The 71,797-nt window shown below is 45.9% G+C and overlaps 1 protein-coding gene across 3 annotated transcripts; it reads right to left on the bottom strand.

The window, feature by feature from the left end:
* Window positions 1-27,446: 27,446 nt before the first annotated feature.
* On the bottom strand, window positions 27,447-38,754 carry Lmo2 (LIM domain only 2). Of its 3 annotated transcripts, none has more exons than XM_055599618.1 (4): window positions 38,737-38,754; window positions 38,240-38,459; window positions 32,833-33,048; window positions 27,447-28,426 (listed from the first exon to the last, which is right to left on the bottom strand). In XM_055599618.1, the coding sequence occupies exons 2-4, from the start codon at window positions 38,278-38,280 to the stop codon at window positions 28,207-28,209; spliced, it is 477 nt and encodes a 158-aa protein (XP_055455593.1). In that variant the 5' UTR covers window positions 38,281-38,459; window positions 38,737-38,754; the 3' UTR covers window positions 27,447-28,206. The 3 variants fall into 3 exon arrangements, with proteins under 3 accessions (XP_055455593.1, XP_055455587.1, XP_055455582.1); XM_055599612.1 differs by lacking the exon at window positions 38,737-38,754 and adding an exon at window positions 38,631-38,730; XM_055599607.1 differs by lacking the exon at window positions 38,737-38,754 and having other exon boundaries at window positions 38,240-38,725.
* Window positions 38,755-71,797: the final 33,043 nt, after the last annotated feature.

A 71,797-nucleotide genomic window follows, 5' to 3' on the forward strand; every position in this document is an offset into this window, starting at 1 on the left:
TCTACCCAGGCCTGACACCTCTCCTGCCAGAATCTTCCAATGGACTGGAAGCTTTACGCTTGAGTTCTCCTTGGGCTACCAAGTGTTGAGGGACCAGGGAATGCATCAGGCCGACCTCCAGCAGGATGCTCAGCCTGCTTTCCCTGCTGAAAGGATCAGCTCTTTTCCCACTCCCACATGGTTGGATGTGGTCAAAGAAGTCTGCCCTCTGTAACGACCACGTCCATCACCTAATGGGAAGTGCTTAGATGCGCACGTTTTGTTAAAGGTGGTGCGTCTTTGTTTTTTTCCCTGTTGCAGGGATAAAAATGCTCTGATAGAAACAACGTAAGGGGGAAAGGGTTTTTTCAGCTCACAGTTCCGAGTTCCAGTCCATCACGGTGAGAGGTCTCAAAGGCTGAGCTTGAGGAAACTGGTCAGGTTGCATCAGTAGCTAAAAAGCAGAAAATGACGGATTCATGCTTGCTCGTGCTCAGCAGCCTCTCTTCATTCTATGTGGTCCAGGATTCCCTGCTACAGAATCGTGCCATCCATGGTAGACAGGTCTTTCTACCTCTCAACAATCAAAACAGCCCTCCCGGCATGCTCAAAGCCCCATCCCCGAAGGGGGCCTAGATCTTACCATGTTGATAATTAAACTCAGTTATGTTATGTAAATTGCTTTAATTTTATTTATTAAATTGCTTTCATCCCCAGCATGGGGTTTAGTTGGGCTGTTTGTCCACACCTGTTAATTGTCTCGTGCAGGGTGTGGCTTTTGTCGGCTGTTAACAGCCTTCCACTTGCAGCACAGAGAGGGACATGGTCTAGGGCTCAGAGGTTATAAACTGAGAGCCCAGAAAAAGAAGGTGTGGCATTCAGTGTTGGTATGTGGTGAGTAGCGGTGTGGAGAGACCAGAAACAGACGGAGTAGTGGTTTGGAGCAGACAGACAGAGACGCTTCGAGGCTCAGTGGCATGAAGGAGCCTGCTGGCTGCGTCTGCGGTTGACAGAGAATGATACAGAGCCCTAAGAGAACCCCTTGACCCTAAACAGCTGGAGAAGTAAAGCGGCCCTCTCTCCTCACTAACTTCTCTCTCCTATGTAGGGTTGGGAGGTTGGAAGGGAGTTGAAGCCTAAACACCCCAAATAAAGTAGAGTTTTAAAAATGAGCACTACAAAACAAACAAACAAACAAAAAACGAGCACTCCAGGCAACACCGAGCTAAAGGCTGAGTACTTGCAGCCACTGTATTTCTTCTCCCACAAAGCCACTTGGAGTGGCCCCCCCCCCCCATCTTGGGACTTCATGAGTACTCTGGATTGTCTTACAGGCAAATCCGTTCTGGCTGAGCTGGAAGGGGAACAGGGGGAAGGGGGAGATGGGCAGGTTGCTGCTACCAGATACCCAAGTGGATTCTTTTGTGCTTCTCTAGTCAAAAGTCAGCAGGGGATGGCCTTAAAGAACCTCGGGACAAACTCCTGGGTGGCTCCTTAGGTTTCCACAGACAGTTCTGGCCAAGTCGATCCACCTTGGACGCCAGGGTACCCACCGTTCCTGCAGGCCTACCTCTGTCCACTTAGGGAAGAAGTCACAGCCTTTCCTTTGGATGTGGACAAACCACCACTGTCCTGAAGCTGCTGAGTCCTGTGAACAAAACGTAAAATAATGTTTGCTCGGTGACGCAATCACAGCATTTGGGAGGCTGAGGCAGGAGGATCACCAGCAATTCAAGGTCAGCTAAGCTACACAGAGTTCCAAGTCAGCCCAGACTATAGGGCGAGGTTGTCTCAAAAACAAAACAAGCCGAGAAACCACCAACAGGCCTTTTGCTTCTGAGGAGCAGCAGGGTTCAGGGCCAACTGACCTCACCCAGGTTCCCAATCTATCTTCTCTTTCTTTCACCTCCACCAGCTGTCCTTCCCCACTCCCTCTGTCCAAGCCCTATCCTTGCCTGTAAGTCACTCTTGGCTTTCAGAGACATGTTATCCAATAACTTGCCCCTTCCTACCAGTAGCTCCGATGGGCATGAACCAGCACAGCTTGGCTGAATAATATTAGTAACGCATTCCCTCCATCCCTTTGAAGAAAAAGTGTCACATTCTGAATGCTGGGCTATCAGCTGTATCCTTTGTCTTCTTTCCACTCAGCCACACCAGAAATCTTGTTGGGTGTTTTGGTGTTTGGTGCTGGCATGACTCCAGGGCCCCTGGCACACACGGTACCCCCGTGCGTCGTTGTCGGCACCCACACTGTCCTCTCACGGGCTTTTAAAAGGGTAAATGTAGACACTTAAAACTGTGTTTGCTCTTTGTGCTGGCAAGTAATGCATTTGTTTCAAAGTACCAAGGCTGTAGTCTCTCTGCTTGCAGAGGACGAGTCTGTGCAATCCAGCTGAAGTGCCCCTCAGCCACAAGACAGGCTGACTGGATGCAGGAGGGCTCCATGTGCTTGGAGGCTCCAGAGGCAGGAAAACCCGCGCCCTGTCACCAGGGGAGGTCCTAGAGCAGCGCCTCACCATTCGGCCCGGAGTCCTCTTTGGGGCGTGACTCCTCATTCCAGGTCACCATCTAATACCCCAACCCCTCTTCAGGGGTGTCGCCCAGGCATCAAGTCAGGCTGCCTGCCACCTGTTCCTCTTTGGTTCCTCCCCTCTGCCAGGGGCGAAGTAACCGGCGATGTCCGGAAGGTGGCGCTATGTGAACGGAGACTCTTGCTGCGCAGCAGCAGCAGCTGGACCAGCGCTGACGCTTCCGGGGATACCTGGCATCTGGATGCGCCAAGCGAGGTCACCTCAGCCGTCCCTCAGAAAGGAACTCTCAGGAAGAAACTCCAAGGCTGGGAGATTTGCTGGTGGGCAGACACGCTTTCGAGGCCAAGTAGACCCGGAGCTGGTCCCAGCGCTGGTCAGGTGGCACCTACTCCTGAGGTGCTGGCTGCTGGGCTGCTGGGCTGCTGGGCTGCTGGGCTGCTGGGCTGCCGGGCTGAATCCAAGCTCAGAGAACAAAGTGCTCCTTGGGAATTAGATGACGCGAATATTGGCTTCTCATCCATTCCATTCATGTTTTTGAGTTCTACCACGGAACACTGAGGTCTAAGGACTGCCTCCCCTTCTTGTTATATCAACGCAACTGTGTTAACTGAGAGACTTCAAGTTCTGGGGGGGGTCCAAGAAAGACACTGACAGCGAGGGACCACCGCCATGGCAGCGGTTACCATACAGGACCCCAAAGGAAGGGGAGAAATAACCTCTTGCCACCCGGGCACTGTGTCCCTTCCTCAGAACACCTGTCTACCTAACTCTCTCCTGCCTAACTCCTGCCATCGTCATAAGGAAACTCCAAAGCACACATGTAGACATCGCTGCTCCACGTTAAAGCCCAGTCCTTCCCAACTCTGAGACTAGGGTATACACGTCCGAACATCTGCCTATGCTTGGGATGACGTGGGGGTCAGTGTGACCGGAACAGGACTCTTCTGGCTGTGGACTTCCTGCCATGGACACAAGGATTTCAGTTTAGTGATCCAGGAGGAGAAACAGGGACAGAGCGTGCACACTGTGGCCCCCGGGGTTTCTTAAACAGTGGGAAAGGTGGGCTTGACCCCAGGCAGAGGCAGACCGCTTACAGGGTGGTCTCTGGCTGTGTGCTGTGGGCAGCACCACCTCTTCTATGTCTCATTTATTTCAACATTTTCTGTACCCCCCAAGTCCAAGTTGGGCTTTGTTGTATTTTGACTTTGCTTTGTCATTGATTTCCTATTTGGGGTGAATAGGTCCCTCTCCTCCCTGACTTCAAGGTTTTTTTTTTAATTTAGGAATACTTCTGGCTCATCAACAATCTTACTCATGTTAGGGAGGCTTTTTTTTTTCTGGGCTCAACTCTCTTCCTCACTTCCTGAAAGGTCAGTGCCTCTTAGGGTTGAAGCGATGTCAAGTATACCTCTTTCCTTCAACATGGGACAGGTGGGAAAATCTCAAGCCCCTGTCTAGTCATGGGCAGCCTTTCTACAGCAGTGAAATTGCATGTCATATCCCCCTCCTATCTCTCTACCCACAGTATGAGTGAATCATACCAGATTCAGTTCCTCGAAGGTCAGGACAGTTAAAATTTTCCTCCTGTGAGAGAAGATTGGAAAGAATTAAAAATAAAGCTGTGAAGCCTGAGTGATGTCTCAGTGGTTAAGAGCATAGGCTGTTTCTTTAGAGGACCAGGGTTTGATTCTCAGCACCCACACGATGACTCTCATCATCTGAAACTATAGTTTCAGGGGATCTGGTGGCCTCTTCTGGCCTCCAAGGACATAGCATGCAAGTGGTGTACAGACATACAGAGAAGCAAAATACACACACACACACACACACACACACACACACACACACACACACTAAATAGGAAGGAAGGAAGAAAAAGAAGAAAGAAAGACTTAAATCTAGACGGGAGTGGGACTGGGGAAGCCAGGTATGGTGGTCTAGCTGGACCTTAGTGCCTCTCACTAATAGGACATAATTCACCTTCATCACTCTGAGGCTTTTTGTCTATTATTATATTTTGCTTATTGGAAAAATGACACTGTGTATATATTATGAGTTAGTGATTCTATGCAAAGGAAAACCATCCAAAGTCAAAACCAACAGAAGATATAACATCATTTAAAACTGAATTCTGAACAAAAAGTTACTTAAAAAAAAAATGACAGTGTCTCATTATGTATCCCTGGCTGACCTAGACTTTAATATGTGGACCAACCAGGCTGACCTCAAACTCACAGAGATCCACTTGCATGCATGCAGGCGTGTGTGTGTGTGTGTGTGTGTGTGTGTGTGTGCGTGTGTGTGTGCATGATGGGGTACAGTGTGTCATGATGGATGTGTAGAGGTCAGAGGTTTGTGAAATCTATTCACTCTTTTCACCTATGCATGGGTTCTGGGGCCAATCTCACGTTGTCAGGCTTGCATGACAAGCTCCTTTACCTGCTGACCCATCTTACCAGCTGGCAAATATATAATTAAAAGGAAAATCAAAACCCTCTTGTCAGTCATGAACTGAATAATTCAGTGTCTCCTACACCTTTTACAGCATGCTCTATGTGCCGTGCCCAGAGGCATTGTTGAATTCTCAAATGAAATCTACAAAAACTTTTTTGTGAATCATTATCAAGCAATTCACAGAATTAATTATATAAGCATAAATAATAAGTTATCGATTAATGGCATAATTACATGATATGACCATTATGTTATTAATATCAACTGTTTATTAACTAATACAGTTATATTTAACATGTTATTACTTTTGTGTATATTTTGTGTATTAGATTCATGTAGGGTCTCAGATAAAAACTATCTACTGGGTTTTTGGTTTAGAAACTCAAGTGTTTTTAAATCAATTTCAGAATCAGATAAGAGGGGAATAAATGAAAGAGAATTGTAGCCAATAAATAAACCATTGGCTACAATTTTGCAGAAAATGGGTAGGATGGAAAGCAAAGAGCAGCATGTTAGGAAGTGGATTGGATGCTAGAGTGTATGTCAAGTAGAACCTGAGAAAAAGCAGAAAAACAAACAGTAAACTGAATTTCTTTCTATCCACGTACTTAAAATGAAGCGGTAGCTGAAGTTTAGCTATAAAACATTGCCTCTGAAATGTAACCCTTTGAGGCTGGGGCTGTAGTTCAGTTGGTAAAATGTTTGCTTGGCAGGCATGAAGCCCTAGATTTGACCCTCAGCACCGAATAAACCAGATGTGATGGCCCTAATAATTGAAAGTGACGTGCCTGTCATTCTACTACTTAGGAAGTAGAGGCAGGCGTATCAAAAGTGGGAGGTCATCCTCAGCAATGTATGGAGTTCAAGGCTACCCAGGGCTTCATAAGATATTGTCAGAAAAAGATAAAGAAGGAAGAAAGGCAGGAAGGAAGGCAGGAAGGAAGGAAGGAAGGAAGGAAGGAAGGAAGGAAGGAAGGAAAAAAAGAAATTAAATTTTCATCAAATTTATATTCTTCAAATTTAGCTATTAGGAGGTTTTCAGAAACAATTTATTCATAATTTCTTACTAATGGAAAACACTTTCCCCCACTATCATCTTACCTTAATAATTACTCTATAGGTTCTCTATATTCTAAACTCTTTAAGGAAGGAAATACTGTATCAACTAAAGACTGAAAAAAAAGAGTTAGGCTTGGCAGTATTTATCACACAGTAGATAAACAGAAGGCAAAGAACACTTCAATGGCATGTTAAGAAATCAAGGTTGAAATATGACATAATATATAGAGATAGAGACAAACAAAATAGATGTGGGAATGAGAAATGGCGTCGTGTACACACGAGACATGATTCAGCTTTGACAAGGCAATGACTAGAGAGAAGATTATCCAGGAAGCAGGACAGTGATGCTCATTGTCTTCTTTTATGACACCCATCCAATACTTGATAACATAATGGCACATTGACACCAATGAATACTACATTAAATTTTTTATTCTTTTATTTTATGCGTGTGGAGGTTTTGCCTGCCTGAATGTCCGTGTACATGCACATGCCTAGTGCCCATCATATCCTTTGTAGTTGGAGATACAGACTTTTTAAGCTGCCATGTTGGTGATGGGAATCAAACTTGGGTCCATTGAAAGAGTGAGCAGTCGATGCTCTTAACACTGAGCCATCTTCTCAGCCCCAATTCTATACATTTTAAAGGAATAAAATACAAAGTCAAATTAGGGCAGAGGGAATAAGTGAGATAATTTTGAAAGGGGCAAGAAATGCTATATATTATTCTTGATTTCTTTAGATCCTGGGGTTGGGGAAGCCATATAAAACAGATAAAACTATAAGAATTGTAAACAGGACACAGTGGTATGTACTGTCATACCAGCACTCGGGAGGCTGAGGCAGGAGGATAGAGAGTTTGAGTCCAGCTTGGGCTACATAACAAGATTCTGTCTCAAAACAAAAATGAGAATGGGCCCCATAGGCTTCTATGTTTGAACGCTTGGCTGAATTGTTTGGAAAGCATTAGGAGGTATGACTCTGCTGGAGGAGCTGTTTTGGGGGCTTCAAGTTTTCAAAAGCCCACACCAGCTCCCTCTTGGTCTCAGGTCTGTGGATCAATACATGAGCTCTCAGCCACTGTCCAGTGCCACGCTTGCCCACCTGCTGCCTTGGCCCCCAGAGGCCCCAGCCCTTTGAAGCCATAAACCCCCAATTAAATGGTTTCTTTTATAGATTGTCTCCATCACAGTATTTTATCACAGCAAGAGAAAAGTAACTATAACAGAGGGTAAATTGCTCGCCGCAAAAGGAAGAGGCCATGAGCTTGATCCTCAGCAGCTGTGTAAAACCGGGGGTGGTGGGGTACATCTGCCATTGTGGTGCTCCTATGACAAAGTCAACGCAGAGAGAGGAGACTCGCCGGAAGCTCAAGAACGAGACAGCTGGCCCCTGTCTTCAACAAGATAGAAGGCAAGGAAGGTGTCATCTGACCACCACACATACCACCATGGCATACATATGCATATCCTCATTCACACACACACACACACACACACACACACACACACACACACACAGAGAGAGAGAGAGAGAGAGAGAGAGAGAGAGAGAAAATAAAATACCCAAAACAAAATGGAAGGAAGCAAGCAAACAGAACATTAAGAGAACTGTGAATTTCCAAGAAGAAAACTGTTCGTTTGTGGGTATTTGATAAATAACAAAAGACACAAATGGATCTAAAACCAGAGTTCTGTGCAGCCACACCCAAACATGCGGCAAACAAGGTAAGAGCCTGCACCAGAGGTGCTTTTAAGATTCTAGGCTCTTCTCAGAGAGGGGTGTACCTCGAGGAGACGAGGGAGGAGAAAACGCAGTTGGGATGTAAAAAGGGTGGCAAATTTTCTTTAAAAAAAAAGAAAACTCTAGGCTATTCTATACTTCTTGTTTCAATCTTTAAATTTGGTATTGGATAATGTAGCAAAAAATATATTTTGATAGTAATGATATTTTTTATACCATCCAAGAAGTTATACAATGACTCATTTTTGCTGCAACCAAATGTTGGAGTATATTGAAAAGGCGCTGTGAGACATAAAATTTTAAGTCACTGTTAAGCATAGGACGAGAGAATTGAGTGGATGCCATCTTGCTGGTAAAACTTAATTAGTGGGAGTTTGCAATGCATGCTGATGACAGAAAAACACAGCCTCCGAAATGGAAAGTTAGCGGCACACTTCTGAAAAATGTTCTCTGTAAAGTGCGTTGCTCAGCACTGATGAAGAGTGACTGTAAAATTAATGTTTTGAGCAAAATTGGAAACACAAAATGAACGCGTAGCATCCCCTTGAAAACAGAATGGTTTAGAAACTCGTGAAAAATTAAGTTACGGTAGCTGACAAAAAGATGAGTTGCTGAACAAGTTGCTGAGATTCTGAACACCAGGAGCTGGAGAGATGGGTCCGTGGTAAGCGAGCTTGCCGCTCTCACAGAGAACCAGGGTTTAGTTCCCAGCACCCACATTAGGCAGCGCAAAGCTGCCTGGAACTCTGGCTCCGGGTGGACCCGTCACCTCTAACCTCCACAGTCACCTGTATTCACATGCACGTACAAAACCACATAGATTCTTGATGCCAACGCCCAACTTCTCCAGCATGGGAACTCCAGAGAGGAAAGAAAAGAATATTTCAAATATTATTTCACACATCAAAATCTAGGAGTCAGATCCATGTCCAGATTGTTTTCCCCCTGTACAACATTATCGTTAAAGGAAATGTTTATTGCTTACATTTTGAGTCAGATCCTGGTTGCCCAGGTTGGAACCCGTGCTCTCTAGTGGACTTTCGGCCTCAGCTTTCTTAGGAGCTAGGACGACACTTTTGAGTTCTCCCTCACTGGCTTGAAAAGAAAACATTTCTTGTTGCTGAAAGAACATCATATCCTTTCTGATATCTTTGATCAGTATTTATTAAATCATTTTCGTGTGTATAAAGAGCACTGGGATTCTATTAAATGCAAAACCTGACTGGGTAACTCTGGGCCCATGGCCCTGCTGCTGGAGTGGTAACGTTCTAGCTATGCCATATAACCCAAAGCATGACTATGGTTACCTGCCGGTGGCAGGTAAAAATACACAGTTTTGGGGGACTGGTTTGTGTCTCAGCGGTAAAGCATTTACCTAAGACACTTGAGGCTCTGGTCTGATCCAATCACTGTAAAAAATTTACAGTGGAAACTGGCTGATGAGCATACATCATTCATTGGCCTACAGCCCACTAAAAACCTAAAGCTGTCCTTTAAAATGTGATATCTAGGGATGGAGAGATGGCTCAGCATTCAAGAACACTGGCTGCTCTTCCAGAAGACCTGAGTTCAATTCCCAGAGCCCACAGGGCAGCCCACAACCATGTGTTTCTCCAGTTCCAGGTGAATCTGACACCTTCTTCTGGCCTACATGGGCACCAGGCATGCATTCGACGCACAGACATTCATGTGGATGATGCACCCATACACGTAACATAATGAATAATCCTTTAAAATATAACACCCTCATGCCAGAATATCATAACGGTTTTGTGGCAATAATTTCGCAGGTTGGTTTCCAAACAACTTTATACCTTTCCAGGTACAACTAACTTTCCCAGTTTCTTGCCAGTGGAAAATGTAGCTTATCAGACTGAAACATGTTCAACCGGCTTTGGTGGTGCTTACCCATAATTCCTGCACTTAGAAGGTGAAAAAGAATAATCGGCAATTTAAGGTCATCTTCAGCTATATAATAAATTCCAGGCCAACCTAGGCTACCTGAGACTCTGTCTCAAAATTAAAATTAAATCCATCAAAGCCAAGCCTGGGTATCTAGGTCAAAGGTAAAGCTTCTCCGTAGCATATGGAAAGACTTAGGCTCAATGCCCAGTATTTTCAAAAACAAAAACAAAAACAAAAAACCCCCAATGGTTTAGTGTGTGGTACTGTATTTCTGCCAGTCCATTGCTCCTTGACGTGTACTCAATAAATCTGTTTTCTTACTATAAATAAATAAATAAGGGCCAGTGAGATGGCTCAGTGGGCAAAAGTAGTTGCCATCAACTCTGACAACCTGAGTTCTATCCCTGTGACCCACATTGTGGAAGGAGAGAAATGATTCCTGTAAGCTATCATCTGACTCCCACAGGCATGCACCGCATAACAAATAAATAAACGTGTTAAAAAGAAATAAAACTAATGTAAGAAAACCACCAAAAATAATTTCTTGTTCTTAAGGGCATATCCCATTTGTTATACACCATGCTAGCCACAAATAACTCTCAAAATTCAATATTATAGTAAATAATTTACATTTCCCATTATTTAAAAATGAACCACTAAAAAATAAAAAAAAATCTGTGTATAATTAATATTAACATTTCTATTTATTTATTTATTTTGCCTGCATGTATGTATGTGTGCCATTTGTGTGCCTGGTGCCTGAGGAGGCCACAGGAGGGTGTCTGATCTTCTGTGGCTTGAGCTAGAGACACTTGTGAGTTGATGTGGGTTAGAGCTTCTCCTGCAGCCATAATCACCGGTGGTTATTAGCTATCCAACTCGGCTGTAAAAAGCAGTGCAGGCTCTTACAGCTGAGCCATCTCCTCAAGCACCAGTGGTGAGGTCTTTAGTAATTGTGTGTGTGCGTGCATGTGAGTTTAAGAAACAAATGATATGGGTAATTTTATCGAATTTGTACAAAACGCCACAGGGCTGGCGGTAACCCTGGGTTAGTTAATACACTTAAAAGGGGATAAAGTTACCCCAGGCACCTATTGCCTGGCCTTCAGCTCTTGGTATGTTGATATTCTTGTTTCGTGCAGTTAAAAGAACGAAGACGTGGTTTGAGTCAGGAGGAGATTTCACTGAACCCCAGAGACCTCGTGGGGAAGAGATCGCTGTGTGGTATGGGATTACTGGGTGGAAGTTCACCAGGGTCTGTAACGCTTCATCTATCCCATTTAGCTCCTTCTCCCTTGGCCAGGTAAGGAATTAATTCTTTTCTTCCTTTCTTTCTTGTCCTTCTTTTCCTCCCCCGTGACTGCTCTCTGGGCAGCTGGGTTCATGGGAGAGAGCCTAAGCGGGAGAATGAGGCTTTTTCCACTCCTGCAGGGCCAAAACTCTCTAATCTGGGAACCCCAGGCTTCCAGAAGCTCTCTCTTGGAACAGCCTGGCCGCCCCAGGGCTGGCGGGTGGGAGCCTTCCCATGATTCAGTGGGAATTTGGGCTGACCAGATAGTGTAACTTTTAAAAACAATCCTTTTGGCCTAAAAACACCTCTGGTAGAACTTATCTTTATAAACAGCATTTGTTTTCCTGACTACAAATGCAATGCTTGCTTGTTTTAAATAATAAATAAATAAATAAGGTAAAGAAGAAACAGAATAATCGCCACTCACATTGCCACATTTTCTTTTTGTTGAATATGCGTATGTGCGCGCCTTTGGGCATGTATATAATATATTAAAATTTGGGATTGTAGGACGTGTGCATTTCCCCCTATTATGCTGTGAAATTTTTCTGATACCACGAAACCAGTCCTTCAAAAATGTCTCCAGCACTTTGAAATCGGATACAGGAAGATCAGGAGTTCAAGGCCAGCCTCAGCTACATAGTGAATTTGTGATCTGAGCGTCTGCCCTCCCCCACCCCCCAAAAAAAAAACAAAGACAAAAGACAAAGACAAAACAAAAATGAATAAGGAAGAAAGAAGAAAGGAAGGAAAGGGTGGCAGGGAGACAAGGAGCAGAGAGGGGAGGAAGAACTAGAGAGAGGGAGGGAAAGCATTTTGAAAAATCTCTTATTTTAATGAGATAGGCTACCCTCGGCCGGCCGATTCGCTGTGGGAGGACCCTTGTCAAATTTAACCAGATTTCATCTGCATGAAAAAACAAGAGGGATGGCTATGCCGACAGCTCCAGCCTGCTTAAGGACAAAGAGTTGGATTCTGTGTCCAGTACTCATCTGGCAGCGGGACTCTAGCCCGATCAAAAAAAAAAAAAAAAAAAAAAAAAGGATTCAGCGCGTCCCTGAGCCAGGATTTGGAGCACATGTTTGTGGAAAGAAACTGGCCGCAAAGGGTTACAAGATTCGAGATTCGAGAGCGAAGCCACAGGGTCTCACCTGGAGGCAAGCCCGCGAGCTGAATTTACAGCAGGGACCTGGGAGTCGTATAAATGACTAATGCTGGCTTAGTGACGCTCTTTTCCAAGCAAGCTGCAAAAAATTGGCAGGGGCCCTTCAGTGTGCTGTCGATGTGTCTGGAATTCAAATAATTTGATGCAGCGATGCCATGACAATGGGGAGCAAGGCTTCACCTGGTGAAAACGGTGCTGGGATGGCGGCTGCAGCCCGTACTCCTACGTGAAGACCTTCACGCCGCTCTGCCGGGCTGTCTCCATCACGCCTGGCCGCGATTGCCCTTACTCAAGGGCATTAAATTAAAAAGTAATGTAGCCGGTGATTCCCCCCCCCCCCCCCCCCCCACACCCAGGCAGTGAAGAATGGGGAAAGTAAAAAAAAAACCTTGACTGCCACTGATATGTCTCTTTAAAAAAAAAAAAAAAAAAAAATGATGCTGATGTTAGACACAGCTCGGGAGAGCAGAATTTGAATATCCGCGGCTTTGTGCAGGGCCGCGGCCCTGGCCTCCCCCATTTTTAGAGCTGTCTTTGCCGGCTGCCTGCGTTAATATTCTCTCAAGGTGTAATAGCTGGGAGGATTCCATCAGTAATAACCGGAGATCCCGTGAGCCGGTTCTGTTATCCTGAGAATCGAGAGGCATTTTGCTTGCTGCTTGTCATTTCCATTAGTGGAGCTGATAAGCAGATTCTGAGTTTATTATTTGCCCAAATAGAGTGCTCTGGCTCGCAGGAGTGTTGAGTGGTCCTGGAGCACTTTATTATTTTAAGCCCTTGTACCCAGGGCTGTGAGCGGGAGAGGTTTGGACGGGTACTGAGCGCTAGTTATTCCTTCTGATTTCCGGCTCTCCTGCTCTCCATCTGGACGAACGAACAAACAAACAAACCAACACTCTTCCAGGCCCCATTCCGGGTCCCCGATTCTTTACTTCTCCTATTTCGGGTAACAACTTAGAACTGACAATAAATAGCGTTAGCCAAATTCCCAGGTGTCTCTGTTCTATCTTTCTGATAAACAAAACAAAACAAAAACATTGTCCTCTAAAATTACTTGAATAAATTTAGTGTTAGACTTTTCTTTAACCTACTAATTAATTCTTAGAATGTGAATATGTGTATGTAATATAAGCCATCCCTTGGTATCTGTAGGAAATTGGCTTTAAGATGTCACCCATATTTCAAAATTCTGTAGGTGTTCCAGCACTTTATGTAAAATGGCATAGTGTTTGCACGTAACTTCCACACGTTTTCCCGTATGAATCATCTCTAGGCTACTTACAATGTGTAGAACAATGTGAACACTATATGAAGAGATATTATGCTCCGTTAGAGACGATGACAAAAAAGTCTGTACATGCTCATTACAGATACAGATTTTAAAAGATTTATTTTTATGTATATGGATGTTTTGCCTACATGTATGTGCACTGTGTGTGTGTGTGTGTGTGTGTGTGTGTGTGTGTGGTCAAAAGAGGTGTTATCTTCCTGGAACTAGAGTTACTGATGTTTATGATCTACCATGTGGATGCTGGGAACTGGAACCCAGGTCCCCTGCAAGAACAGCAAATGCTCTTAACTACTGAGCCATCTTTCCAGTCTACATAAATACAGGTTTTTAAAAAGATGTTTTTGGTCTGTGGTTGGTCAAATCTTTGCATATAGAAACCATAGATATGAAGGGATGGCTACATAGCATTTGCTAGGTGTGGCAGGTATGTGCTAAGACTTTATTATTATCAAACCAATCCCTTTTGGTATGTGGGCTGGTAGAAATGATTATTCTATTTTTCTGCATTTTTAAGTGTATGTGTGGGGTGTGTACATCACACGTGACTCTTTACGAGTTATTCTCTCTTTCTACCTTGTCTTTGAGGTAGGGTTTCTCTTCTTTCTGCTGAGGCTACCAAAGCTAGCTTCTAGCCCTCTCTCCTGTCTCTTCCTTTCATTGTAGCACAAAAGCATTGGGTTCTAGGGATCGAAGTCAACTTGGGTCCTCTGGAAGACCAGCAAAGTGCTCTTAACCAAACACTGTTTTCATAGGTTATGATTTCAATTCTGTCTTTCTCTTCCTCTTCCTCCTCCTCTTTTTCTTTTGAGACAGGGTTTCTCTGTGTAGCCTTGGCTGTCCTGGACTTGCTTTGTAGACCAGACTTTGTTCTTTTCTTCTTAAAATAAGTGTAATCTCCAGTAGTCAGGGAAAATATCATTGTGTTAAATAAATATTTATTGGGTACAAATACACTAAAGAAACCAGATGCCATATAGTGGAATCAGATGGTCCGAGTTAGTTAAAAGTATCTGCTTACCCCAAGCCTCAATTTCCTCTTCTCTGAAACTGTGCTAGAAATACCTACCGAGTAGTGTATCTATACAAACATAAATCCTGGGGATGGGCACTTACATGGCAAATACTCAGAGAAGGGCATGTTTAGTAACATTGATTGTAACAACACTGCCAAGAATCAGAACTTTATTGCTGAAAAAAACGACAACAGACAATTTATCACTGAGTGGGAGGTTAGACCAGATAATTTTAAAACCCTTTCCACTTCTCACAAAGATTGTAACGTTCTGATCAATGCTTTCAAACTACTGTGGAATGAGGCCAATTATTGTTTAATTCTTCAATCTGCCATTTACTGATGCTTTTGTATAATACCATAAAAACTGGATGACTAGGAACATACAATTTTAAAAAGGCACACAAAATAAAAGCCCCACATTTTTTTTTTTATCAGTGGCGTCATTAGATGTAAAATTGCTCCATCAATTTGCCATTAAAGTTACTAAATGTGTTTTAATTCTAGCTTGTACATTCGTTGCTTTCCTCATTGCTATGGCAAAATACCTGACGGAAGGAAGGATTCGCTTTGGCTCACAATTTGAGGATGCAGTCCTTCACGGGGTAAGGCGTGGAGTCAGGAGCATGATGCAGTTGCTGCTTTGTATCCACAGTCAGGATACCATGTATCCACAAGTCAGAAGCACAAAGGGGCAAATAACTGCTGCTCAGCTTGCTGCCTCCAAAACTTTGAACAGTGCCATGCGCAGTCAGGGTGAGTCTTCCCCTTTTAAATTCAGTCTCACAGACACACCCAGAGGTCAAGGTGACAGTTGGGGTTAAGCTCTGCAACTGGCTACACTTCAGATCATTACAGAACTCAGCGCCTCGTAGTAACGTTCTAGCTGACCAAACTGCGGAGAGTCAGAAGCTCAGGAGAAGCTTAGTTCACTGGATGTGGGACGTTCCGGGAGGTTATGTCCAAGACACAAACTGGAACTACAGTCATCTGAAAGTTTGTCTAGGCAGCGAGGATCCGCTTTGCAGGTAGCTCATTTCCAAAACAGGTAAGTGAATGTCGGCTGAGCAAGGAGCTGCAGTTCCTCTTCGCACACGTGGACTTCCCGGTGGAGTTTTACAAGGTCTCTATGACATAACAGCTCCAGAATAAATGACACAGAAGACAGCAGGGTTCAAGCCCCACGGTCTTTTCTGAGCTGGTCTTAGAAATCATAGCTCACCAACTCTGTGATATCTTTGGCATATTATCCTTATTTGATGTGGGCACAGACCTCATTCAGCTCAAACCCAAGAAACAGGAGTCGTCACGGCCTCTTGCAGACCAACTGACAGCAAATGCTAGATTCCTCGTTTGAATACTTACCTGTCTGTAAAGCAAATTCTGAGTACTGGGGGCTGTGCAGATGGCTCAGTGGTTAAGAGTGCTTTCTATTCTTCCACAGGACCTGGGTTTGAGTCTCAGCATCCACAGGGTGGCTGTAATGCCAGTTCAAAGAGACCTATTGCCTTCCTCTGGACTCCTCAGGCACCAGTCTCCAGTATGAAGCACAAACACACATGAAGGCAAAACACCAATTCACATAAAATAAAATAGTACTTTTTAAAAAATCTGAATACCCAGATTCCTAAAGACGATCAAAATTCCTCATTTTGCAAATGAAGAAACAGATGTGGTGGCAATTCTCAACTTCATATGGAAAAAAAATAAATCAGGATAGCTAAAGCAATCCTGTACAACAAAAAAACTTCCGGAGCTATCACCATCCCTGATTTCAAGCTGCTACAAGTACTAGCGCTACATGCTATTTCAAGTACTACAGAGCAATAGTAATAAAAACAGACAGGTCTATCAGTGGAGTAGAATCAAAGACCCAGAAATAAACCCATAGACACTTGATTCTTTACAAAGAAGCCAAAACCAACCAGTGGATAAAAAGAAAAAAGCATCTCCACAAATGGTGCTGGTCTAACCGGATGTCTGCATGTCGAAGAATGCAAATAGATCCATATTTATCACCCTGCACAAAACTAAAGTCTGAGTGGATCAAAGATTTCAACATAACACCAGATACACTAAATCTAATAGAAGAGAAAGTGGGGGAATAGCACATTGGCACAGGAGAAAACTTCTCAAACAGGACACCAACAGCACAGACACTAAGATCAACAATCAATAAATGGGACCTCATGAAACTGAAAAGCTTCTGTAAGGCAAAGGACACCGTCAATAGGACAAAATGGCAACCTACAGAATGGGAAAAGATCTTCACCATTCCTACATCTGACAGAAGGCTAATATCCAAAATATATAAAGAACTCAAGAAATTAAACACCAACAAACCAAATAACCCAACTGAAAAATAGGGTGCAGAGCTGAATAGAGAATTTGCAACAAAGGAATCTCTAATGGCCAAGAAACAAATTACTGCTCACCATCCTTAGCCGTCAGGGAAAAATGCAAATCAAAATGACTCTGAGATTCCATCTTACACCTGTCAGATGTCTAAGATCAAAAACTCATGTGACAGCACATGCTGGAGAGGATGCGGGGCAAGGGGAGCCCTCCTCCATTGCTGGTGGGAATGTAAACATGTACAACCACTTTGGAAATCAATCTGGCACTTTTTCAGAAAACTGGGCATAGTGCTGCTTCAAGACCCAGACTCCTGGGCACATACCCAAAAGATGCTCCACCGTACCACAAGGACACTTGCTCAAGCATGTCCATAGCAGCTTTAGTCATAATATCCAGAAACTGGAAATATGTCCCCCAACCAAGAATGGATAAAGAAAATGTAGTGCATTTACACAATGGAATACTACTCGTCTAATAAGAATAAGAAAAATCATGAAATTTGCAGGCAAATGGGTGGAAATATCATCCTGAGTGAGGTAACCCAGACCCAGAAAGACATACATACGTACATAAGTCCTCACTTATAAATGGAGACTAGCCATAAAGTACAGGGTAACTATACTACAATTCACAGGCCCAAGTAACATGGAGGGGCTAAGGGAGGAGGCTTTAATCTCCCTCAGAAGGGGAATTGAAATAGACATCTGAAGTAGATGCGGGGAGGCAACTGTGTGGGAGAGGAGGTAGGGAGGGAAATGGGCGGGGATCAGGTCTGGGGAGAGCAGGGGCTGGAGAGGGCTGGGGGAATCTCTAAGAGGAGGGAGGCTCCCAGGATTCTGTGGGGGTGATCCTAGCTAAAACTCCTAGCATTGGGAGACATGGAGTTTGAAGTCGCCACCCCCTAGAGCCAGGCAAGACTCCCAGTGAAGAGAGTGGAACACCAACCCACCCATAAAACCTTTGACCCAAAGTCTGTCCTGTCTACAAAACATGTAAGGATAAAGATGGAGCAGAGATTGAAAAATGGCCGACCAATGGCTGGCCCAACTTGAGACACAACCCAGGAGGGAGGGAGCCAACCCCTGACACTAATAATGATACTCTGCTATGCTTGCAGACAGGAGCCTAGCACAGCTGTCTTCTGAGAGGCTTCACCTAGCAGCTGATGAAAACAGATGCAGAGACCCACAGCCAAACAATAGTTGTAGCTCAGGAAGTCTTGTGGAAGAGTCGGAATCGGGAAAGGATCGAGGGAGTTGGAGGGGTCAAAGACACCATAAGAAGACCTACAGAATAAACTAACTTGGACTTATGGGGGCTCACAGAGACTGAATCGCCAAGCAAAGAGCATGCAGGGGCTGGGCCTAGACCCCCCTACACATATGTAGCAGGTGTGCAGCTTGGAAATCATGTGGGTCCACAAACAATTGGAGTGGGGGCTATCTCTGAATCTGTTGTCTGTCTTTGAATCCCTTTTCTCTAGCTGCGACTTAATGTGCCAGGGTAGGTTGGTACCCATGGCAGGTGGGCAGCGGGGAGGGAAGAGGGTGTGTGAGGTTTGAGTTGGGAGGAGGCTGCGAACAGGATGTAAAGTGAATAAACAAATACATTAGTGGGAAAAAAATCTGAATAGCAGATTCCTAGAGATGATCTAAATTCATTTTTGCGAGCGAGGAAAGAGATCTGGTGACCTCATTAGCGGCAATATCAGGGTTCTTGATTTCAGTGTTGTTTCTATTACATCGGCTACAGGTCTTTTTTAGGTATGATAGAATGAAAAGGGAGTGTTTGCCTGCAGCTGCTCATTAAGCAACTAGGATGAATGGGACAGGGTGGGCCACCGAACTGCAGAGGCTTAAAGTCCCCAACAAAAGCATTTTCAAGGTAGCCATCCAATAGGCTAATTCAATGAGCCAAGTTCAAAGGCATCACAATTCCACAATGAAAATTGGCTTGATTGAGCTTCAAAGGTTCTATTAACTCGTAGAAATGATTTTTTTTTTCCAGGAGAATTAATTCATAGCCACCGGTAGAGAGCAGCCTCATCAGCTAGTGCTTTGAAGCTTCTTTCAAGTCAGTTCTAAGATATACAAGCAAAGGTGACGGTTTATGATCTTGCCTTAATACACACATTTTCAGAGTCAAATGATGAAATTCTGATCCTAATTACAAAGGCAATATGAAACTGTTAGCGAGTTCATTTCGTAAGGCTGAGAAGTAACCTACTTCACGAGTTGACACTAAGTGAAGCCTCCCAAACACACTATGGTCACCGTGTGTGGTAGCAAGCATCCATGGGATCCCTTGTTCCAGCTAGATGTGTTGGGGTTTGGGGACAAAAATCTTACTGTAGCCCACACTGGCCCCAAACTCACAATAATCCTCCTGTCTCAGCCTCTCATTCCTGGAACAAATTATTTCTAAAGTCAACCAAGCATTAGAATTGTGAGAAATGAACACTAGTGTATCATTGGATTCCAAACTGGATTTTTTTCCCCCTTTCTGGTGCCTTTGTTCTTCCCTCAATTGAACCAGAAGCCCAAACAAGAAAAGCTAAGATTCCTGAATGAAAAGCAAAGCAAAACTTTTTGTTTGATAGTCCCACTCCCAGAAGAACAACCTCAAGAATAAAAATAGCACACTCCAGGCCTTTCTATATCCCCTTCTTTCATAAGATTCCCTGCCCAAAGTTTGGCTATAAGTCTCAGCATTTGCTTCAATACCCTGCTGGGTAGTCTTTCAGAGGCCCTCTGTGTTAGGCTCCTGTCCTGTTCCCTGTCTTCTCCCTCTTCCGATATCTATCCTGTTTGCCTTTCTGAATAAGGATTGAGACTCTTACCCAGGGTCCTCCTTCTTGCTTAGCTTCTTTAGGTGTACAGATTTTAGTAGTTTTTCCTATATTATATGTTTAATATCCACTTATAAGTGAGTATATATCATGTGTGTCTTTCTGCTTCTGGGACACTTCACTCAGGATGATCTTTTCTAGTTCCCACCATTTGCCTGCAAATTTAATGATTTCCTTGTTTTTAATTTCTGTATTCCATTGTGTAAATGTACCACAATTTCTGTATCCATTCCTCAGTTGAGAGACATCTGTGTTGTTTCCAGCTTCTGGCTATTACAAATAAAATTGCTATGAGTTGAGCAAATGTCTTTGTTGTGTATATTTTGGATATATGCATAGGAGTGGTATAGCTGGATCTTGAGGTAGCACTATTCGTAATTGTCTGAGAAAGCACCAGATTGATTGCCAAAGTAGTTGTATAAGTTTACATTCCCACCATTTTCAATACTCCTCAAATTATTCCACAAAACAGAAACAGAAAAATAAATAAATAAAAAAACAAAACAAAAAAAAAAAAACATTTCCTAATTCAATGTGTCAGGCCAAAGTTTCCATTCTATGCAAACCATATAAAGACCAACCAAAAAAAAAAATTATAGAGCAAGTCCTCCTTTGTGATCATAGAGGCAAAAGTACTCAATAAAATATTTGCTTACTTAAAAAAAAAAAGCACACTCACCTATCATTTGCCTAGATTAACCTTTTTGTTGATGTTTCCATTTGCCTTACCACTTTCTCTCTATCTCTAGATGCACATTCAAATTCTCTCTATCATGTACACGTCCACATGCATGGTTTTTTCAACTATTTAGGAGTGAGTTAGATATATCGTGACCCTTCACTCCTAGATATTTCAGTGTATGTTTTTATTTGTGCTCTGATACACCCACAGCACAGCTATCAACTTCAGCAGATAATTTATAAGACACTTTTTGACGATGTGCCTCTTCAGATTCCAGCTTTCTCAACTAACCCAATGGTGTCTTAGGGTTATACATATATGTGAGAGGGTCACAACGTGTACATGCACGCAGAGGCCCCAGACTGAAGATGGATTTCTTAGTTAGAGTTATTATTGCTGTGGCAAAACACTATGGCCAAAAGCAAACTTGGGAAGGAAAGAGTTTACTTAGCTTATGTATCCTGATACACAGCCCACTGAGGGAAGCCAAAACCTGGAACTCACATCAGAAACTTGGAGGCGGGAGTTGCTGCAGAGGCCATGGAGGGGTGCTGCTTCCTGGCTTGCTCCTCATGGCTTGCTTAGCCTGCTCTCTTACAGAACCCAGGACCATCGGTCCAGGCTGGTACCACCCACAAGAGGCTGGGCCCTCCCACATCAATCACTAAGAAAATGTTCTACTGTCTTGCCCACAGCCTAATCTCACGGAGGCATTTTCTCAGTTGAGGATCTAACATGACTCTAGCCTGTGTCAAATTGACATAAAAGTAGCCAGCAGGCCAGATGTCTTCCTTGGTCACTCTCTGTGTTTAGTGAGGGCCTCTCTTGAACCTGGAGCTCATTGTTACTGCTAGTCTAGCTAGCCAGCTTGCTCTGAGAAATCCCACCTCTGCCTTCCAGGTACTGAGATTATAGGGAAACCACCGTACCATCTCATCTTTTACACAGGTTCCTAAGAACCAAGTCTAAGCTGGAGAGATGGCTCATGGGTTAAAAGCACTGGCTTGCTCTTCCAGAGGACCTGGGTTCAGTTCCCAGCTTCTGCGTGGTGGCTTGAAACAATCTGTAACTTCCAGAGCCAGGGAAACCAATTCCTCCTTCTGGCTTCCTTGGGCACTGAATGCACATTATACATAGAAAAAAAAAGAAAAGAAAAGAAAAGAAAAGAAAAGAAAAGAAAAGAAAAGAAAAGAAAAGAACCAAGTCTAGGCCTCAGAGCTACTCAGCAAGTACTTCACTAACTGAGCTATTTCTCCGGTCCCTAATGATGTCTTTGTTGTTTTATTTTTGTTTATCTGTGGCATTGTCTACCCAATAGTAATGGGGTCAGACTAGAACCACAGTTGTTACGTCTCTTGAGCCTTCTTTAGTCTGAAGCACTTTACCGACATCCACTGTTTTTCATAGCTTTAACATTTCCAAAGGAAAGGACTCTCCACACCCCTTTAGAAAATAGAACGTGGGCCATGGAGATGACTCAGTGGGTAAAGGCCCTTGCTGCTAAGCCTGACCCAGGACCTGCAAGGCGGAAGGAGAGAACCAGTTCCAACAAGTTGACCTCTGATTTACACGTGGACAGTGTGGCACACATGTATACACACAATACATAGAGCGATCTAACTAATTTATTTAATTACAGAAAAGTCCATCTCCCCTATAAATTGACTCAGCAGCTGCCCCTCTTCCCTATGTAACCCATAAACATTTATTGCTCTGTCTACATGTGTAACTCTAGCCTATATGGTGTCAGGGAAGAGCTAGGAGCTTTATAAATATAAACTCAAATACACATAAGAGCCCTCTGTGGCCATTTTATATTTATTGTCACTTGCTGAGGAAATGGAAGCCCAGACAAGTGAACTCGCTTGCCTGAGGTCCGACAGCTAGTGAGCAACAGAAGCAGGCTTTAACCACAGAGCTCTTAACCCTGTGACCTGTCAGTTGGTTAGAGGGTCTTCCTTCCAAACAAAGTTTTTTTTTTTAATTATTTCTTTTTATTCCACATGCATTGGTGTTTTGCCTGCATGTATGTCTGTGTAAGGGTGTTAGATCCCGAGAATTGGAGTTACAGACACTTGGAGAGTTGTTGTGTGGGTTCTGGGAATTGAACCTGGGTCCTCTGGAAAAGAAGCCAGTGCTCTTTACTGCTGGGCCATCTCTCTCCAGCCTCCCCAAATGAAGTTTTAAAGTAGGGGACAAAGTGGAAAATAAAGGAAATGTGCTAGGGAATAAATGCTTCGGAAACTGAGAGGGGCGTCAATAATCTCATGAATCACATCCGAATTTGGCATGTCCGTGGGTGATCTGGAAACACCAGGATAAATGGAGACACTGCTCTTGTCCTCACAGGACTTCGGATTCAAAGCAACCCACCACCTCCTCCTCTTCCTCCCCCAGCCCCTTCCTCTCTCCACCCCTCAGAACAGGCTCTCACTATGTTGTCCAAGCTTACCTTGAACTCCTACACTTAAGAGATTCTGCCGCAGCCTCCTGGGAAGCTGGTCACCACCACGTCTTCTCAGCAGCAATTTTGTATGTGTGTGTGAGTTTGTGTGTGGTTTATGCTTCTCTGTGTGTGCAGCTGCAGGTGTACCCACTTGTGCAAGCAGGTGAAGAGGCCAGAGAAAGACAATGACTGCCCTACCTTCTTCCCTAAGACAGGGTCTCTCACGACACCTGGGGATCAGGCTAGTGAGCAAACCTCAGGGACAGAACTCCCGGATGCCTTGCTCTCTCTGAGCAGAGCACTGAGGTTTCAGGCGTGCACAGCCGTACACAGCCCTTTTTACACGAGTGCTGAAGATTCAAACTCGGTTCTCATGCCACCGAGGCTTGTACACTAAGCCACCGAGCCACTGAGCCATCGGGCCAGCATCCGAAGCAATTTCCGATTGAAGTCAGGAAACAAATCCACAGCAAAGAAAGTGTAGATGCATAGACTGATGAGCCCCATACAAAAAAGTCCTGATCCTATATTTGAAGTCCAGCCCAGGAGCATGCCCGGTACCAGCTTTTCCTAATCACAGAGACTCCTCTGCACTTGGGTCCGGGCGACTAACCTCTGCAGGTAGAAACAGTAAGATACTGCATGAAGGAAGAGCCTGAGCTAAGGGTTCAAGGCCAAATCAGAGACCAACGAGGTTCACTTGGGCCCAGGTCTTGTGCCTGGCACAGTAGCATAAATGTGTCCTGTGAGAAAACAGGATTTAAAGATCACTCTGGCGATCCAACCCTCCTGCATCCTAGACACGTGTTCTACCACTGAGGCTCCGTGGTAATCAAGGCCCTGAACTGGACTCTAAGCTCCCACCTGACATGCCCCAGCTCCAAGCTTGCCAATTTCCAAGCCTGCACTCATGCCCTCTGAGCTCACTTCTGGACACATCCATCTGGGTCTCTAGCTCCTCACTCTTCCACACAAGCTCTTTCCGGGTACAGGGCGCTGTAAATACTACCTCTTCTTCCTTCTAGACAACTATCTCTGGGCTAGTTTGTTGTCTTTGTTCTCACAGTGCTTTTCTTATCTTTATTATGTGCAAACTTTTAATTTTTGTGCTGTGTTGAGATTTCCCAATAGACTAAGCTCAAGCATCCTGTGATGGGGGAGAGGGGGAAGGAGAAAAATACTGATTTTTTTTCTGTTTGGTGATAAGAGGGTTGTTTGTTTGCTTTGTTTAAAAATAATATTTGCAATATAAACTCAATCCTGTTGTTGGCTCAGGATATGTGTGTGTGTGTGTGTGTGTGTGTGTGCCTATATGACTGTGTGTGTATATAGAGTTACAATATAAACAAAGCCCCGTTGCTTTGTGTGTGCGAGCACGTACAGTTACAATATAAACAGAAGCTCATTGCTGTGTATGTGTATGTGTACAGGGTTACAATAAAAACAAAGTCCCATTGCTGGCCTGGCATATGTGTGTGAGGACGCACAAATTTTCATTCATAAGACCACAAAGCAAAAGTGGCCACTCTCTCCTAAACCCTCATTTATGCTTGGATACATCTTTCAGTGTAGCGACAGAATAGAGCACTTTCTGGGCTGAATAAACAGCAGAGCCCAGGGTTGAGAGAAGTGGAGAAAGTAGCCTGCTGGGCTGGAGCACCTCAGAAGCAAGTGGCTCAGCCTGCCTGGGCGGTCAAGGTCCTCCACAGTGCCACAGAGGTAACAATGAGCAGAAGCCTTGGGGAGGCTCTGGATTCAAGAAGCTCTGAGTGAGCATGTGGCCCAGGAGTGCTGGAGGATTAGTAAATAGTCCTGTCCTTGGAATTAAAACCCAAGACTTCAACTGCCGACTTTCTCAACTGGTGTTCTAGTCCAGCTTTCTGGGAGCCTAAGCCTTCCTGAGGAGCACAGGCTGAGTTGCAGGAGCAATGGAAGAAGCTGAGTCAGAGTGGAGGAGGAAACACACTCCCGGGAAACTGAGGGATGGAGGTGTGGACCAGGAAAGGGATCCTGCTCAGCTCCCTTCTGCTGGCTGGCTCTGGACGCTCAGGCTGGGATGCTAAGGGAAGGCCTCTCTCGTCTCTTTCTCTGCAGTCTGTTAGATGTGGGAGGCCCTGGGGTGGTTTCCTGCAAGCACTCTGCTTATGTGCCCGTAAGGACCAGTGAGACGGCTCAGGGGTGCATGGACAGGTCTAATGGTCTGAGTTCCTTTTTCCAGATCCTATAGCACAGTGGAAGAAACTGACTCCCAAGAGGTGACCTCTTGCCTCCACATATGTACCATGGCGCTGGAGCATGCACACCAAGATAAATAAATGTGGAAAATAAAAGAAAGAAAGAGAAAATAAAGAGCGATCGCTTTGTTACCATGGTGAAGGTCTGGGCTAATTACCTCTTAAATCTTAAGATGAGTTGCACTATAGTTGGGTGTTTTCAATGAAGTTTCTATTACCCAGGCAAAGATCATTTTATTTTTATTTAATATTGGGTATATCCAGGTGTAATGGTAATGTCTATAATACTATCACTCAGGAGTAAGGAGGAGGAGCATTGCCAGCCAGGTTAGCCAGTGAGCTCTGGGCTAACCCGGGCAACAGGGAGTCTCTGTCTCAAATAAAATCAAAGAAAAACAAATACATAGCACTATGGCCACTGGTGTGGTTCAAAAATGAGGCAGACAGCTGTAGCATCAGCCTAGCAGGTATGAAGGCTTTAGCTCAATTTTGAACATAGTAAGAATTATATTTAAATGCATAATACTTTTAAGAAGTGTAACAAAACAAGTGTTATACAGATTGAAAATATATGTACAACCTCAAACGGAAATACTTATTAGGGTACTTACTCATCTTGGCAATTTGTCTGTTATATTGAAGAAGAATATCCAAATCACATATGGATGGCAGCTTTGCTTTAAGAATGAGATTAAAGCTGGGCGAAGTGGCACACGCCTCTAATCCCAGCAGTCGGGGAAGCAGAGGAAGGTGGATCTCTGTCAGGCCAGCCTGGTTTATAAAGCGAGTCCAGGATAGTCAAGGCTACACAGAGAAACCTTGTCTCCAAAACAAAAAACAAAAACAAAAAGAATGGGATTAAATGTAAAAGGCTGGTGCAGTGTCTTCTCCTTGGTTCTAGGGTATCAGTTTTGTTCAGGATAGAAATACAGGCTTAGCTCATCATGAGGTACCTTACTTTACTTATGCTAAAACTGCATTTAGCACTTTGGATAAAGGGGGAATGTCTTATATTTTAATTTTTGGATATGAATCCTCCAATCTTGTAATCTCACTGCCAAATTCAACTAGATAGAATTAAGCAGAAGAACAGATTTAAAAAACAAAACAAAACAAAACAAAAAACGTTAGACTGAATTGTGACTGGTATTAGATGAAGAACAAGGCAGCTGTTGGCTAAACAGAAGCAATGAACGGCCTCAGTTTCAGGCTCCTGGGTAAGCAGTGTTTGTCTACATGTGTGAATACCTCCTCGGCTAACCTTGTCACATGTTGAATACTGACAATTTAGAACTCATGATCCTGCTGGCTGGGAGGTAATGTAAAATAGCCATTTTTAGATTTCAGGGCATGAATAGAACCACTCCCCCGGGGCTGTTCCAGGACAGACAAGCCCCCTGCTGAGTTTCTGCATCTGTGTGTTTTGGGGGTAGGGTCCCTGAGTCTGGAGAACCTGGCTCAGGGACTGCAGTTTGAGAACTGCAGAGTTAGAGCAAGCGTCCCCTCCCTGGGAGCATCCGATGGACGGCTACCTAGACTGCAGGGAGATGTAATTGGATTCATTTTAAATAGGCCACCTTAAGCAATCAGATCTCCCAACCACTTTGAGCATTTTACAGGCCAAGAGAGACATTGCTTCATTATTCCTTCTCAAGAATTAGAGAGAGAAAAAAAAAAAAAACCCTTCAATGGCAGAAACGTTAAAGCAGTTTCAAGTTAATTAAACATAGCTTTAGCTGCATGTTTCTGACATCTTGATAATTAAACACATCTAGACCCACCGGTGTCTGCCAATGGTTTTATGAAATAATTGACAGTGTAGCCTTCTAGGAGATTTGTCATTCCCTGGGACACCACTGGGTTAGTGGGTTGAGGAATGGCCAGCAGGTGGCGCTTGAAGTCAGATCACGCCCCCCATGGGGGTGGGGGGAGGGCGAGCAGGCAAACGCACAAACTCAGGTGCCCGACTTTAAATCCTCAAAGTAAGGTCCCCTTAACCACTTGTCATAAAACACCCTGAGACACACATCTTGGAAAATAGAAATGTCAAGCTCAGCATCTTTGCCACATTTCAAGCCAGGTAATTACCTTCTCTCCCAAAGGGAATCTATTTTATATATTTGTGTGCTTTCTAGGTTACAAGTTTCCCAAAGGCAATGATCTCGCTGCCTTCCACTCAGTCCACACAATGCCAAAGTGAAATGCACATTTTACAATAACAACTTAATTATTCTATATCCCTCTGAGCTACGTGATGGCCTGTTATATAATTGCCGGTAATACAGAAACCTATATAAACCTCATATAAACTCTTGCAATAAATGGGAGCTTTTATTTGACCTAGAAATAAATTGCTTATTTACGTCACCTTTCCAAGAGAAAAAAAGCAAACCATTTCCCTGCTAGTGCAAACTGTAAGTCCTTCCACATCAACAGCGGCAATGCATCTTAGCTTGCCATTTTTATTAAGTCTTCAGAATCGAGTTTTTTTTAATGACACACAACAAATACTTTGATATAATCTAAGATAATAAAATAGTTGAACAACTTTGACTTTTTTTTTTAAGATTTACATTTGTATAGAAACAATCTGTGGGACGCCTCACCTCAAAATGAAGGTGTCTAAAAACAGTGATTCATCAACATTGCTTTAAATATTTGTTTGGTTGAAAGATGTGTATTTCATTCCCAACTGAAATGTACCTCCATGCAGTTTCCCTTGGCTTCAGAGATTTAGGCCATGGGAAGGTGACCAAGAAAAAAAGAATGGCTACTCTTCTCTCTTTCCTTCCCTAGTGTGAAGGACAGTGATTAGAATAGGATAGTTACCAAAGCTAGGAAGAAATTAATTGCACATCTCTAGTCCATGAACACCAAGATCATACCTAGTCTTTACCCAACACTGCCTATCCTGGAAATCCTACCATGATGGCACAGTGCATGCTGGATCCCAAATATTTCCTCCACTAATCTTGTCAGCTACTGTGACCATTTGTCTCTCTAAGGGCTGGTCCTGTTGTCACTGAAGTCTCGGCCTTTGCATTATGTCATGTGGATGCTATGTCTTAGTACCCAGGGGGAGTTAAGAATTTCCTAAGAAATGCCTCACCCACCCTCAGGTTCCCAAAGTGCCTAAGAATGAAGACCCCACTGAGACAGTGTCTTCACTGAACACCTCCATGAAGGTGCCTGGGACTCTGGCCTAGATCATTCCATTGATCTTAGTCCACTCGTAGATGTCCTGTTCACACACTATGTCAGAGTTGATGAGAAGGTATCTGTCACCCACACAGAAATGCTTCTGGCAGGCAGCACACTTGAAGCACTCCAGGTGATACACTTTGTCTTTCACTCGCATCGTCATCTCATAGGCACGGATCCGCTTGTCACAGGAAGCACAGAGACCGTCTTGACCAAAAAGCCTGGGGCAAAAAGAAAAAAAAGCTAAGAGCGGAGAAAACAGAAAGAAGGGATTGGGGTTTGGCTCCATCTATCAGGATTCCACACAAAACCTAGGAAAGTCTGGACTAGTCGGAATCAGTGGTACACATCTGTAATCCTACCACCCAGGAGGCTGAGGCAGGAGGATAATGGCAAGTTCCAAGCAAGACTAGGATACATGGTGATACACCGTCTGAAAATAAAAGATGAACAAAAAAAATAATAGCCTATGACTCTTTGCCTGAAAGCAGAAAGAACAGGCTGGGCGAGACTGGCATTGTTTTCTATTATTCCTCCCTCCCTTCCCTGAGCCTTTCCCCGCTTGTGTCCACACCTCTAGGCTGTGTGGACCAGCTACGGAAGAGATGCAGCTGAAGTGGCTTCTGAGAAGTCAGGCATGTAGTGAAGCTGGGGCGAGCCCTTGGAGGGGTAACTCACCAGGAAGGCGACAGAATGGGCGTCGTTAGGAGGGTCAGTTCTACCACACCAATAGCCGCTCATCACCCATTGGAAAGTGTGCCTTGACTCATCAGCCCCACCCCCGGCCTTCAAAGTCCACGTTCACATGACCATTCATTGGAGCCCCAGCTGCCAGGAGACAGGGGTATCCTGGGAGATGTTCAGTACTGCTAATCATGACCCAGAGGACCCAGAGGACGAACAGCATCTCCCCATGATACACAGAAGATCTTCATTCATGCTCTTCCTGTCCACCTAGAGATGACTTTTCTCACATCTAAATCAAGTTTTCCTTAGCCTCGAGGCCATCAGCCATTTCCTCAAGCAACATTTAGTGTTGGGGTATGAGAGGCAGCTTAGCAGGAGTCAGTGGAATGGTTCTCGGTCAGGGACTAGCAGTCAGCAGCATTCGGGAACTCATGAGAAACACAAATTCTCCACTATCCCTATAACCCACAGGCACCTAAGAGAAGGCTCAGCGGACTGTGGACTAATAACAACCTAACGATGGCGAAACTTTGGAAGTGAGTCTGCCTGTAAGAATAGAAGAACACCAGGACAAGGACCAGAAGATAGTTTGGCCTTGGATTTCTCTGAGTCATCCTATCATCTACCCTGCTTAGATGTTAGTGGGATGCCTAGGGCATGCCAGCACAGGGGAGGTCAATACTGGCCAACCACTGCTACAGGGTCATTTTCACATGGAGCGTGCAATAGCATGTCAGCACGCAGCCTCCGTGTAAAGTCTTTGTGACCACCTCCAGGAATGGCTTGTCCTCATTAGAAGTTCTTGAAAACTTAGAAAATGCCAGACTCGACGGGTGCGTCTTAAGATGTTGTAGGGTAGGTAAAGACGACAGACAGAGGTTGCCACATTTGGCCAGAATGAATGGCCTGTGAGAGGGGTCTGTGAATAGAGAGCCAGCTCAGCAGCAGCAGGGGCGAGGCTCGTCTGGATGCCACTTGCTGTGCTGAAATGCAGAGTCATAAATAGGGGAGAACCCTCCATCCTACTGGAGCAGATGGCGGAGCTGTAGGTAGACAGCCACACTGGAGGTCACTGAGCAGAAAGCGCGTTCTAGTGCCCTGACTGTTCAGTAAGTGAAGTCTGGGGCTGAGCAGAGACACACAACGGAGAAAACAGTGTGCACAGCATGAACCCAACCGCCTGAGGTGTGAGGTCTTTAAGGAAGGAGGGAGCTTATTAAAGGGAAGTCAGGGGCAAATTACAACCCATCAGGCAGCTAATGAAAGGACAGGAGTTATGTTTGGGAAGTAAGTTCAGGTCCCAGAATCACCTCTAAGTAGGTAGGTGACCTGAGCAAATGACATGTCCCCTCCAAGCTTCTGTGCCTTACACTGTAAGCCCAAACCTGGAGGCAAAGGTCTCGGCAGCCCATTCCAACTCAGGTACTCCGAAATGCTAACAGTAATGAAAATAAGCCAGGGCTTGGACACTTAGCATGTGCATTAACCTCTGGCTCGGAGAATCCATGTCTTGGCTGGATATCCCAGAAGCAGCCCACAGGGGAGGATTTATGTTCCAGTGGTTTATGATGTCCTCGGGGGAAGCAGAAAAGAGGGATGGGAGTCAAGTAGCAATCTCAGGTGCACAGCCTCTGGGGGAGCTTTGGCCCTGTGTCTCCAAGCAGCCTTCGATCCCTCTAAACTGCAGGGATTGAGGAACCCCCTCCCCCCAAGTATGGGTCTTCAGCATGGGGTCTGGTTACAACAGGTGCTGACGTGATGTAGGTGGCAGCTGCTGAAACAGAACCATAGGCTAAAAGGGATTGCCCATGAAAAGTGGATCCAACAGGATTGGGGGGGGGCGGCACCCACACAAGCAGCTGCTAACAACACAATGTAACAATAGCAGCTTTGAGGTGCACTTGAGTGGGCGGGGGAGTGTCCTGGGTATCTGAGGTTGAATGTTTCAAAAAGACTAGAAGGTAGTTGACCATTCAAGATCCTCCTCACGGGGAGAAGCTGTTCTAGGGAGATGGTCTGGACCTCACAGGAGGACCTGCTGAGGCATTCCGAACTTTACCCCTGTTAAAACAGCGCTGGATATGCCACAGAACTGCAGTAAACAAGTCTGTGGCTAATGGACCATCCCTAAAGGAAAAAAATAAAATAAAATAAAGATCCCCCCTCTGTCAAGAGGTGTCAACGCCTTAAGCTTTCTGCTGCCCATTTTAATAACAATAATATAAATATTAAAAGATGGCTGGGAACGCCTGCACTAATGCAGAGTTAATTAACATGTTGCCTGGGAATGTAGCAGGGAGAAGAATTATTTCGTGTCACCAAGACACAAGTTAATTAACACCGGGCTCTCCCAGACTATTTTTTTCCTCTCCTTTTTGAAAATGGAAAAGATTAACAAGCCCAGGCAACGCTGCCTTTCTTCCTGGATGTTCTATAAAACCGTGGAGATAGGGAGGAATCGGCTCTTTTGACCTTACTGTATCTGACTTCATTTAATAAGATTCAAATGATTCGGCAGGGATGGAAGCAGGAGCCCAGTGGGAATCATTTACCCAGCTGCTTTCTGGCTGATTTCACAGACCTGGGCTGAGTAAAACCAGGTCTGTATTTATCTCTGTTCTATTCTCTTATGACTTAAAAAAAAAAAGAAAAGAAAAGAAATTCGACAAAATTACAGCCAGCCCGACTTGCTCTCTTTTCCACTTGTCCCAAAGCACGACATTTGTAATGATTTTCATCAACGAATGTAAGTGTGTAAGAGCTAATTCAGTCTTTGGATGGACAGATAAGATTCCTTCCACTGTGGAATTACCAGCAAGCAGTTTTGTTTTTATTTCGCGTGTGCAAATGCCCACAGAACAAACACAGGAGGAAGAGCCATGCCAGCAGCCAAGGGCACTGGAGTCTAAAAGATCTTCCATGGGCTGGATGGTCCTAATATATTGGGGTTGCATGCTCGGGGGACCCTATGCCACAGCAGGATGACAGAGAAGTGACAGCTGAACAGCTGAGTGAATCTGACAGTACAGGCCCAGAGGTAACTCCAATGCAGCTAATACGGAAGCTAGAGCATGCCGGTCACAGTCACTCATTGGGTACCAAGACACTCACATTCAGGAGAAATGTTCCTGTCTCACTTGGCCTTGAACACTTCCCAATTTACCCTTCCACACTCCCATCTCCTTGCCCATTATACTGGAAAATAATCTGTGATACTGCCCAGATATAGGTCAGTTATAAAATCAGCTAACATCTGTATCTTGAGTCATGTAGCAATCAAATACTTCATTTGTATTGTTCTAACCTTAAGAGGTAACTACAATTACCATCCCCATTTTACAGACAGGAAATGGAGGTCTGTGTACCTTGCCCAAGACCACAGCACTAGAAGCAATGTGGCAGTGACTCAAACCTCCCGACTCCAGGCCCTTCCCTTGTATAGCCACTGAATGCCATCTTCCTGCTGTAAGACTCAGTACTTGGAGCTCACTACTAAGAACAGATTGTTATTTCAAAAGTTCTTACCAATAATATTGGAGTCATGCAAAAGAATATCTAGATATATACACTTGCTTATTAACTACTAAAATGGGGCCTTAAGAACCCACCCCCAAATTTATAAATTAACTCTCTCTCTAGCACCAGGTTCCACGATACTCCCTGTCTCCCTATGTATATATTTCCAAACCTTAACCTTTGGTCTGCCACCCAGAAGCTTGCCCTTATTCTCAATTCTGTGTTTATTCTTCTCTTACCTCTAAACACACAGTGTTTTACCACTCCAGGATGTGTCTCTGCGAGCACAGACATCGAAGAGGAAGAGCTCACAGCCTCTCTGCAGAGGCAGCTGAGGCCTAGCCTCCTCAGGCAGGGCCTTCAGAGCCACAGCAGGAGCCAGGTATCCAAACCCAGATGAGCCCCACGAGTGTGAGGGATGTACCTGAGATAGTCTCTCCTGCACAACTTCCGTCCCAGCTTGTAGTAGAGGCGCCGCCCCACCTCTCCTAGCCGGCATCCACAGAGGTCACAGCTGAGGCAGTCCTCATGCCAGTACTGGTCGATGGCCTTCAGGAAGTAGCGGTCCCCTATGTTCTGCTGGCAGCCACCACATGTCAGCAGGGAAGGGGGGATCTGCAGCACTTCATCCACTGGTTCCCTGGGGGAGGAGGCCAAGTGTTAGGGATAACTCTCTGAAGGATAAGAACAAGGTCCAGGGATTGCCCTGTGCCAAATGCATCTCCTTCCAGCAACATAAGGAGAAAGGACTTCCTGTTTCAGACTGCAGAGACAAAGCCAACCTTAGATGAAGATGTAAGCTAGAGAGAGAGCTTACATTTGAAAATTTGAAGAGAGGCCGGGCACGGTGGCATATGCCTGTAATCCCAGCACTCCAGGAGACAGAGGCAGACAGATTTCTGTGAATTCGAGGCCAGTTTGGTCTACAAAGCAAGTCCAGGACGGCCAAGGCTACACAGAGAAACCCTGTCTCAAAAAAAAAAAAAAAGCCAAAATTTTTTTTTGAAGACAGGATGCCAGGAGGTGCCCGAAGCACCTGCAGGTGGCACCATACTTGGACCAAAGGAGTTGTTCAGAGTGACCCAGTGTGCTAAAAACTTACAGATAATCTGTTGAATTCACCCCATTGAAACCCTTCCCAGTGCACAAAATCAATGGTAGAAAAGGAAGGAGAAAGCAATCAAAATTCTATTAGGCTGCCTTCTCTTTCCAAAATAGAAAATGACATCAAATATCTATTTATTTCAATTGAAAATTTGCACTCCACCCCACTTTCTGAACGAATCTTTGGGGGGAGGTTTAGCTTCATGGGTAGAGAGGCAGCCTTAGGCATCAGTGGCCTTAGGTTCAACTCCAGTTGATCCTCCCCACAAAAAGTGGGGGACATAATCCCAGCCAATCCATAGGTAGAGGCTGAAGGATCAGGACTTCGTGGTTATAATCAGCCTCATCAAGAGGTCAAGGGCTACATTAGACTCTCTCAAAACAACAAAAGAAAATTTGCTAGATCTAAATGAATATTTGGGAAGAAATCTAGATCACAATGCCATCCTTAAACAGAGAGAGGACATCAGTGAGATTTTCTCTTTTCTTCACATACTTTAAAAAAAATAGTAAAAGTGATTTGAATAAAGTTAAATTAGTAAAGAAAGTAGAGGAGAGACTGAACCATGGTCTTAAACAGACTGGAAGGCAATTCAATCAATACAAAATCTCAGTCTAGGCACTTTGCTCACAGTGAGCCTAGGGGTGTGTTTTTTCATTTAAAAGTTGTATGCAGGGGATGGCAAGATGCTTAGGAAGTTAGGGTGCTTGGTGCCAAGCCTGGTGATCTGATGTGGTCTCCACTACCCACAGAGTGAAAGCAAAGATCCAGTTCCAGCGGTTGGTCTTCTGCTCGCTTTGTCTTCCTGGACCTTGAATACTTTTGTTTGACATATAAGAAGAATAACATTTCTGAGAGAAAATGGCCATGGAAGAAATAATTGTGATGTCAAATAGGAGACAGAGAACACTTGAGGCATATCCGTAATAATTAACAAGTGCTCTCTGGAACCTTATTCAAATAAAATCTACTTTTAAAAAATATCTAGTTTAAAAAATTGGATTTCATTCCTACTATAAAATGCCCTGTAGGGTTTTCTCATGGGTATCCTGGGGCAGTAAGTCTGTGCCTTTTTATTTGGCACTTTTACCAAGTGACCCTGTGGACTAACTGGCCTGTACCCACAATGCTCAGCAGATTATAATTAGGAACAATGAGAATGATCGTTTTTTATAGTACTCCAACATCTTCAGGTGACTCTATCTAGAAGACCATTAAGCACCTGCTGTAAATATTTAGCTAAATGCTAACGCCAAATCTACGATTTTCACATAAAATAAAAGATTACCTTCTTTTAGAACAGGAAGTTTGAAGCTCGGGCCAGTTTCTTTGAGAAAAAACAAGCAAGTTAAGTCTTGGGAGGTTGTGTTGTTGTTTTTTCAATGCTGAAGACCAAACCCAGGTCCTTGCTCACATTAGGTACTCCACCACTGACATTTATTTCTCTGCTCTTGTTCGTAGTGTTTGTAAAGATTTGTTTTTAGTTTTAATTGTATGTCTGTGTATGGGTATGTACAAGTAAGGACAGGCGCCCCAGAAGGCCAGAGGCATTAGATAGCCTGGAGATGGAGTTATGGAGGGTTGTGAGCCACCTAACATGGGTGCTGAGAATTGAACTTGGGTCCTCTGTAAGAGCTGGAGATACTCTTAACCACTGAGCTGTCAGAATCAAACCGTGCGGATTCTGGGGATCAAACTCAGGCTTGGTAGCAAGCATAGTTAGCAGCTGAGGCAACTTGCAAACCCCTTTCCTCCTTTTAGAATTTAAGACAAGATCTCACTACATTGTCCAGGCTGGCCTGGAACTTTCCATTCCTCTGCCTCAGCCTCTCAGGTATATAGAATTATGGGTGAGATGAGCTAAGACTGTGAAGAGTGTTAATAATGCAATAGAAGCTGCCAGGCAGCGGTGGTGCACACCTTTAATCCCAGCGCTGGGGGGGGGGGGGGGGGGCAGAGGCAGGTGGATCTGAGTTTGAGGCCAGCCTCGTCTACAGAGTGAGTTCCGGGACAGCTAACGCTACACAGAAAAACCCTGTCTTGAAAAACCAAAAACTAAACAAACAACAACAAAACCACTAGTCTTTGTTTATATAGGGTACATGTAAAGGCTTTCATCCTCATGTCTGAAAGTTAACTAAGATCTTTGGCCTACTCAGGTACACCAAATCAGAATCAAATCTCTTCCCTTTGCAGAGACCCACACTTATGGTCTTGCTCTGGGCTTTCAAACACACCCATAGAAACCCTATCATGCTCCATGCCCAAATGGCTGATGTTATGACCAGCCAACTTGGGAACAGAAGAATTTGCACTTAGCTGAAACAAAACTCCCCAGAATTAAAATGACCTACAGGGAGGAATGAGGGATCACCAACTCCTTGATAGAGGAAATCTATGTTCATGACTTATGACTTCCAGCGAACATTCTACCTTTGCATGTAGCTAGGCAAGGGGTGGTCTTATCTGGAGATGTGGTGGTAAAGCTGGCTTTGCGCAAGCGCACAGCGAGGCAGCTGGAAGCAGAGTGGGCTGTAGTAGAAAAAGATGTGAGTAGAAAAAGGTCTGAGAGCAGATAAGGACAGGACGAGACACTGACTCAGTCTATCTTTTTATAACTAATGACGATGTGACATTATGCCAAAGGCTGAATGAGATTCACCTTAAGTTCGAATTTGATATTCTCCTGCCAGCCTATCCCAAACACCACATCTGAGTATCTCTTTAGCTTTTGATTTCTGTCAAAATTTCTCACCCATTTCCCAAAAAGGGAGGGGAAAGTGTTCTGCAGGCATTTCCTACCCGGCCTGTCCATCTTCAACTCCAGCCTTCCTTCACTAGGCACATCCTGGGGAAGGCGAAGGGTCAGTGGATCTCTTGTCTAGGCGCTCACTATTACAGCCTTGAGATACCTTTCGGTTTTCCAGTCTCCGGGGGAGGGAAGGCACAGACTTTGGAAAGCTCCAACTTCCTTTACAGAACTCAAGCCCCAGGCTGGACAGATGGCTCAGCAGTTAAGGGTGGTGTTTTTTGCTCTTCCAAAGGACCCACGTTGGAGTCTCTACACCCAAAAAGGGTGGCTCACAACCACCTGTGTCCCGACTCTAGGGGATCCATCACCGCTGGCCTCCAGGGCACCTCACATTCAGGTGCACACTCACATACACATAGTTAATAATGAACTGTTTTTTAAAGGAGCCAAACGCTGTAGATTCGACTTCTGATAAAGGATTAGTGGCTAGGTTGTGGTACGAGAAAAGCAGTAAACACTGGTTCACCAGACTGACTCCCTCCCATCCAGTATTATGTCTTGTCCAGTCTCTGAAATCTCAGGGCTCAGATGTAATTCTAAGTTTATTTTTAAAGGGGAACAAGCTGTGGACGCGGAATTGTTTTATAAAGGGTTGTTGTTCTGCTGCGATTTTAAGGAAGCTGGTCTTTATGTCAACAAACCTAGCTCCTTTCTGAGCTGATGTCTTAACCTTCAAGACTGAAGAGTGATGTTTATATTCTTGCTGGATCGTGGGACTTCCTGTGTTTTATGAGAACACGCTGGGTTTTTATGCTGCTGACTGAGGGTAAAACCCAGGTAAATAAACACCACAGAAAGCTGAAATTGAATGGGGAGGGGGGTGAGTAGGGGAACTTCAGCAGGAAAGCACAGTTCTTTTAAAGCAGGAAAAGAAAGGGGGTGGGAGGAATGAAGCTACCAAAACAAATGCGTCTTAAAAGCCCAAATGGACAAGTCATTAACCAGCTCCTTTGGTCTTGTGTTAACAAATCCCTTCAAAGGATTAGATGAGGACTTCAAAGGAATAAAAACTCAAAACCAGACAGCTAATGACTCTTAAAAGGGCATTTTCATGAACGTGTAAAAAAAAAAAAAAAAAGATACCTTAAACATTCCTGGTTCCCCTCGTTAAGACTAGAGAATGGGCTACGGTACCGGCTGGGGCACGGGGATGTTTGCAAACCAGTGCAAAGCTCAGAGCACAGACAGTACAGGCTCATTACAGCTCGGGTTCGCTGACCTCAAACCCTTCTGAGAGTTCGAGGAGATTCTGCTCCCCAGAAAAACATAGTTAGGAAAAAAAATAGCACTAATTTTCGAGGTTCTCATGCCCACACTAGGACACTCAAGGGAATATGTACGCAGAGGAACTCTGAATTAGCTGTTCTAGAAGTCTCTGGAGGCCAGAACCAGTTCCCAGGTGGACAGGTGGACTCATCAACTGCCCGCAGCCGCTCTTCCCGGGGCTTGGTAGGACGTTGTGGTTGGAACGCCCCCCCCCCCATTTTCTGGGCCAAATGGCCAAAAATAAATAAATAAATAAAATAAAAGAAAGAAAGGGAACCTAGGGAGGAAGGGTGAGAACGTTGAGGAGGTAGCATCCCGCCCTCCACTCCTCCTGCTCTGCACCTGAGCCTCGGAGCCCCGGGTGCCTGCTCCTGGGCAAACTTTTTGGTCCCGGGGAAGGTTTAGGGAGCTCTCCAGACAGCCCAGGGCGGTCAGCAGGCTCGCCGGGCCGGGCCGGGCCGACCCTAGTTATTGGCTTCTGCCGTCTAGTCCCTGTAGGTGTCTCCAGAGTCACCCTCGAGAGCAGGGGGAGCCCCTGCGCCACCGAGGGACCAAGGGCACGCCGCGGGCGCGCACCTGGAGCTGGCCCCTGGCGCCCAGCCCGGGACCCGAAGTGGGGTCGCGGGGGACGGGGAGCGCCACACTTACTCAGACGGGTCCAGGCTCTTCCTCTCGATGGCCGAGGACATTGGGGAGGGAGGCGGCGTGCCGGGCGGCGGGGGCGCTCCCTTTGTGGCGCGCGGCTGGCCCGCCGCTTGGACTCGGACCCCCTCGGGTGCTCGGGCGCCGCCGCTCCTGCGCCTCCTCTTGCTCGGTCGCTCCGCCGGCGAGCTCGCCCCTCCGCACTCAAGGACGGTCACCGCGCTCCCTTCAAACGCCAAAGAAAGAGAGAGAGGGAGAGAGGGAGAGAGAGAGAGAGAGAGAGAGAGAGAGAGAGAGAGAGAGAGAGAGCTGATCATCCGGCTGCCCGGCGCGCGGCGGCCGAGGCAGGGGGCCGGGGACCAGCCCGGCCTCCCTCCGGCGGCGCTCAGGACTTAACCTTCCATCCCGGTCCGGCTGCCGTCACCGCCACCGCCGCCGCCGCCGCCCGGTCCCGATCGCGCGCACTCGCCGGCTCCGCCCGCTCGCCCCGAGCCCCTGCGCACCTTCGCCGGGGTCGGGGCGCCGGGGGCAGGGAGGGGGGCGGCGGCCTGGGGAGGGGGGAGAGGCGGAGAGCGGCCCGCGCGGCTCTTCCCCGGGCTCCCTCCTCTCTCGCCAAGGTCTATTTTCGCTCAGCTTCCCTCTGTCTCTGGTTTCATTTCCTTTTTCCTGATCACGGTTCAAATACAATAGAAGGAAATCACATTTAAAGAGACAGCTGCCCGCCCCCTCCCCTCTTTTCTTTTCTTTCTTTTTCTTTTTCTTTCTTTCTTTTTTTTTTTTTTAACGGGGCTCCTGGGGATTAGCAATCCAAACAGCAGCAGCAGCAGCAGCAGCAGCAGAAGCAGCGGCTGCGGCGGCGGTAACGGCACCGACTTGGCTTCTTAAAGGGGCCCGCGGCAGAGACGGAGAGTCTCCCCGGAGCACCTCTCCGGGAGCAAGAAGCTGGGCTGTCACTAAAGCCTCCTTTTCAGGGTTCCCCTTCTTCTCTGCCTTTCCCTTTTCGTTTCAGGCTGAAAGTAACCGCCTGGCCGGTCCAGCAGGATGGGAAATAAGCACCTGCAGGAAGGCAAGCGTTGCTAGTGTCTGACTCTCGCGCGCTCGCCTTGGGTTCGAGGTCCCGGATCCACGGCCGCGGTGTTCAGCGATGCCCGGGACGGCGTGGCTCTGCCGGCTGCCAGCTAGTGGCTGCGACTGCTCTCCAGAGAGGGGACGCGAGCTGTGTGATCGGGGACCTCACGTGCTGGGTGCGCCTGAGCAATGCTGGGGGCAGCTAATCCCGCGGGGAGGGTGGCTGGGAGGGACCACGCTGTCTGGGTCTCCTCTCCATCTGCTGGCCGCAGAATTCCCTCCCTCAGCATCTTTCCGAGAGCGGACTTCAGTGGTTAGGCTGGCCCCGCTCTGTGAAGTGCCAGCAACACTCGGACCAGAGGAAGTGCCTTTCCAATAATCAAGGACCTTACCGTTATTACTTACTAATATATTGCCCTGTATGACACAGAAAAAAAGGTAGATTTCTCCTTCAAGCTTGAAGGGAAGTTCCAGAAGGAGGAAGAAATTCAGAAGGGAAGAGGGGGACCACACCTCGAGTTTCTTGAAACTGATGTCAAAAGGCCCATTAGCTTGGATGCCAGGCTCCAGGCTTGTAAAGAGGAAACTCCCAAGTGCTTTCAGAATCCATTGTTTAGTAAGGCCAGCCTGGATCAAGGACATAGACACCTCATGCCCATTTTAAAGATTCTTTTGCACAGCCTTGACCAGCCCACCCTGGAAGATGATTGTTGCAGTCAGAAGTAGATTCCTGGATTACCTCTACAGAGCCAAATTCTTGTTGCTTTCTCACAAATCGTAACCTGAATCATTTGCCACAGATATGTCATTTTCTTGTCTCCATGTTCTGAAGTTTGTGTACTAAAGAGGCCATTTTCCTATTCAGGTCTTTGCTTTTGTTTTTCTTTAATTAAAAACCAAAAATCTTTACAATGTTTAGGCAAGCCTAAATTATACGATAAATACTTGTTAGTCTACTTTCATTTCTCTCTGAGGTGAAAATAAACATGGCTCCTGGTGGCACAGACCAGTAATCCCCAGTAGGGGCAGGAGTATTAAGAATTCTAAGTCATCCTCCCCAACAAAGCTAGTTACAGACCAGTGTGGACTACAGGAGACACTGTTTCAAAAAAAATAAAACCAAAAGAAGAAAGAGAAACAATGAAAATCCATGGGTTGTGATTAGCAGTTTATCTACTTAATAGTGATGTTTTAATTCTGAACCTCTGGGACCAGCTAATGTGACTAGAAAAACTGCCCTCAGAGAGGGTGGCATACACACACACACACACACACACACACACACACACACACGCTACCATTTTCCTTGCTCCAGTTTTGGGTTTGGAGTTAGTTATTAAAAGAAATATCTCCTTTTGCTTCAAGAGGTAACTTTGGAATGGACAAGTCCAGGGCATAAAGATTTCTTTTTGCTTCTGCTTTGACCTGAGTGTGTTAAAAGAGAGGCCTGCATGCGGCTGTGGGTCAATCTCTTATCTTTCCCAACTCTTTGGGGAGAGCCTGCTTCTAGAAGGTGCATATCTGATATGATGGTATGTTAAGATTTCAATTTCACACACGGTGGCTGTAAGACATTACTGCCTACTGGTGGGCCTTCATTCCTGTTCTATGGGCAATTAAGTCGCCCAAGTTTAAGTATAACATTTAGAATCAAGTCTCAAAAATGTGTTTTTATTATGAATGATCTTAAAGCAATCATGACCTCATCGTCTTTTCCCATAACAACCAGTAACTGCCATGTTCAGGAGAGACGCAGCCACTCTGAGGAAACCTGAATGTGTAAAATGCTTCTTGAGAGCTAAAGAAATCCTTGCTTGATCCCTACCCAGCACGACTAAATTGTAATTTCTTCCCCCACCTTCAAAAATATTAAACATCCAGGAGTTTAGATGTTTTCTAAGTTTTTCCTTCTGCAATAAGAATGTCAAAATTCTGAACCAGTGTATATGATAACTGTGAAAAAAAGACGGGTTTTTTTTTTCCTCACTAGATTTTTTTTTTCTTAGTTCTTAGCACACTTACAAATATTTTCCAAGGAAGAGGAGGCTTAGGTGACTCTGACTACATTTCTTTTCAAAAGTGGACTTCTGCTAAGAATGGAGCAGCACGGGGAAAATGCCAATTTACTGGTTTTTTCCAACCACTGGAAGCTGAGTTGCAACATACATCTTGTTAGTTGTGACGTGCGCAACCATAAAGTTCTCTTTTAATATGATTTCGCTCACATACAGAATCCTTAAAACATCCAGTCGTCACGGGCGTCTGACTTCTAGCCAGTCATGGCATCCTCCAGAGATGGCTGAGACTGGGCTGACACAGGAGTTGCTGAGGCAAGAATTTGCATTTGCAGACTCATCAGGGCCTGTTAGTTCTGTTAACCTTAGTGATAAATCGGGTTTTGTAGGAAAGTGTCCCAAATTAACCTTCTCCCCCCCCCATCAACTGAGTCATAGGAAAATGGACACAGGTGTCTGAGGTGTGACCTGGGGGGAGGCTATTTCACCTGTCTGCACCTCAGTTTCTCTTTCTGTCACATGGAGGTTCTATAAAGAAATTCAATAGAGGCTGGTGTGGGCCAGCGTCACTGGGTAGCCTGTTCACCTTACGGGGATTTTTTGGTAGGATAATATGTACAAAAACTGCTTCTCCTGATGACAGCACCCAGAAAATGCTCAGAAATGATAGCAGTGGCTACTACCCTATCTTTCAGAAGCAATCATCACCGCATCAAGAAGCAGCAATCTTCCAGCCAATCAAGACATTCACCAGAGATGGCTGAGACCCGTGTGCCTCCGAGGAGCTGAAGTGAGACTATAGCGTTTGCAAAACTTCAGGCTCAGGGATCCCCATATTTCAAACAGTAACTTAGGACTGTGCCCATTGGGCCTGGGGTAGCTATTGGCAACTTCACTGCTTCCCTGCTATATAGCATACTCGGCCACACCCCAGTTTTATTCACTGACCTTCTGCCTCCCAGCTGCTTTGAGAACTAAGAGGCCAGTGACTACGGGCTTTGGATCAGTTAGTAAAATGCTTGCCACACAAGCACGAGACCCCGAGTTCTAGCACCCTTGTAAAAGCTTGGCAGCTTCTATCACCCCAGGGAATGCAGAGACAGGGGATCCCTGTGGCTGGGGGCCAGCCAGAGTAGCCAATTAATGAGTCCCAAGTTCAGTGAGAGGCCCTGTCTCAAAAAAAGAAGAAGAAGAAGAAGAAGAAGAAGAAGAAGAAGAAGAAGAAGAAGAAGAAGAAGGCGGCGGAGAGCAACAGAAGAAAGCAGGCTGATGTTGAACTCTGGCGTTTACAAGATGTGTGTATGTCGTATATGACAGAGAAGAGGAAGGGAGAGAGGGGAAAGCAGGCCAAACCTGGTACGGCAGGTTCTGTCCTGAAATGTCAGTTCTGCACAGATCTTAACATAGTCCAGCTCGTAGCTAGCCCTGCTGGAAGATATCCGAGAAATACTGAGAATTATAATTTCCTCCTTGCAGCAGCTGGAGTTTGAAGGGCTTCCCTCCTGGTGAGCCTGCCCATGCTTCACCCACAGCAGCTCTGCCTTCACTGACCTTTGGCTTGTGGCCCAGCCTCTTTGCCTTTTTGCTTCCACAGTTGTACACTGCAACGTTCAGAGTACTGTTTCCTGCTACCGTTATAGGATTCGTCCAGATGAAACAGATGAGGTGCTTGGAGAGGAAACTGGGGCGTAGTCAGTTTCTATAGAACTTTGGAGCCATTGGCAGCCACCGTCAATAGAATGGATTAAAAGGAGTCCAGCTTCAAGACAGTTTTGAGTGTCTGCTAATGATTCAAACCCTTTAGTACAATGGTAAATGAGAATCAACTGCTCCTTATGGTGGGGCTGCCCCTCCCACCTTGGGTACTGGATCTTGAATTTGGCTGCTCCAAGTTCAAGGTAAGCCAGAGCTGAGTAAAGAGACTCACAGAGCTGACATGGCGCTGTTTCTAGGAGCTCTCTTCTCTGTCACTGTAAAGACCGTCCCAGCCAAGAAACACGCCACAGTGCATGGGATCCAGGTTCACCATATTTGAAATCCAGATTCCTGCTGTGGGCCTAGGCGGCCTTGCTATCAGACATCTCAATACCCATGACCTCTCATCCTTCAGTCCTTATGCTTGAATCACCCAGCCTTTTTATTCCCTACAGCAAACCAAGCCGGTTCCAGCTAAGGACCCTTGCACAGCTCTCTGCCTAAGATGGTCCTTCTTTCCTTTCTCTCTGCCTGCCCACTTTCTTCGTGTGTGTGTGTGTGTGTGTGTGTGTGTGTGTGTTTCTGATTCTCCTCTTTCCCTCTCAAGTGCTGGGATTGCAGTTCTGTGTCACCACACCCAGGTTCTGAGATGCTCTTTTTCTCAGCATCCTTAAGTCTCACAGATCTCATCTAGTTCTCTGTTCAAATGTTTTATTCTCAGAAGGGCCACTTAAATACAACTTTTGGGGCTGGAGAGATGGCTCAGCAGTTACAAACACTCACAGCTCTTCCAGAGGACCCTATTCAGTTCCCTGTACCCACATCAGGTGGCTCAGAACTATCTATAACTGCAGTTTCAGGGAGATCCAATGCCTTCTGGCCTCCATGGATACCCGCATATACATGGTTCACATGCATGTCACACACACACACACACATAATAAGTAAAGCTAAATAAATGAATCTTTAAAATAGAGTCCAGCTTTTCATCACTCTCTAGCCCCGTTATTCTGCTTCTTTTCCCTTCTAGCACTATCACTGCTTCCTTTCCAGAACCTCTGCAGCAGGAGGCTGCTATTCTTGTTGTGTTTGGCTGGGGTGTTCTTTTTCTTTTTTCTTTCTTTACTTCTTTTTTGCACAGATGGAAATTCTACAAGAGCAGAAACTGTTTCTGACTTGTTCTCAACTGTGTCTTTAGCATTGAGCATGTGACAACACGTGCTTTGATAAATTAAATTGAATTAATGAATGATAAATGTATGGATGGCACATCTGCAGCTCCCCTTTGGCCCAAGCGTGCTCCCACAGTCAATGCTTTGTGGGTATAAGTAGTGAACTTGAAATGAGGGTCTGTGTCTCTGCCTGCCTGCTGCCTGCCTGCCTGTTTCCTTCCCTCTCTCTCCCTCTCTCCCCTTCCTTCCATGTGTATCTTTATCATGATTTTGCCTTATTAAAAGCTGTATTTAAGCATGAGAGTTAAGAGAAAAGGAGGCACTCAGGAAGTAAGACACACCCAACACCGTGGGTGTGGGCTTCTCAAGAAGAGCCATCCCCTCTTGTCTTTCTTGAGTATTGTTTTTTAAATGAAGAATTCAGGTATAGATCCCATTAATAATTGGAGCCAATAGTTTAGAAGTAGTTTTTTGTTTGTTTGTTTTTGAGACAGGGTCTCACTAGTGGGACCAGGCTAATCTTGAACTCATGAACTCAAGCAACCCACAAACCTCAGTCTCTTAGCTTCCTAGGACCACAGATAGACATGAACCTTTGTATTTGAACAAGAGTTTTATTTTTGAAAGACATAATAAGCCTTTTGGCTCCCAGGAACACTGAGATACAGGTACCGTCTGCGAATAGGGCACTCTGATACGAGAACTACCACTGTTAATCCCCACTGTCACAAGGATCCAGGCAGAGAATGCAGTGAGTCCCAGGCTTTGGACATAGACTGGCTTGTGCTTGAGTCTTGGCTCCTTCACAGGTTTTTAGGCAAATTATGTAACAGGGCTGAGCTTCAATTTCATCATGTGCAAAATAGGGATAATAATATCTTCATCATGGTGTTGTAGGAATAAAATGAGATCATGCATGCCAAATGCTTAGCACAGTGATCATCATGGAGGAAGAACTCAATGGCAGCAGCTATTATTAGAATTAATTAAGCAGAGAGAATTTTAGAGGAAGTCAATCAGAGGGCTCTTTTTGGCTGGAGATAGATGGATAACAAATTCTGTCATGTGGGAGCTTAGCCCAAGCAGGGTAGTCAGTAGCCTTGCTGGGGGCACATGCCTTCCCTTTCTTGTTATGGAGACCCTTTGAGGACTCATGGGATAGGGTACAAAGGCCTGGCCCAGCTTCAGGCTCAGGAAAGCAGCATCAAGAGGAACAGACAGGACCCTGCCATGGTTGTGGGCTCCCTGGTCAGAGAGCCTGCATCCCAGATGTGTCTTCCTTTGGAGGAAGGGATGGGGAAGCCCAGCATACTGGGCCTGGTGAGAGAAGGAGACTCTGATGATACCCACCCCCAAAGCCCATTCTCGTGTGTTTCTGAGTTACAAAGCACAGAGAGAAGCACAGCTAGGTTTGCATCTGGGCCCAGCTATGGAGAGAGACCCATTACAGAGGGAGGGATCCTTCAGAAAGGACCAGGAAAGAAAGAGGTTCTTTCTGCTTCTCTTGATCACCTCCCCCCAAACCCCACCATTTCCTCACAGCTAGCCTAGCCTATCTGGGATACTGTTTTCTTCACTATCCTATGCCAGAATTTACAATGGCCCATGGCTATCTCCGGTTTGGACAATCTTTTGAGGCCTCGCTTATCTCATTTTTCTAAAACTGAAGGTTAGAGCTGATTCTGTTTGAGTGGGAGTCTGTCATTTTTATAGCTCAAGATCAAATTCCTCTATATTCCCATGAAGATGCTCCTTCCTTGCCCACTCCTCAATCCAACCTTCTATCCAAGTAGCTGAGACTCCAACCCCTCTCATCCAGCCTGCCATGGTCTCAAACACCTCCCTTGCATGCATGGTCTGTGCACTGTCTACTCTTTTATCCCCATGTGGAGTATCTGCTTTGCCCCTGCCTCAAAGCCCTGGGGCTAAAATAGAGTGACTAAGCTTAGAGGCTTTCATATAAATAAACTTAATTTTGACTCTCTACTTCACAACTCACCATCAGGGTTACTGAAAGCAAATCCCACTGATAAGATAGAAGCAATGGTAAATACGGGGTTAGGAGTAGGAGCTGGGGCTCCGTGTGTGATGGACAGAGCATAGTGCCCAGCATAAAGTCAGTGTTCAGTCAACGCTGATGACTGCTGTAGTTAGTATAAAAACTCTCCTAGTTCTCTCTGCCTGGTGCAGCTCTAGCTAAAAGTTTGCTCTCCCTACCCCAGAATCTTAGGCTGATAGTCTTTCTGAGTTCCCAGCATTCTTAGCTCGAAGATCCAAACACACGCCTCATTAGCTTTTGTGATTTTGTGTGTATAGCATCTTGTCACCTCAGAAGAGGTGTCTTGCCTTAAGTTCTTGGAAAGGAGAGATAACGATTTTCATTTATTAGATTCCTGCATATCGACCTCAATTCAGAGCTGTTCAATAATTTGTTTTGAACTGAAGGCTCTAAGTATCATGTCCATGTTATCAAATGCTCGCCTTCTAGAGTCACACCAATGCAGGGGGTTCTCTGTGTTAGTGAGGAAGTTCTCCACAGAATCATCAGGTTGGCAGCTATATGTCTCTCAGAAAAGAAAACTGAGGGGAAATGCTTCATGGCATTAGAATAACAATATGAATTCTTGGGTATCACACTAAAGACAAAGACAACAAAACTGAAAATAGGCAAATTGGACTATGCCAAAACCAAGGGATTTTGGGCATCAAAGGGCACCATCAATAGAGTGGGAAGCTGCACACTCCTGGAATGGCAGAAAGTATTTACAAACGATCTGCCTTATTGGACCCGGGGATCCACAGTATAGAACAGCTCAACTAAAATAAAACAAGCAGCCCAGTTTAAAAGCAAGCAAAGACTTTGCATACAGATGTCTCCAAAGAAGGTACTCCGGAGCCCAGCCAACAGCACAGACATGCTCACCACCACTCATGGTCAGAGACCTGAAAATCAAACCCACGAGGAAACACCACTCCATGGCTACTGGAGTCCGCTACTCTAAGGCAGGAGGTATGAGAGCGGAATGGAGGCTATTGCTTAGTGCAAGAGCGCACATGTGCTCAGCGATGGTTGTTCAGGGTGAGTGAAACCCTGCCTTCCATCTCTGGCACCAAAACTAAAGACAAACAAAAAGAAGTCACTGAAAAGATCAAGTGTTGGTGAGGAGCTGAAGAAATTGGAATGCTTATACATTGCTGACGGCAATATGAAAAGGTATAGCCATTATGAAAACAGCATGGCAGTGTCTCAACACCTCAGAAATGAAATTTTCATAGAATCCAACAATCCCTCCTCTGGATATGTACCTCCAACAACTGAAAACAAGAACCTGAACAGATTCTTTGTCTACTCATAGCCATCGCAGTGTTCTTCACAATAGACAAAGTGGAAGTTCCCAAGTGTTCATTGGCAGACAGCGGATCAGAAGGTAGAGCCATGTTCATGTAATGCCATCGTGTTCCATCCCAAAGAGGGAGGCAATTCTCCCACGAACTGCTTAGAGAAGTCCAATTCATAAGGCCACTTAGCGGAATGGTGCTGAGGCTGCGAGGGACTGTTGAATAGATCCAGCATTTCACTTGGGGAAGATTAAAAAAGCTCAGGCCCTGGAGATAGATGGTGGGTGAGGGATTAGCAATAACAAAAGTGTATCCAATGTCTACAAACTATGCACTTGGGAGTGATCAGATGGTGGATTTTGTGTGTGTTTACCATAAAATTTTATATACGTTTTACTGCACTCACAAAGAAGCCTGCTGAAAGTTAACGGCCATTCCCCGGCTGCACACCTGTCCCACGTGCGGAATTTTCTGTGTGGTGTCACAGAGCTCACAGCCTACTCAGGCTCATCCACGGTTCTACAGTGAAGCCAGAACCATGAGCTTCCCGGGTTCCTCAATGGTCACCCCGGCCTCATAGGCCTTTCAAAACTGTGCCAAGTTCCCAGATCACTGACAACTCTCTTTGTGGAAGCCTGCTTGGCTCTGAGGTCAGAGAATGGGCACAGTGGCCATTATGCACAACCATTCAGCACTCGTCTGTCATATGCCTGCTGTGAGGACCCAAGAGTGACAGTTTCTGGACCGTGGAGGCAGGGAAGGGAGGGTCTCCTATACAGTCATAATTTTTAAGCCTGGCCAGGCCACAGCTCCTTCCAAAGGCAGCAGGGCTGGAGCGGGCCAGCTCCACGCCCCACACTTTCAGGCTATTTCAGGAGGAGCCTTGAATCAGATCTCACAAAGAAAGAACCATCAAAAAAAAAAATTCCATTTGTTATTTGCTGTGTGGCCCTCCATCTGGAAATATCTTTTATCTGGCAACTTTTGCAAAGCAGATTGAATTCTGAAGGAGGAGGCTCCTCCAGGTTTATGCTGGCTTCCCTATCACTCCAGGAAGTCATTTCCATCGTAACCTTCACCAGGTCATGCAGTGGTGACTTGGTGAAGGAAACAGGACCCTCTCAAAGCAGCAGCTGGTCTTTGGAAATGTGAGGCACATTTTTAACCCCAAAACAGCACATGGGAAGCAAGAGTGAAGTCCACACTCTCCAACAACTCAAACATCACTTCCATAGGAAAGTCCTCTCCACGCTGGTCCCCTGCAGGACCAACGGGATCAGAACATTCCTTTGCAGGCTCAAACTCTGAACTCAGATCTCACTTTGTAAATTTTCTGCCAGGGTTATTAGACTGAGCGTGGGCTCCCCAGTGCTCTTCAGAATGGAAGCTGGGATCATCCAATGATATGTGGCGCCCAGTAAGTACTCTCGAAGAAAGGAATTGACTAGTGAAACATGTCTTACCTACGTCTCCACAAGATCCAGGTAGAAATGCCTTCTTTCCAAGAAATGACAGGAACTCAGTTTAAGTGGTGGGGAGAGAAGAGAAAGTGTGCGTTTGTGTGGGTGGTGGTGGTGGTAGGGGAATTCTTATCTTCGGCTGGAGAAATGTTTTCTCAGGCCCCTGATAAAGCAGGGAAAAGTGCCCCCCAGGGCCTCTGATAGCAGACAAGTGTCCTTGATAGTGGATAGAGGCAGGGTGGGGCAGGTCAGGCTTATGGCATGGGCAAAGAGATGGATTCTAACGGTTTCTTTGCTGTTAAAAGGCTGCTTCCTGCCCAGTTTTTTTTTTCCCCCTCCTACCAGCGGAGCTTGTTAAAGGAGAGGTCCCTTCTTCAAGCACCCAGGCACTCAAGGCGGGATGTTCTGGCCAGCCTGAGGAAGCCAGCGCTCTGTCTCTCATAACCTTTTGATTCTCAGAAATCCTCCAGGAGTTGAAAAGTCAAACGACTCCCTATCTGATGGGGGCAAAGCCCTTCCAAAAGCCTTAAGCCTGACTCAACTTGAGAGTCACAGGATGCTTGCTCACTACACTCTGGTATTCTGGCTCACAGGTCTGGTCTTAAAAAAACAAAAAAGCAATATGTGTTAGTCTCTTTTCCCATTAGTGTGCTAAAACACCATAACGAAAGCAACTTAAGGGAGAAAGGGCTTATGTAACTCAGAGTTCCAGGCTACAGTCCTTCAGGGTGGTGAAGTGGAGGCAACAGGAGCTTGAATTGGCTGGTTGCATTACCTCCCATGTCAGAAGGGAGCAATGCATGCATACATAGTACTCGGTGCCCTTTATCCATTTATATAGTCCAGCATCCCAGCCAGGCAATGCCCCCACCCACCATGGATTAAGCTGCTAATACACATCCATTAATACAATCAAAATAATCCCCCCCCCCGCAGGCATGGCCAGAAGCTCATCCTCCAAGTGATTCTAGATCCTGTAGGGTTGACAACACCAACGTGTTCGCAGATACCTGAGGAGGCCCAGACATTGAAGCTGAGTCTCTCTCTCTCTCTCTCTCTCTCTCTCTTTAGACAGGAAGTCTCACTGAACCTGGGGCTCATTGATTGACTAGACTGGCTGCCATCCTGTCTCCCAGCTCTGGGATTATAGGCATTTGCTACCACACCTGTTTTCCCTGGTGGATGCTGGGTATCTAAACTTGGGTCCTCACTGAACCATCTTCCTGATCCACAAGGAGGTCTTCTGAGAGTTTGTTTTTCCAAAGGAAGGGACTCATGAAATAAAATGATACAATGAAGCAGCATTTGCTGGGTTTGGCTTTGAGTGCTTCAGACAAAAGATGGCAGTTATATAAACATTTACCCTGGTTACAAGCAATTGATATAGTTTTATTGAGAACCTACTATGTGCCAGATTTTCTTTTTAATGCTTGTCTTATTTAATCCCCCAAACTCTTCTGAAATCAATGGTAGTGATACTCCAATTGTGTTGGTAGGAAAACTGAGAGTGAAAAAAGTTTACTAACAGAGGCCCAGAATTGCAGACACGCATGAGATGGGATTTAAACCCGGGTTTCTTGACTCTGTACATTCCAATGCTTTCTCCTATTTACAGACATCGATGGCCAAAACACACCACATCTGAGCCAGTGGCTGTGAGTAAGTGGGAAGTTTATTCTTATGCAAGCATGGGCATCAGGGGCTCGGAGGGATGGCGATGCCTTCCTCTGGTCTGACCATGAATGTTGGCGGTGTGTGCAAAACTGACTGCATCATGGGACTGCTCGCCTGCGGAGACCACTGAGACGAGCTAACCCTTCTCCCTGTGCTGTTCCGAATAAGAGCTCTGAGGTTCCAGGTTCTTGTCAAATCGTAGATGCGCTCCATCAGCATGGACACAGCCCACCTGATCCCAGCTTTTCTGTACGAGTGTGTCTGGGTGGCTGTCCTCCCTTCATTTCCTCACCACCCCTGTCAGGTTTTCAGAATATATACAGAATACAGCCAAAGAGAAAGAGAGCCTGGCCCTGAGGGTGCAGACAACAGACAGAAATGCACTCGCTGAGCAAAGCCGAGATCAGGGGAGATGTGTAGATTAACTTCAGATGATCTGTTCTGGAGCGAGTCTACCAAAAAAAGAAAGGCTAGGTCTGGAGATATGGCTCAGGGCTTTAGAGCATTTGTTGCTCCTGCGGAAGACCCAGATTTAGTTTCCAGCACCCAGATAATGGTTCACAGTGGTCAGTAACTCTAATTCCAGGGGAACTCAGCATGGTCTTCTGGTTTCTGCAGGCAATGAGCACACACGTGCTTGTATGCATACAAACATGCATACAAACACAAACACATATAAAATGAAAATTAAGAAAAGCAAAAGAGGGAAAGGATCAAAACCTCGCATAAGACTTCCTACGTGAAACAGAGTTGGAAAAGGCTGGAGCAGCTGATGGTTTCTGGCCTGGTGGGTGTGAACAGTCTGGAGTTGCCCTTCTGCTGTGTCTGTGAGCAACTTTGTGCAACCAACTCAGCTTCTCCACAGCTTGCTGTCTAACATTCACCTCAGTACGCCTTATAGGTAGATGGTACCAGTGTTAGGTAGCCATCTCGGCATGTGAAATCTACCTGTAAGCAGGAGGGGCCCTGAGGCAATGCCTCGCTGGGCAGCAAAGGACATCCAAGTCTTAGGGAGTTCAAGGCACCCGTATAAAATTGCCTTTGGTTTAGCAGTGATCTGTTGGGTTACACAGACCTTTGCCTGCAAACTTTATCCACACACAGAAGGGTATGTACTATGCCCCTCGAGGGCAGGTGCTCTTCCTCAGACAGCTGTCAAGTTTTCTACACCCAGCATATTTGGGCTCTTTGGGAGAAGCATCAAACACCACTGCCTGTCTCAAACAGGGTGATAGGACAAACCTTGGGCTTTTCTCTGCTGCCCCTGCCAGTCTCCTGGTGTGATCCTATTGCAAGCCCTTGGTGGTACCCTTCTGACCCACACTTATCCTCAGAGCAATGGGTAGGAAATGGGTTATGAGTCTCTCAGACTAGGGTATTGCAACGGTACAACTCAGTTTCAAAGTGTCAAAATAACGCTAAGGCGCTCATCGGAGTCAGCTGTGTGGAGAGCGCAGAAGGAGCTAGTTGGCAGACTGGCACGGGTAAACCAGGTTCCTCTGGGGCTCTAACCTCTTCTGTTTCTTTAATATGTGGGGCTCAATACCGTCAAGCCGACAAGGATACAAACACTGACATGTATGCTGGGAGAGATACACGGCCAGGACTCAGAGCTAGGAGCCGGATTTCATATCAAACGCCTTCCACCCTGGTCCAGCATAGAAAAGGGCAGAGCCTAGGTAACTACACCAGCAGTACTTGGTTTTGATGGTTTGATTACAGTAAGGAGGTGGCTTGCTTATTGGTAGGATGGTGGAGGATTGGAGAAGGGATAACAGGCCCATCCTTTCATGAAGCCCAACCATTTGGACATAGCTCTAGCCATGTACACATGCTTAGTGGTCTAGGATAGCCTTTAAGTGGTGGGTTTGCTCTGTGAGGCCTGGGAAAGGAAGTTTTGGCGAGAGTAGAGTGACGTGTGCATTGTTCTCAGTCTGGACTAGCGGGGAGGAGTTCCAACTTGGATGGTATGTCCGGAGCCAATCGCGTTTAGGTATGCTTGACACTCACAGCACCCCCACCAGGAGTAGACATTTGTGCCCTGGTAGGGAAACTTTGGTAGGTGATGTGGATTACTGGGTGCAGTTGGTGTGGTTGGGCACCTACAATGTGGCTGGGTACACCACAGGGCAGCACAACTCTTAAGTCAGACTCGGGTCACAGAGGCACACAAAGAGGCACAGAGTAGAACGGGCACTTGAGGGCACATTTAGTTCCAGCCTGGACTCCCAACTGGGAACCGTAATTCTGGTAGAAGTAACTGGGAGGCGAAGCTGGAGGGGAGTTCAAAAGCTCAAAAGCATTGCCTTTTGTTTGCTTGCCTGATAATTGCTCAGGATAATAGAATGCTTCTGGCCTATGCCGTTCTAGCAGAAGGGTTATATATTCTGGACAGATAGTATGGCACAGAGAATCCAATGCTGCCCAGGTGTCCTGGCACGGACACAAGCCATCATCCCCATATCAGGCAGGGCTGGGCAGTGATAACTCAGAGCTTTCACAGTCACATTTTCACATTTTAAGGCTCCCTAACAGCATCTGTGGCTGCCCACTCGAGAGCACAAGGGACATCTGTGTCCCACCGCTCTGTGTGGCTGTCCATGCTTTGGCATGTGTATCAAGAACAGCTAGCCTCAGGCATGCTATTTAGACCATTAGGTTGGGGACCAGGTTCTCTTTGTCTTCTCCAAAATCTGCGTGGGTGTAGGTGTCACTCCTGGAGCCAATCTCTCTGTCCCCCTGTGGGAGAAATCAGTCACTCTTTAAATCCATCATAACCAGGAGCTGTTTTAGGGGAGGCAGTGTCTGGCTTCCAGGTTGGTAGAAATATACTGTCATGGAGTTGGCTCTTTTCCCTGTAGCCAGCAGGCCCCAGTTATTATCTGCCCTCAGTCTGGCACTCATCCTTTGTAGAGTGTGGCACACTGGGAAGGAACAGCAGAATGAGAGAACGGGGGGGGGGGGCACTCGAGGCAGGAGACCCATGACTTGGAGCCTGGGTCTCTTGTCAGAACTAGTAAAGGCATAATGAGGGCGTTTTGTTGTAAGTGAGGTCCCCCATGGGCAGGAACCAAGGGAGGAGAGGGAAATAAAAGGAAACTAATTTGGGAAACTTCACACCATTTTGGAGCTTGAAGAAAGGATTCATGACTTTGTATCTATGGTGACACAATGGGAAAAAAGAGGCAGAAGCGGCCAGGGCTATGTGTCCGTTGTGGGCGGGGTTTACGGGGTAAGGGCTCACGAAGGTTGGTTTTCCATCACCAGTGTGGTTTCCTCCATGACTCTGACTGGAGTTCCGCCAGGGACTTCTGACTAGGGAAGAGTGTAAGTGACGCTGCATTTCAGTCTGACTAGGGTACGAGGAGGAGGAGATGAAGCCGCCACTTCAATGGTGAACATCACCAGGGGAGCGCTGAAGGAAGGAGGCATAAGGCCAGAAATTTGTGAGTGGGCAAGGACAGGTAGCACCCAGGTCACATGGGAACTGAGGCAGGCTGGACCACTAGCTGTGATCTCTAGCTGCCATCCTGGCTTGAGCCTTACCTTCTGCCATGCTTAGTCAAGCCTGTGCAGGCATCATCCCGTGTGTTCCTTACACTAAGCCTGTAGAGTACATGTGACTAGTTGTATATGGCACCAACAGTGCATTTTCCATACCCTAAGCGGCTTCCAGGGAGACCCTTTATAATTCATGTCAGATAATCTCGCTTTTCTGTCTGAAGCTCTCCAATGCTTTACCTGCTCAGCCAGAGCAGAAGCCAAACTTTGCCAAGTTTCCGTGTGGCTGACTCAACTGGCTCTGTATCCTCTTCTTTGTTCCTTCTCATGGCTTCGGTCATGACCAAAGCCATGAGGTCACCTTGCTAACCCTGACCTCTAGGGCCTCTGCTCTTTCTCTTTCTCCTAGAACCTTCTTCCCAAGATGCCCATCCTCATCAGAAAGGTCTTCCCTTGTCACCTGAATGAGACACTCACAGCCCTGACTATAGCGTCCCTTCTCCCTAACCCTGTTTGTGTTTTCTCCACAGTACATATGACCACCTGTCCTAGCCCTTGTTTCTTTTTTCAGTGTCCCTTAGCCACTCTTATTTCTAAGCTCTGTCAGTCGAGAGTAATGTGTGTGCCATCTATATATTCCCACTGCCTGGAATGCTCCCATCCACCATGTGTTAGCTGCCCAGTAAATGCTGGCTGAATGAATCAGTAAAGCTCGTGCTGTGATCCTGACTTGCTGAAAGGAGAAACTGAGGCTGGAGAAGGCCAGGCAACTTGACCAGGCAGGACGGTTAGTGGATGACAAAGCCAAATTCAAGCCTAAAACTTTCTGACCACAAAGCCAGGAAGTGTTCCATACTACCAAGGAATTTTAGGCACTTGTAACTAAGAAAGCTGGTCATTAATAAATAGAAATGAAAACATGGGACAGATTTGGGTGATGCAGAGGACAGGTAACAGATATGCTTGAGACTCTGCTTCTCTTGGCAGTCAAGGGTAGCCACTTGAGCACTCTATTTGTGTCAGCTGCCGTGCTGGGTACCAGAGACTTTAAAAAAACGAATTAAAAGTGGTCCCCAACCTTGAAGCACTCATCTGATCTACAGGCCAATTGTCAAGGACACACTCACCAGATTACTGCCACCCTGGATCCTGGAGATGGGCTCACAGCCAGACCATCCTGGCCTGGGTGACCATCCTTGGCCAGGCAGCAGCATCTGCCTGTGTATGTATCAGATACACAGTCTGTGTCAGAACAACAGAAACAGGCTGTGCAAGAGAGATGCAGGCAGGGGGCCACATTATGATGCTTTAGTCAACATATATAACAGCAAGCCCCTAAGATTTTACTGGAGATGGCAATATCTTCTTGTCTGTTTTGTTTTTGAGACAAAGTCTCACTTTTAGATAGCCCTGGCTGTCTTGAAACTCACTGTGAAGAACAGGCTGGCCTCGAACTCACTGAGATCTACCTGCCTCATCCTCCTCAGTGCTAGGATTAAAGGCATGTGTTACCATGCCTGGCAAGAGGAAGGGTTCTTATTGCCTACAATTTGTGTGTTAAGCTGTATCATTATAAAAGAGCCATAAGGTTAAAAATGTGAAGTATTCAAAGTCAGGAATTATAATAAGCTAAGGCTGCTTTTTTGACAAGAAAGAATTTTATTTTATTTTTATGTGTATAAATGTTCCGCCTGTGTGTGTATGCCTGTGTACCATCTCTGACAGTACCATCAGAGATCAGAGAAAGGTATCAGATCCCTTGGAACTGGAATTTTGGGGAATGAGTATGAGCTATCATGTGGGTGCTGGAAACTAAACCAGTGTCCTCCACAAGAACAGCAAGTGCTCTGAACTGCTGACCCAACTCTCCAGCCCCAAGAGGGAAATCTTAAAATTATAAATAGCATAGCCTAAAGGTCCAGGCGTTCAGAAGTCTAGAGGGGTACACAGCAATGCCCTGGGTCTTACATACATGTATTCTTCACTTTCCATCTCACCTAAAGCAACCTCCAGTTGGTATAAGCTCAACTTATACCATCTCTCTGTTTAGATACAGACACCTCTGTGTTGGAAGCTTCTGCAGTTTTCAGTACAATGCCATGAAACACACGTTTGAGGCCTAGGAACACCAGAATGTACTTACGGCCTACTTGCAGAATAGGTGATACCACCCTGGGCTTGGGTTCCCATTCAGTGTCTGTGTGGGAACAAAATCACCTACCAGTGCATGCATGTCTCAGAACTCTCTTACCAAAGGGCGTGTGGCTGCCCTTTGAGCATTCATTCCTTCACTCACCAGATCGAAGACAAGTATTTGTCATATACCAAACACTCTTAGGCTCTGGATGTAAGACAATGAACAAAACAGACACTGCCCCCACACTCAAGGAGATTTCTACCTGGAATGGCTAATATTGGTTGTCAACTTTACTAGATCTGGAAGCCAACTATAAGAAAAACTGCTGGCAATCCTGTGAGGGAGTTTCCCTCCTAATTAAAAAAAAAAAAAAAAAAAAGATTTATTGTGTTCTAAATAATGTATGTGTGTGTGTGTGTGTGTGTGGATATGGGTTTTTGTCCACCATTGCAGTTGTCTTTGGGACACCAGAAGCATTGAATTCCCCCAGAGCTGGAGTCATAGGCAGTTGTGAGCCATCAGATGTGGGTGCTGGGAACCGAACACGAGTCCTCCTTGAAAGTAGTTTGTAATCTTTACTGCTGAGCCAGCTTTCCAGTGTCTGTGGGGGAGTTCCTTGATTAGGTTATTTGAAACAGGAAAAGCCACCATAAATGTGGGTGGCAGCTTCTAGGGGCAGCCCAGATGACGGTGGTAAAAGAAAACAGTTTTGCCTTTTACCTGCCTTCATTCTCGACGGCAGCTCATGTACTGCCTTCCTTCATGGTATTAGGACCCAATTAGGGCTTCCACAGTGGCTTTCCAGGAATCCTCCAGGCCTTGGACATCTGGTTGGGACTGCTGATACATCCAGCTGTGTGGACCCAGCAACTACCAAGTCCTTGGCTGCTGCAGTGTGAGACAGCCATTGCTGTACTGCTCAGACCATACCATGAGAGCCAAACTAATAAATCCTTTTCCCCTCCTCCATTCTGTATCCACTCTATCGATGGTCTTCTCTAGAGAACCATGACTAATGCACTGCCTACTGTGGAGCAATTACAATATTAAGTGATGTTATTATTGTGAGGATTATTAGCATTAACGACTAATGCGGAGTGAGTGCCAGCGTGTGTCCAGACACTTCTGTGGTTTCCCTCACTGATTCACACAACAGCTCGTGAGTTCCCTCACTGTATCACAGATGAGGAGACAGAGACCTCAAAGAGTCTAAAGGACAGTGGTGACTCTCACTCACTCACCAGATAAAGTCAGGAAGCCTTCTCATGAAGATGCAGCTCTTCAGATGGTGTCTGAGGGAGGTTGAGTTTGTTTAAGCAGATACACTGGAGCAAGAATTTGGAAGGATGAAACAGAATCTATTCCACGGGGGCACTGAGACATGCGGGCAGGACAGGCTGTGCAAAATCCAAACCCACCTTGTCTGGCAAGGGGTGGACCCTCCCAACTGCATATTCTTTTCGCTGGTCCTGTGTGGTAGTAGGAAGACTTTCCCATCTGCGTTGGTTTTGTAAGGACACCCTTCCAATCCTGCAGACGAGCTCACTAGCAAGGTTGCTCCAAATCCTTCTTACAACCCTTGTCTTCCACTCAGTGTAGGAATGTGAGCACGGGCAGTGATTTGACTTGTTCATTTTACACACACACACACACACACACACACACATATGCGCGCGCGGGCACACACACACACACACAGAATGGGGGAGGAGATGAGCCTCTTTGAGGGATAATTGGGTGGTCCCTTTTTATGGCTAGTTAAGAAGGGTAAATTAGCAGTTCCTAAAGACATTAGCAGCTGCCAACTCATGCACTGAGCACCTGCCTCACTCTGGGCTTCTCCAAGTCTCAGCATCTGAGTCAACCTGCTTGAGGGAAGCTGGAATGCCCAGAACATCACAAGAGAGGCTTGAAGGCTCCAGCCCCCTTCATAATGTTTTGCTTTTAAAAGACCATCTTAATTACCGTGTCCTCTGACTCCCTGAAGAAGAAACAAGTTTCCTTGTGGTCCTGCATGTTCCAGAGACCCAATGAAGCCTGCTCACCCGCAGGCGATGCAATCCCAGTGGCTCCCGGATCAGATCCAGCCTGTCTGTCCCTCTTATGCCTCTGGGCTAATTGCTCTGCCTCGCACCTGTTCCTTCTCAGGAGGCCCTGGTACCCTAACACCTGGTGCCTCTGCCACTTCCACGCTCTGCCAGGACACCCACCGGCCCTTGTAGACAGACAAGAAAGCCCATCCCAAAGCCTGAGGAGCCCTTTTTCTCTGTACACTGCTGCTCTTTCAACGGTTGCATAGCCACTGTTCGACAGGCATGACTGTCTATCTGCCGGGCTGGAGCTTTCGGCCTTCCACCAGGGCCTCTCCTGCCAGGCATGCTTTGTGGGGATCACCAGGCCAGCAGAGACATTCCACTGGGCTGGGCTAGACCTGAGCCACAAATCCTCACTTAGACTCTCCACCCTCTGGCTGAGGGTCCTCAGCTTTGTTTCTTGGGATGCTGGAGGTCATACTCAGGGCCTCGAACATGCTTAGCAAGTGTTCTACCACCAGACAGCTTCCTCAGCCCTTCAATATGGTGATGAGCTTCTGCTCTGAAGCCCTCCAACAGATCACGCAATTCTGTGAAATCACTGGCCTGGTCCTGCACTGTTCCCTCTCCCTCCTACGGTTCTTTCCAATGCTCCAGTATCTCTGAAAACCCTATCCATCTCCTCGCTTTTTACAAAGGTCTTCCCTTTGGACCTCTCCTCTGCACCGTTAGCCAGCATGTTCCTTTCCCTCCTGCTAAACAAAACATTCTGTTATTTCAGCAAAGGGGGCTGTTCCAGGAACTTCAGAACAAAAACAGGTTAACACCCTGGTTCAGCCACTTGTGAACTGCACAGACCCAGTGAGAATACTCAGGCTCTGAGAACCTACATCACCTTCGCTTCTACTGCAGAGACCGAGGAACCTCCTTGGCAGGGCTGCAGGCTTGTCGAGAGGCTTAAGTGAGGTAACAGCAGGAAGGAGCTTACACAAGTGCTAAAATTACAAAATGCACGGGCATCGTTTTAATCAGTGATAACTTCAGGGTATGGATTTGATCATCTCCAAAGTGTTCTATTCTTCTCACTTGGTTCTTCTTTTGAACGTCTTAGGACCTAGAACAGCTAGGTATAAGTGCATGGAAATCACTCAGAAGCATCTGACTCTTTATTGACTGAATTAAAGGATACGTGAGGCTCTCTTTCCCCCTGTCTTGTCACAAAGCTTTTCTCAACAGCTATCCCTGACCTGAGTCTTTGGGACCACTCCAGGCTCTCTTTCCCTACACCCTCACCCCCTTATGAACCCTGGTTCCTGAAGTCTGGCGTGCATACTATTGTTACCATTCCTTGAAATGGCCCCATCTATCAGCTGCCTCCTCCCGCATGCATCAACTGTCTGCCAGGCCAGGCCCTGTCCCAAGCTGACAGCTCACCCCACCTCACCCCTAAGTCTCTTCTGAGCATCAGCAGCCTACCCCCATCCAAAGATAACTTTTATAGCTGATCTCTGGCGGCACCTCCTACCTTCCAATTAGGAGCCTGTCAACACCCGGACCATCACTCTTCCTATAGCGGCTGACAACACGAGAGCCTGCCGAGGCTGCTCTGGGAAAAGAATGAACGGAAATCATTTCTGTGGTGCAGTGGTACTGAGCCCAGAGGTGGAATCTAGGTGATTCTGACTTTGGGACGGCCTCCCTGTTCTGCACCAAAAATCTGCAATACTAATGTGGCACTCAGCTTCCAGTTGTTTATGTAGGTGCTGAAAATGCCAAGGACATGGGGCTAGCTTCTTTCACACATGCAAATAATTAAATTAGCTCACCCATACTCTTTCCTGAGTTCTCCTTTCCTTTGGGGGTTAAACATGGACTTCCAACCAGAAGGGAGAAATGACAGTCTTCGTTGTCTTTCTTCTTCTAACCCCCTAAAATCCTCATTCCCTAGTGAGACTCTCTGACACACAGGGACATTTGCAGAAGCTGCAGCCCATGAAAGGAAGTATGACACAATCTAACATTTTTCTTATCTAGCAGTGTGGTCTAGTGGTTTGCACAAGGGCTGTGCAAGTCGGAAGTCTGGCTTTCTATTTCTGGGGCTGAAGGGAAACCGTGAAACAACAGCCTTTGCACCTCTGCTTGTTCTTGCTTTCTCTTTCTCTTGGTCCCTATCCTGAGGCCATGCTGGCCTGCCTAACCCTAAGCAGCCAGGAATTCAGAAAGAAAGAAGGAAAGAAGGAAAGAAAGAAAGAAAGAAAGAAAGAAAGAAAGAAAGAAAGAAAGAAAGAAAGAAAGAAAGGAAGGAAGGAAGGAAGGAAGAGAGAGAAAGAAAGAAAGAAAGAAAGAAAGAAAGAAAGAAAGAAAGAAAGAAAGAAAGAAAGAAAAGGTAATACCCTACCCTCTGGCCCTGCTTCAGCCTGGAGAGAGGCTGTGAAGACTATCATGCAGTCATCCATGAAGCTCACTGCAGGGGAGGGGGTGAGCAGGAGAGTGGTTTAGAGTCAGGGCTGTGAAAAAGCAGGGGTGACAGGCTAACCACATCAAATGAACCCTTTTTCTCTTTTTTTTGTAACCACTTTGAGTCTGAAACTTTGTGGGTAGCCCTGAAGGTGCAGATTTTATAAGCTAGGAGCCCCAGAGCCTGGACAAGGAAGCAGGAATAAGCTGAACCTCACTTTGCCCTCAAGGGAACGAACCCAGAAGGAAGGATGAGGGTGAGCTCTTTGGTTTGAAGTAGGAAAGCATTTGGGAGGAAAACAGATCTGAATGGATGGGAGTACATTAAGATCAGATCTTCTGAAGGGCAGGGGGCTGTAAGAACATACTCTCTTCATGACTGGACCGGGAGCAGCTTTGGGAAGTGAGATCTATGTCAAACCAGCCCAATTTAGAGAGACATATGAATTTCTGGGGAATTCTATTGCATGCCAGCCTTCAAAACATACAGAGATTTAAGCAACCTTGAAACAGATAGAAACATTGGCCAGACAAGTACACTATAACCATGTGAGGTCTGGGCTGTATCTAGAAGGAACCGGACAAGCTGGGGAACAGTAGTCACTGAAGATGTCATTTCCTTCCTCATTTCTACCCAACTCATCTTTAAATCTCTAGGACTGCTACTGTATACCTCTGAAGATCCAGAAAGCAGTGAGATCTTAAGGGGTGTCTTTAGAATGAGACCCTGGAGAAGTTGCAGACTGAGCCTTAGGTTGGCATCCACCATAGGCAGATTATCTCTTTGGGGGTCACAAGACTTAAGAGGAATGATCATGTGCTATTTTTCAGTTCCCCTTGATGTACAGTCAGTAGTGGGCATCGATGGTGGGAATATAGCATTCCACGGGAGCACAGTGTTTTATTTCAGCAGAAGCCAGCAGGCAAGAGGTGGTCTGGAAAGCTTCAAAGGAAAACACAACAGTTTCTTCAGAGGAGCAATGCTAAGGAAAGACACATGCCACCGTCGTCTGCAAAGTTCACAGTCAAGATCCATGACGATAGAGTTGCTAAGTAGTGTATGATGCCATGTTGCGATGTGTTCATAGCTATCGTACTGGATGGTTTTATGTCAACTTGACACAAGCTAGAGCCATCAGAGAAGGAGCCTCAACTGAGAAAATGCCTCCGTGAGATCCAGCTCTAGGTCATTTTCTTCATTACTGATTAGTGGATGAGGGCCCAGCCTGTTGTGTGGCTCTGTCCCTGAGCTGGTGGTCCTGGGTTCCATTAGAAAGCAGGCTGTGCAGGTCATGGGGAGCGAGGCAGTAAGCAGCGCCCCTCCACGGCCTCTGCATCAGCTCCTGCCTCCAGGTTCCTGTCCTGCTTTCCTTCGGTGATGAATAGCCATGTGGGAGTGTAAGCTGAATAAACCCTTTCCTCCCCAACATGCTTCCATGGTTTTCTGTTGTGGCAATGAAAACCCTAACTGAGACAGCCATGATGGGGAACATGTGGTCTGTGGACAACAGGTTGGACACGCCTATGTGTAGTCTGACACGCCTGAACTAAAATCAGGTGTGATAGTGTGTAACTCTAACCCCAACACTCAGGAAGCTGAGGCCGGAGGATTACTAGTAATAGTAATAGTAATAGCAAGTCTGGGATACCTGGGATATATACTGGGTGCCAGGCCATGCTGAAATACATGAAATCTCTAGGAAAAAAAAAAAAAAACAAAAAAAAACAATCAAAAGCCTGGGTTGAAATTCAACTGTTGCCACGCACTCTCTGCACCTCCACTTTTTGTAGATGAAAATAATAAAATTCTTTCAAGGCTACCAAAATAATTTAACAAGATACACAAAGACAGATTTAAAAAAATTCCATGATTATAACTTATGGCATATGGTAAGTTATAATTTTTTTGTCCATTTGTCCCAAACTGAATGCTGATACTTAATTTATTTTAAAAATGGGTTTTCAAAGCAGTGTGATGGCTCAGTGGGTGAGGGTACTGACAGCCTGAATTCAGTGCCCAGAGTCCACATAGTAGAAGCGCAAAACTGATTTCCATAATTGTTCTCATACATACACCACACACAGACACACACACACACACACACATTACAGTTTAAACAATATTTTTACAGAAAGTAAGAGGCTCTCACTGTGTTGTTGAGGTTGGTCTTGAACTATGGGGCTCAAGTGAGCCTCCTGCTCCAGAGAGGCTGGCTGGGAATGTAGGTACATTCTATCCACCCCCTGCACGACTTATATTTTCTTAATAAAAGAGAGTTTACACTGAATTTCTAGCCTGTTGTTTAGAAGGAGAAATCTCTCTGTTTTCCAAAGCTATCGAAGTAGCCAATCCCATCTCAGGATGTAACCAAGGTTCATGATGGCTTCCTAATCCGTGTGGCCCTGAAAAGGATAAGCAAGGACCCCACACTGTTCCAGCAGACACTGGGAAATATTTGTCTCATTTCTTCCCAGTGTGCTCCCATCTTTATTGACAGGCAAGGTAGGTTAAGCTGGGTCTAGACATGTCTGAACCAGTCTGATACCCACAGGGTACCTCCCTTCCCAGGACCTAATTACCACGGGATCAAGGGGCTTTGCAGAGGACAGCTTGTCCCAGGAAGAAGCGACATTGAAGGGGGCATCTGTCTCATTTGAAGACAACAGGTAAGAGCAGGGGAAGGCAGATGAATTTCCAAGAACAGCTCTGGGGCGCCCGGTGGAGTCTGAAAGCAAGTGAGCTATAACAGGAGAGGGGGTGAAAATTGAATCAAAGGCTTTTTGCTGAAGTGTCCAAGGAACAGTAAGACACAAGCTGCGCGGGCAGGCAGGTTGCTTGGCCGTGAACAAAGATGATGGCACAAGGGGCTTCGGAAGATACTGCCATTTCTACTTGCTCGGCTTTGGAAGACAGCCCCCATTTTGAGAGCCTTCACACACTCGTTCATTCATTCACTCTTTCTATCAGGAGTCTACAGAAACGCTCCAGGGGATTTGCTTGCACAACCACAAAGGTGAGAAGAACGTGACATGGGGTCTGGAGTTCCTGCAGGGCAGGAGCAAAGGGATCCAATCTGCTCCTGCATAACTATTTCCACTGCTGTATTATGTGTGTGTGTGTTTGTGCGTGCGTGCACACACGAAAGCGAGGTCACTTGTGCAAACAAGCATAAGAATGTGTGCACGCACCTTACACCCATCAGAATGGCCAAGATGAAAAACTCAAGGGACAACACATGCTGGAGAGGTTGTGGAGAAAGGGGAACCCTCCTCCACTGCTGGTGGGAATGTAAACTGGTACAACCACTCTGGAAATCTATCTGGTGCTTTCTAAGACAATTAGGAATAGTGCTTCCTCAAGACCCAGCTATACCACTGCTAGGTATATACCCAAAGTTTGCTCAAGTACACAAAAGGGATATTTGCTCAACCATGTTTATAGCAGCTTTATTTGTAATAGCCAGAACCTGGAAACAACCCAGATGTCCATCAACGGAGGAATGGGTACAGAAATTGTGGTATTTTTACACAATGGAATACTACTCAGCAATCAAAAAGGAGGAAATCATGAAATTTGCAGGCAAATGGTGGGATCTAGAAAAGATCATCCTGAGTGAAATATCCCAGAAGGAGAAAGACAAACACGGCATATACTCACTTATATAGACCTATAAGATATGATAAACATAATGAAATCTGTACACCTAAAAAAGATAATCAAGAGAGCGGACATGGGGTAAGATGATCAATCCTCGTTTAGAAAGACAGATGGGATGTGCATTGAATGTATGACAGGAGTCTACTGAGCGCATTTGAAAGACTCTAACTAGCAGTGTTTTCAAAGCAAAGACTCATGACCAAACCTTTGGCAGAGTACAGGGAATCATAAGAAAGAAGGGGAGTTAGTCTGATGGGGAAAGGATAGGAGCTCCACAAGGACCAAATATATCTGGGCACAGGGTGCTTTCTGAGACTGACATGCAACCAAGGACCATGTATGAATGTAACCTAGAACCTCTGCTCAGATGTAGCCTGTGGTAGCTCAGTAACCAATTGTTTTCCCATAGTGAGGGGAACAAGGACTATTTCTAACAGGAACTCAATGACTGGCTCTTTGGCCTCCCCACCCCCCAAGGGAGGAGCAGTCCTGTTAGGCCACAGAGGAGAGCTTTGCAGCCAGTCCTGAAGATACCTGATAAAACAGGATCAGATGAATGGGGAGGAGGTCCCCCCTATCAGTGGACTTGGAAAGGAGCACGGTGGAGATGAGGGAGGGAAGGAGGGAGGGACTGGGAGGGAATGAGGGATCGGGACACGGCTGGGATACAGAGTTAATAAAATGTAACTGATAAGAAAAAAATAAAATTAAAAAAAAAAGAATGTGTGCACGCTTGTGGGTAGGAGGAGGCACACGTGTGTAAATGCTTGACACACTGCTTCTCCCTGTCAGCTTGCATGGCTTGAGACTAGCCCATAATGCTCATCTGTAAGACAAATGGGCCAAATCCAGTCAGCTTTCAAGAGTCTCCATTTTATTTAAACTTCTACAAACAAGAGAGCTCTCAGTCCTTATAAGGAACAATAAAGAAATTATAAACCAGACATTTAAAATACTGTTTCTATTACTTTGTGATTTTTAGCTCCACTCTTGGAGTGGTGCACAACCCTAATGGCTTGCTTTGACCCTCTCTAAGTGGATTGAAGCCACTCACCTTCAATCCCTTAGTACCACGGGGATTCACAAGTTCAAAAAATAATAGCTACCAGGGGTTTTAAAGTGAACCCTTCTGCTTTTTAAGGATTGAAAGAAGAAAAACATTTTTTTAAAACCATATGTGGGCCAACAGGTACATTTCAAAAACAGCAGCTGGGGGGAAGACCTCCCCAACAGCTTCCAGTTTGCAACCTTTGATTTTACAAATAGGACTGTTGACAGCAGAAGAACGGGGATGGAGCCACATCCGTGTCCTACAGGGCTTGAGTGGCTCACCAAACTTCCCCAGAGGGAGAGTCAACACTTCTCCTGCCCATGACAGCATGACAGTTTTAAAGCACTGTGTCCTAATGGAGATGGTGACTCATGAATCTACCTCTGTTTTTGCATTCAAGGCTAGAGCGTGTGCTCTTGTTGGGAGGCAGGGAGGTTCTGAAGAAGCACTGTCTCATCGCTCAATTCCTTCTTTAGAATTAGAAGCAGCTGGGAAACAGCAGGGAGCCAAGGACACATTAAACTAAGGTAGGCCCTGCTGCTAGGAAAGCTAAGTAATGGCCAGAGAAGCAGCCTTCTATAACATCCTCCCAGAGGTCCTGCTGAAGGGAGAACCCAGCTGCAAAGTGACCTCAGCCACAGCCTGACTAAGGACCTCACCACATGGAAGCATCACTGGCTAGCAGCTGCCACTCAGTGAACCCCCAGGCGCATTCACCTGACCCAGCAACTCTAGGAAGCTGTAACCAAGAGGAAGCCTGACTCTACCTACAAGCAGACCACAGACACAGAGAGAAGCCTCACAGGCCACAGCTGGCCCTACGGTGCCTCTGTAAGAATCCAAAGCCTGCCCCTTCTGCTGGGCCCACACAGCAGCAGAAAGGGATGCGAAGTTGCTGAACTGAAGACAAGTTGGGTTCAGCCCAACTTGTCTGCTCTACTGCTCACACACAGCTCCGACTGGCTGGGGGCTCCCATTTGTGAGCTGAGAGAGAAGGCCTAGACTGCTCTCTTGGTATGTCATGGTCACAAGTCTTGTGACTGTGTTGTCCAATATGGTACACACCAGCCACATGTGACATTTAAATTTTCACAGAAATTAAATTAAAAAATTAGCTTCGTAGTAAGTAGTTTTTCAGTACCTACCTGCGGCTTGTGGTTGGTCTCTGGAACAACGCAGGATAGAATTTTTCCACCATTCGGCTGTGTTAGCCACCTGCGAGTCCTGGCCACCTTCCCATCTCCCTCTCCAGACTCTGTCTCATGGACCTCCTCCTCCAATATTTTGGGTCAAACGCCATGATCAATCATACTTGAGGTTCATGCCGCACACTCTTCCAGGTTCAGATCAAATGGCAGTTCCCAGGTTCTCTGGCCATTTGGCTTTGAGCATTCCCAAAGCTGTACCTGTCACAGAACTTTTGGCATCAGGTCAAGTTGGTTGTGGGCCTGACTTGTCCGCCCTGCTCACCAGTGCCTGCGGGCAGGCACCTGTCTTACACTTGTCTGTGTAAAGAAAGCCTTGAAAGCTAAATGGGGAAAGTCACTCCCCCAAACGTCCCTCATCCCAAGGAGCTGTGCATGGAACCTAGGGCCTTGCACATGTCACATAAGCATTCTACCACTGAGCTATACCCCCAGCCCATAGGAGTTTCTGGAGTACTTCTACTCAGGCTCTTGGTGGCTCATTGTGTAATGCTATTTTTAAGACCATGAGTCGTTCCTAATAATTTACTTTTTTGTCGCTCGAGAAGATGTTCTTCATTACAACATCTTGGATACTATATACCTCGAACCTCTCTGAACCCTAGCAGGAGGCACTGGTTTCCCCAAATCAACCCTGAGGGGGCAGAGAGTCAGGGGTTAGCAATTGTCCAAGGTGGCTCAGCCGGGAAATGGAGGAGCAGCACTTGGACAGGGAACACACCCTGCTTCCGGAGCCTGGATGCGTCCCCCTTCAGGAAGTGGACCGTGGACATGCAGTGCAATTTCTTTGCTTACCTTAGGCAGGACGTGGAACTCAGCTGAGCAGCGGTTCAGGACAGTTGCCCCTTGAGAACATGGACAAATGTCACCCCCTTGACCCCAAGAGGAAGCCAAGGCTGGTGACTTGTCCTTGGGATGACTCTACAGCCTTCACAACTTTTACCGGCATTTCCTTTTCCTCCCCAGCCAACAACTTCTTATAACTTGGGTACTACAGAAAGGCAAGAGTAGCTCCCATTGCAGAGGCCATATCTTCCTGATATTCCCCCTTTGCCTTGGCTTCAGATGAAATGCTTATCTTTCTTTTCTGTCCTTAAACCCAATGTTTCTCTACTAGGGTTGGGTGAGCTATTTTATGGTGACATTAAAAAAATAATTTTTCCCTTTCCTCAAGAGGCTTTAACTTGAGACTCATAGCTAACTCTGGGCGTCTGGTTACAAAGTCCCTGCCTAGAAATAGAGACATCTGGCACTCAGAAGTTGGTAGAAGGAGTGGACATGCTTGGCCAAGGAAGCCCAAGCCCCCAAGCGCAGCCTGGCCCTCTACATCCTGCTATTGTGCAGGGTTTTTGGGGAACAGTACTGACAGGCAATTGCAATGTCTGCCAAAGTGGCTGTTATTACCTTCTAATCAACTCAGTGGCCTTTCTGTTGGTGGCGGCCTTGCCTCTTCTATTTGGGCTTTATTACCATGTCTCTGGGATCCTGCTGCCATTGAGGGGTCCAACCGAGGACTCAGCCCAGAACATGTTTTCATGTAGTTTGTGATGCACACTGACCACACCTATCTGTTCCCCTCTCAACTCCTCTGTCAGGTGCTCTGTCAGGTCCAGACTATAGAGTAAGTACCCAGGGGCAGAATCATGAGCCAAAACCTGAACGCAGGAGTGGAGCATCTGAGCTTAAGAAGCCAGGTTAGTCTGCAGGAAGGCTCAGCAGGGAAAGGTAGGCTTTCCACTCCTCCTGGTGGAAGCAGACAACCAACAACTCCTGAAAGTTGTCCTTCAGCTTTCCTGTGTGCACCATGAGCTTATATATACCTCATGCACAACTATCACCAACACACACACACACACACACAGAGAGAGAGAGAGAGAGAGATTAATCATCTTTCTCTCCAGCTTTACCCAGCTTCAGGTCTCTCTCTACACGTGTCATTCTGACCTTGGCGACCTGACTCTGAACCCACGTGTTCCTGGCCTGACTTTCTCCCTGTCGGCAACACTGGCTTGAGTGTTGTCTCTGGGTCGGGCCCAGCCTGACACCTTCCTGACAATCCTATGGATGCTTCTGCTTTGAGTTGCTGTGACTACATAGGACTGTCCCCCAGCTCTCTTGGAGCCCTTGTGGGACTCGGTCCTCTATGGAAACTAGAGGCAGGCTGGCTGTGTGTGAACTCTAGTGATGTGGCTTTCTTGTTATCTGTGAACATATTATTTTATCTCTCCCTGACTCTGTTCCGTCGTCTAGAAAAAGGTTCTTAAGAAATATACACCCATCTCTTGGCATTGTTGTGAGGAGTCCATGCCGTAAGGTGTGTAAACAGCTGCTAGCAGTGCCTGGAACATAAAAAGGACTCAATAAACATCACCTGTTATTGTCTTTACACATGCTTTCATTATTTGCCAGATAAGAAACCAGTTTCTTCCTTTTTCCTGAGCTCTGGGAGGTTTTTCAAAGATGCTTTCGAGGGAAAGCTAAACCCTGACATGTTGTGAATTACCCCAAGACTGATGACAAAGGACCAAGACATAAGTGACCTTGGAGAGAAATAGTTCATGACCCCTTCCATGGATCTCTGAAGAGCCCACACTTCTCCTGCTTGCTTCCAGCAGAGTGTGGGTGCTTTCTGTCCCTAAGCTGTCAGGACTACACCCTCATCAGCTATAGCCACATGTACATTAAAGTGAGGATGAGGTAGGGAGAGAGAAAGAGATAGGAACAGCATCGTGAGACCAGACAGACGGAACCACCTCTCTCAAGATCCTCATGATTAAATCCAAAGGAGTTTAAGAAAGATCTAAATGCAGCATAGATGACAATAGCCAAAGAGGCCAAGTGCACAGAGCAGGCAGGATGTTGTATAGGTTGGCTTAGGTCAGGAAGCAGAGAAGGTCATGTTAATGGAGAGAGGTCAACAGCAAAATCTGTAGACAGAGATTTTACTAGAGTCCTCCTAGTTGCTGTCCTCCTCTTTGGCATGACTGGAGAAGCCTAAAAGAAGGCTTCTGGCAAGCAGGACAGCGTTTGAAGTCCAATTGCACATCTTGGGTTCTAGAAGATACAGGGAGGAGGGTTGATGCTGAAGTTGTGTGAAGGAACAGCCTGTGCCTATTGTCTGAACTTGGCACCAGCTTACTTCTTGGTACCCAGAGAGGTTTGCTTTTTTTGTGATGAGAACCTTTCATGGCCCTTTGGGAAGCCAGTTCTTCCTCTGCAAAATCTCTGAGCTCTGAGTAAAGTTTCCATTTTCTCCAAAGCTAGTGATACCTAGCCAATCAGAATACTGTATCTGTCTGGTCACTGGGAGTGAGTTAATTAATAAGAGACAGAGAGATTTTCAGCTAGGTGGTGGTGGCACACGCCTTTAATCCCAGAGAGGAAGAGGCAGGAGAATCTCTGAGTCTACAGAGTTAGTTCCTGGACAGCCAGGGCTATCTTAAATAAATGGTGTTACTGCCACCATCTTGCCACCACATAGAGCCAAGAGCACAGGATGAACAGGAGCAGAAGAAAGAGATGAGGCAAGGTAAAGCCAGGCTCAAATTGCATTGTTGGCACTTTTCTACCCATCTGTTCCGGGAGCCACCTTCTGCCCTTGGATTTTTCAAGGATATGGTGCAATAAATTCTCTATTAATCAAATCAGCTTGGCTTAAGTTTTCTGTCACTATTAACCAAGAACATCCTGACTGAAGAAGGCTGAAGCGGTTGAAGACAGCCTGTCTCCACATCCTACTTGCTCATTAATATAGAAGTTCTGGGGTTATCTTAGGGCCATGATACTGTTGGCCCAGGGTCTGGGAAAGATTAGGACTATAATATACCCAGCATAAATGGAGTTTTTTTGAAAGGGCTTCGTGGGCACAATGACCATCAATATAGAGAAGGCCAGGTTCTTCCCAATGCCTTATAGCTCTATATTCTGCTTCAATGTAAACATCTACTATTGAAGGAGTTTAATTAATTACAATTAGTTTGGGGGCCATGATGGTTACACTTCCCCTTTAAAAAAAATCTGTCTTGGGTCCATGATGCTTCAGCAAGTAAAAGTACTTACTATACAAGTCTTATGACCCACCCAAGTTCAATCCGTAGATGCTATGGTGGGAAGAAAGAATTGACTACAATGGTCCACCAACTCCACATTGTAGCATGTGCATAACCACACACACACACACACACACACAGACGATAATTTTTTAACCTAGATTTTTCTATCTCTTTATGTCTACCTTGTCATAAAAGAACCAAGTCAAGGCAGAAAAGAACAATGAAGCTGATCCTACTGGAAGAGACAAGCCCTGAAGATAATCACAGTGACAACCCTAAACCCTTTTGAGGTTTGTTTTTTTTTTTTTTAATTCCTATGACAAGCAGTAAAAATATCTATTTCCATTAAGTGTCTATTACTATTCCTCATTTTTTCTTGCAGGCACAGAGCTTAAAATCTTAGTTGCACTGCATATTGGGTAAAATAGGATAATTTCTGAAACCACACCTCCAAGTGAACAATGACTTAGCCTAATTATTGTTTACCTCTTGTTCTCAAAATGGCACTCAACAGGAGGCCGGTGGCGGCCACACTTAATCTGCATGGTCATGCCAGGATCCAGGATAATAGGGGCTCTACTGTCTTCAGCACAGCCACGAAGAGAGGGGCAGTGGGTAGAAGGCTGCCGTGAGTCAAACGTGAACGTAATGCATAAAACTTCTAACGTCATCAGGCCACAGACACAATCAAGTGCAAGAGAATCTGAGAAACCCACTCTGTGCCTGAGAAGAAGTCAGCACGGACATCCTGAACACTGGCCTGTCAGTCATGTTACATCACATGGTGTTTCTTTTCTGAATTTCGTGTGCATTTGGAGCTCCGCATGTGGTGGCTTCTTGGGAGCATTGAGATGCGCAGTAGACTTGAGCTTACCCAGCAAGGTCCAGCTCTCTCCCCTTGTGCATGCAGGTGGGTCCTCAAAAGGTAGCAGAGAGATGGAGTCAAGGAAATGAAAAAAAAATGTGGAGTTTTCTTTAGGAAATATACTGTTTTTAAGATCAAACAGTTTTCCTTATAACAGGGAATGAAGATAGGAAAAAATAATA

This window comes from Psammomys obesus, unplaced genomic scaffold (assembly GCF_907164565.1).
Source record: "Psammomys obesus unplaced genomic scaffold, mPsaObe1.curated_primary_1811, whole genome shotgun sequence".
Classification (NCBI taxonomy): Eukaryota; Metazoa; Chordata; class Mammalia; order Rodentia; family Muridae; genus Psammomys; species Psammomys obesus.

Excerpts from the sequence above, each read along its gene's own strand:
- Lmo2 (XM_055599607.1), bottom strand. The coding sequence starts at position 38,550 with ATGATCAGCTCTCTCTCTCTCTCTCTCTCTCTCTCTCTCTCTCTCTCT. Across the intron at positions 33,049-38,239 it reads AAGAGCCTGGACCCGTCTGA|GGAACCAGTGGATGAAGTGC; the intron begins GTAAGTGTGGCG and ends CTCCTCCCCCAG. Across the intron at positions 28,427-32,832 it reads TGCAGGAGAGACTATCTCAG|GCTTTTTGGTCAAGACGGTC; the intron begins GTACATCCCTCA and ends TTTTTGCCCCAG.